The sequence below is a fragment of the Pseudorca crassidens genome, chromosome 1, assembly GCF_039906515.1.
Source record: "Pseudorca crassidens isolate mPseCra1 chromosome 1, mPseCra1.hap1, whole genome shotgun sequence".
Classification (NCBI taxonomy): Eukaryota; Metazoa; Chordata; class Mammalia; order Artiodactyla; family Delphinidae; genus Pseudorca; species Pseudorca crassidens.
Genome location: NC_090296.1, coordinates 171,981,605 through 172,053,693, shown reverse-complemented (window position 1 = coordinate 172,053,693; position 72,089 = coordinate 171,981,605).

The window sequence follows — 72,089 nt, the reverse complement described above, 5'->3', positions numbered from 1 at the left end:
AGTCTAATAATAGCAGAGTTTCAGAAGCTTAGGTATATTCTTGGAGTGACCCAATTCACTCAATCACTCCCCAGATACAATGCGAGGCTATTGAAGGGTCTGGGACCCTGGCGGATTTGAAGCCTTTGTCCGAATTTCAGGATGTCTTTGTCCCAATAACAATGGGTGACATCCCACATAATGCGGGGCCATTTGTACAACTGCCTGCCCAAACTTCCTGTTTGGAATGAGGCGGGGAGGTTTCTGAAAAGCCTGGATAGGGTAGTGAGAAAGTAAAGCAAACAATGCTGGATTTCCAGGATTTTCTCTCGAAGATGTGTGGGGACTGAGGGAAATGACAATGTCCCACGGAGCAACACATATGGTTAAAACTGAGTTTACATGTCTGTGAACTCGCCAAACTCCTGCAGAGCCAGGCCCACGACCTAACGCAGGTGGCCTGAGCCATTTCCTAAGCTCCCAGAGCACCTGCCGATTCTCTGGAGACTCCCCCAAAGACCATTATTTATCAAAACAGAAGAGAGGGTCTTCTCCAATTCTTGGAAATACCTTTTTGCAGTTTACATTAATTTGGCATGCTCTTGAGCTCTCATCCTAACTGTATTATTTCAAAAAAAAAAAAAAACAATGCTGAAACCTGTCAAGTGAAGGAAAGAAAGCAATATATCTTCTTAACAAATTGTAAGTGAAGAATCGTGCAGTCCTGGCATTTGCTAATGGGGCTCACACAGAGATGTCCCCTTCACACACACCCATCCTTCTCCTCCCTGCAAGCACTGAGCCCACAGAGGGGCGTGACAGGGGCTCGGGGTTCGAGCATTGGCTGGAAGGGTCTCAAGTCCCAGCTTGTCACTGATGCGCAGCCCTGAGGTCCTGAGCAAGTTATACGACCTCAACGAGCCTCTGCTTCCTTCTTGCACAAGATAGTGCCTTGCACTTTAGACCAAATACACAGAGCACGTCATGGTTCTACCCACTGGAAATGGATGGAAGGGATATTTCTCCACCCAATTCTCCTTAGACTCTTGGACTGGGTTTAAGTAATAATCCCATGACATCTGAGTATTTCCAACAGAGCTTTCCAAAAGAGTTTTCAAACAATCTAAACACTTTTGAAGGGAGACGTTTATACTACAATTGTATTCGTCTCTGAGGAGGGTCTGGGTATTATATGAAGAGCAAGTAAGCCTTATCTGTGGTTTGCTGATGCAACACAAAGAGGTGAAAAAAATTATTTGGCAGTTTTCTTTTGGAAATAATACAGTTAGGATGAGTGCCTAAGAACATGCTAATGGTACAAAATATACTCTTATTTGCTAATAACTGTAATACTAGTTCATAATTATTAAGCAGTTAGAATGGGAAAGACACTGCTCTTCATTTTAGGTGTTTTGTTTTGTTTTGTTTTGTCTTTTTGCGGTACACGGGCCTCTCACTGCCGTGGCCTCTCCCGCTGCGGAGCACAGGCTCCGGACACACAGGCCCAGCAGCCACGCCCCACAGACCCAGCCGCTCCGCGGCATGTGGGATCTTCCCGGACCGGGGCACGAACCTGTGTCCCCTGCATAGGCAGGCGGACTCCCAACCACCGCGCCACCAGGGAAGCCCCTGCTCTTCATTTTATATGCAATATTATTCACCATTCCTTGGCAGGACAAGACATTATTTTCTTGATAAAACAAATGAGACAACAGAATCAAATGAGTTAGCAGACTCTTTTATTTATTTATTTTTTTTGTGTGGTACGCGGGCCTCTCACTGTTGTGGCCTCTCCCGTTGTGGAGCACAGGCTCCGAACGCACAGGCTCAGCGGTCATGGCTCACAGGCCTAGCCACTCCACAGCATGTGGAATCTTCCTGGACCGGGGCACGAACCTGCGTCCCCTGCATCAGCAGGCGGACTCTCAACCACTGCGCTGCCAGGGAAGCCCGAGTTAGCAGACTCTTGATCTTGGACAAGAGAGGCAAGACCGTTGGACGTGGGCTAGCAGCAGGCACTCAGATGAAATTTTTTTATTATAAGGTAATTCTACATAATACTTATTTCACTGATGTGATAAGTAAGGAGTGTCACTTTAGTGAATACATTTCTCAGCCTCACCTAGATAGAGGTGGATGCAAACCCAACTCCATCCAAAGATTTGTGGCAAGCTTCTGTGTCCTTCTTTACTCCCATTGTGCCATCACGCAGTTTCAGAACCCAATAGAATAACAACGACAATCCCCTGGTGACCTTGGGCAAGTGATTTAACGTCGCTATTCCTCAAGCACCTCATCTGTAAAATGGGCTCATAATAACAGCCCCCACTGGAGTGGGTATTACGAAGACCAGATGAGCTGAGTTGATGCTTTCAAAGCTCTTCTAGCAGTGCCTGGCACATAAGTGCTCAATAATTTGTAGCCTATCCATTGATTATTAATGATCACTCCCCTTTCTGTTCTGAATGGAAGTCCCATCCAGGATAAACAAGCCCAGAATTTGAGTGCTGAGTAAATGGTGAATTGTGATACAGTCCAGCCCCCAGCCCTGAAGGAGCTGGCTGGCTATCCTACGCCGCACAGATCATTGTCAGTCTCCCCCAGACTTAGGCTGCTTTGCATTCTTCTTACTTCCTCCATCTTGGCTTTCTATGGAGGGAAACATGGTCAGAACCAGCTTCCGTGCATTGAAGGACAGGCTGATCTGCTCTGGTTGCTCAGCCCCAGAAACCTTGGTCTCCTGGTCAGCTGGTGTTTTTGTCACTTCCTCTGGAAACACTAGGGTGTCTCTTCTCTTCCAACGTTCGCACCTAACAAATTCTTCCTTTTCTTGGTTTTTCACTGTTAGGATTTCATCCAGAGTACATCTGTGCTCATTCCATTGGTAAAATTGTATTTTAAGATGTTCCCAGTTTGTTTTTTAAAGAACCTGTGTCATCTGGATACTACCCGACAGGCAGCGTGCTGGGGAGAAGATACAAAGGGAAATAGGATGAAATCCTTTGGTTTGCAGTTTTCCCCGTCTGGAAGGGGAAACAGACATCTTCACAGACAATTGAGACAAGGTGAGTCCTGTGACTGCAAACAAATGTCCAGGAAGTGCCGAGTGGGTGGTAGCATCATTCTAGGAGCCCCACACCCCTGACTAATGCCCATGGGCTGTTTTACTGCTGCCGCAGCACAGAGAACAGAAAGATGAAGGTCAGGGCACCTTTTCCTTTCTCCCGCATTCTCTGAGAACTCTGGGCCTTGGGCCGGGTAAGCTTGACCATGAAGAGGAGACTCAGGAGAAGGACTGGGACAGAATGACTCCAAGAAGGAGAAACCCACCAGGCAGGTGCTCAGTCCCCACAGGACCCCTGCAGCTCCCACCCACATCTTCGCTTAGCGTCTGTGAACCCGGTGGTTGCACCACTGAAGTCCCCGCTCAGATTGTCATCTCCTGCTCACTGATCAGAAGGAGTGCAAGCCAGCAGGAGAGACAGAGAAGCTCATAAAAGTCCCCCCTACACGTGGCCGCTAGCTCAAGGAAAGAAAGACATGCCTCCTCAGGGACAGAGACAGGCACAATGTCTCAGGGACATTGTCTCCTACAATTTCACATAGTTCCCATCGTTGGCCCAGAGAGAAGAGACCAAGCTTCTGTAACATCTTCTGTAATGCCTGCCCCCCACCATCCCACCCTGACTAACCCACCAAGAACCGCCAGAGGGAAAGGGGCGAGGGGCTAGTTGGTTCTGTAGTATTGGGGGTCAGGTGGCGGAGCTAATGCTGCCCAGAGACAAAGGATTAAACCTTCACAATCGGGAGTTCGTCTTTAGTTCAGGGTTGAGCACATACACCCCATGATGTTCACACCTGATTTTAAAACTGAGTCAGGAGAGAAAATGATGCAGGGAGATGCCCGTGGTGGTCCTCCCGTCAGTCTTCTGAGCCGGTCAATGTGACATTGCTCCAGGTTTGAAACAACTTGTCTGAGGTCCTAAAAGACACACAGGCTCATGATCACTTGGGGGTGTTTCTCCCTCCCTCTACAGAGAGATTGTGTGCCCTGCACCGTCCAGGTAAGATTTCATCAGCAAGTGGAAGGCGTGTGATGTAAAGCATGTCCACAAAGGAAGAATGGTCTTTTACTGGCAATCTGTGGGCACTCCTGAAAAATGCTCGTCTGTGATAAAATTATTAATGCTTTCACATCAGACAAAAGTTCCTTGTTCATACCTGGGGTGAATATTAGCTGTCATATTTTTTTCTGCTCAGGATTTCGATAGAACCATGCAATAATATCCAAATTATTCCATGTTTACATACGGCAGGTGTCAAGCAGCGTGTGTGGAATTATGGCATTTAGGAAGAGATATTAGAAGTGGCGAAAGCATAATGAAAACTGTAGATTAAAACATAAGTTTCTTCAGCAGTTTTATGTGTCGTTGACAAAAAGGCAGGTGGGAGAAATGACTCCAAAAGCAACCCCAGACTTCACTCTCTTGTAACAATGTTCCTCTTAGGGACAAAGTGAAAGATGAATGAAGAAATCACTGGAGAATTAGCTAAAGGAAAGCATATTTACAAAACTATTGTAATTAATGCTGTGGAAATCATTTCTGAGAGTGTGAAAAATTGGGACTTGCCTGGTGGTGCAGTGGATAAGACTCCACACTCCCAATGCAGGGGCCTGGATTCGATCCCTGGTCAGGGAACTAGATCCCACATGCATGCTGCAACTAGGAGTTCACATGCTGCAACTAAGGAGCCCACCTGCTGCAATCAGATAAATAAATAAATGAATAAATAGTGTGAAAACTTAATGTGAACACTCCTGTGTGAAGATACATTGGGCTACAATTTTAAGTCAAGCTGACCTTTCAAAGACAACCTAATTACCTATTTGAACAACAGAAAAAAATAGAACATGCCAAATGGCAGAGTAGGTGTTTAGCCTTTGTCTAAGGAGGCAAAATGGACTTGAGCAATTATTTAATTGAATCCACTCAACATAGCTCATTTCGACCTAAAAGAACTCTCTCCTAAATAGCAGGTTATCTGTCTTAAAATTGTCTAGATGATTGCCTCAGATCTCCAAGTTGCTTTACTATTAATCTACACCTAAATCGATGTTTGATGGATTCTCTTTCTCAATGCGTTTACTTTAATTTAATATAAGTATTTATTGAGTACCTATTTTGTGCCTGCCACTAAGAGATGCTCTTAGATAATGACCCTTTCCTCATAAAATCTAAGATTTTTGAAGAGGTGTGCCAGCCTTCCACAGCCTGCGTCCACAGTTACCACCTCTTCCCGTTTCAAGCCCATGGCGGTCCACCTTATCGAGCCGCCTTGCCTTTGCTCATCTGGTTACAGCTTGGACTGCTATTTCTGCTTTAAACGAAGCAACATGTGGCTGACATCCCCTTCCAGGCTCAGAGGAAATGTCACCCTTCACAGGGCCTTCCCTGATAGAGTCCTTCTCTGCTTAATCTTTCAGAGCAGTTTCTGAGGACAAGGTGTATCCACATGTGTTAATACTGCCCAAGATACATTAGACTTAAAAGAAATCATAGAAGTGAGTGCAGGTTCTTTTCTGCACATAGCTGCCCAGACCCATCCTCTGCCCTCTTGCCCTGTGCAGCCCTGGGAGGTGCCAGCTTGTCAGTCTGGCCACGGGAAGGGACCAGGGATGGCTGAGGAGGAGAGGGAGACACCGGGGGTTTCTTCCCTGCTTTGGTACATCGCCCATGGCAAGAGTTGGGTGATTCCAGGGGCCTTTTCTCCATGGCTCCACCATTCACTGGGCTCCTCCACTAAACCAAGACTTCCTTTGTCCCTCCTGCAGCGGGAGGAACAGCTCCCTGCCTCGGTGTCCCAGGGGGTCTCACGTGCCTCATTCTCACCCACCACCAGGAGTCACTGGACCGAGCTTCAGCTTTCCAATGTATTTAAAAGTCGTTTAAATGACATGTCATGACTTTTATCCTTTCTTAGAGATCGTTCCAAAACCAAAGACAAAATATACTTTTTTTAAAAAAAATGATAAAAATTGTAATCTTCTTATTACCATAGAGGTTCATTGGATTCTCCCATAAATTCTAGATTCATGATGGGATCTTGGTGATCTCATTTTTCCTGCAACTTGAAAAGTTCTGCTATTTCGTAATCCTAGAGATTACATCATTATCACTCATGCTTATGCATCGATTATTCCCAACAGTGCTTTAAAAACATGAAAATAATGAGAAATGGAGGAATGAGGGGAGGCCTAGGAAGTAAGGCAATTGTAAGACATGCCACCATCCTTCAGCTGTCTTATTGCAGAGTCTGAAGCCCTGCACGCTTTCCGTCTTCTGGCCTGCTTTAGCTCTCGCTGGTCACAGCCAAGAATTCAGAATTTCTCCCCTTGCCCCTAACAGCTAAGAAGAGAAGAAGGAGGAAAGCCTTCCACGCTTATCAACCGGGAAACGGAAGAGACAGATGTGAGCACTCCGGACTCTAACCATGACAGTAAAATTGATGCATAAGGGAAATCTCAGATTATAAACCTTCAAAGGATGATATTCTAGATGAATTGCCTTAAACTCAAGAGTCACTGAGCGATGGATAACACAGATTGGGGTAAGGGGCAGGAAGAAATTTGGGAGGGGTTGAGGGAAGTGTTCTATAAGGTGACCGTGAGCATGTTTATACTACGTGTACCTTTGAAAAAGTTATGTGCAATAAATTGATGAATTTTATGATATGTGAAGTATTCCCCAATAAAAGTGGAATTACTGATGCTCTATTGCCACATAATAAATTCCCCCAAACAGAGTGGCGTAGAACAGCACACACTCATTATCTCACGGTTCCTTAGGGTCAGGGGTCTGGGTGCAGCTTAGCTGGACCCTCTACCATGCAGTCTGCAGACAGCAGCAGGCAGTGGCCGGGCTGTGGTCACCGGGAAGGGGCCACTTCCAAGTGGTCGATGACATCTTCAAGTGCCTTGCAGGCTGTTTGAGGAGCCCACCTCCCCCCAGTTCCTCTCCATCTTGGGGGCTTGAGTCATGGAAGCATCAACCCAAGAAGGCAAGAGACCACTCCAGCAGGACAGAAGCCATACCTCCTGTGACCTAATCATGTGATCAAGACCCCAATACCTTAACTGGGTTCTTTCGTTAGAAGCCGGGCAACAAGTGCAGCCCACCCTGCAGAGGAAGGGATTACACAAGTTCATGAATATACTTTTTCCCGTCTTTCTTGAGGTATTATTTACATGTAACATATGTAAGGTTAAGATGTGACGATTTGATACATGTATATATTGCAAAGTGATGGCCCCATAAGGTTAGTTAACACCTCCATCCCCTCATGAAATTACGTTTTTCTTGTTGCTGTTGTTGATAATACTTAAGATCTACTCTCTTAATAACTTCCAAGAACCAACAGGAAAGATGGTATTCTGGGACGAGAATTCTCTCATTTTGGTAAAAAGATGTGTGAAAGAATTCTTTCATCTTTTATGAAGTCTGTGCTCTGGAGTTTCTTTGTTACACAGAGGTTTTCTCTGTTAAAATTCATCTTATGACTTATGGTGATGTTATTTTTAGTTATGCTTTTATTCTTACTCGTCAATTATTTGTAAAACAAAATTTAAAACTTAAAATATTTAGGGCTTCCCTGGTGGCGCAGTGGTTGAGAGTCCGCCTGCCGATGCAGGGGACACGGGTTCGTGCCCCAGTCCGGGAAGACCCCACATGCCACGGAGCGGCTGGGCCCGTGAGCCATGGCCGCTGAGCCTGCGCATCCGGAGCCTGTGCTCCGCAACGGGAGAGGCCACAACAGTGAGAAGCCCGTTTACCGCAAAAAAAATAAAAAAATTTTAAAAAATAAAAATTAAAAATCGCACCCAGTTTGGAAAATACCAAAAAGAACCAGGACTTGCAGCGAGACCATCCCACCACAAGCCGCAAACGATGGCCTAGGGAGGCTGGATGTTGGGAACAGAGCTTTCCTGCACGTTTAGTGCACTTGGCTACAAATGCCCTGAGAGAATCACTTAGGGGACTTACACGTCATCCTTGAACACTGAACACACATTTTGGTCAACACTTATGGAGACACAAAACATCCACACCCTCCGTCTGGAAGTGGGTATCTTTCAAAACGATGCCAGGTTTGTCGGTTTTCTCGTGTTCACCCGCTCAGCTGCCCTGGGAATGTTTTCTTGCATAAGAAACAGGCCTTGACCTGTGAGGTGCTCTCTGGTACCCACCATTCCATCCGCTATGCTTGGGCCAGATTCTGCCATCCCTCCTTCAGGACTCGGTCTGTACACAGGGCATGACCCACAGGTTCCTTAGGAGACTGTTTTTCAGGATGACACAGATTTTAAAATAGGTGGAGAGAAAGGCAACCTGGATCTGGAATAATCCACCTTCAGCTCTGGGTTTTGTGAGTCATTGTGGAACTCCTGATGGTGAAATCATGTTAGATCTTGAATGTTAAGGTAAATGATCTCATTTTTCAAATATGGGAGCAGTTTCTTAAACTAAGACTGCATTCCATAAAATGATCCGAGGGACCAATTAGGTTGACGGGGAGCCTAAGATGCTGTAGAATATCTGTGCAGTGATGACTTTTTAAACTGTTATTTGAAAAGACTTCAGACTCACCCCCCCACCACCACTAATGAGCTGTGCCCGGCCGCACCCCTGACCTCCCCTCTCTGAACACCTGTTCCTTCCTCCATGTTCCCTGCAGGATCCACTTCACAGGGCTTTGTAAAGACTAAACTAGAAGACAGATCTCTGTAGCTTGTTGCTGCTTTTCTCCCTCTCTTTTTCCTGTTCTTGCTTAAGAGAATTAGTCTCATTAAATAATATTGAAGAGGAAATTATCCCATTGTGGCCATTTCGGCCAAAGCTGACGGCTCTAAGGCTATAAAGTTCTCCTAACAATGTCTACTTCCAAGGTATGTGGTCACTGACTCATGTCCGTCCCCACAGGGCCGCAGAAGAAGGTCCCCACTTTGCTAATTTTACAGATAAAGAAACTGAAGAGGAAAACGACTGGTAATTTGGAAACGTAGCTCTCAGTATAAAATTGAATCTATTTTTGTCTAATAGGAATTATGTGCTCTAGTTAAAAAAAAAAAAGAAAGAGAGAGAGAGGGAAAGAAAGAAAGGAAGAAAGGAGGGAGGGAGGGAGGAAGAAAGGAAGGAAGAAAAGGGAAGAGAGGAAAGGAAGAGAGAGAAGAGACAGAAACAGAAATGAAAAGATATAAGGACAGTTGCAAAGGTAAGTGAGGATCCTAGCTAATAAAGATCTGTCAACAAGCTGGAGAAAATTAAGAAAATCACGTTCCTCTTTCTTTAAGCTTCTCTACTAGGCAATGGTTTATTTCCGAGAATCTCTGACTCTTTAACCTAAATTACATTGTTATATCATAATTTTCTTCAATGATATGGGCCCATCATGGGAGAAACAGATGATAACAGCTTCAGTTTATATTCACCTGAACCCCAAACACCCTGGCTTCCACCCCACCCCTCAGAGCCTGGTGTCTCCTCCTCCTTCACCAGATTTTTCTCCCCCTACCCCATCCCACATGGCAGGTCAGCCACTTCTTGGTTCCTTGAGTCCCCTCATCCCCTTGGGCAGTTCTGCCCCAGATGCTCTTATACTTCCTCCCACCTTTCCTCTCTCTGGCATCAAGAGCTCCATAAAGCTATGGAACCTCTCGGTGTTGGACCACGTTCAACTATTATTCAGGTGGAAAAACCAGGCCATCGTTTCCATGGTATTCCACACAGAGGCTTATCCTTTCAATTCCCGCAGCAATGTGATCCTGGACTCCCTTACTCATAAAGATTTGGGGTTCCTCATTCCATTCAGAACAAATCCAAAGTCCTCCTCGGGCATCAAAGCACTAGGGATCTGCCCCTGTCTCTCTGCCCTGCCTTCTCTGCCACCTCTGCATCCATGGTCCTGCCCTCCCTGGAGCAGGCCCCCAAGCTGCACTGTCACTAAAGTGACTTGTTCATTTGAAGAAGCCTTACCTTTAAACACCTGTAAAAACTCCCAGTCCTCAGGCTTGCCCCAAATCCCTCCTCAGGAGGTCTCTTCCAATCAGAACGCCTACCTCTCCCTCATCCCTACACTGATAACCTTGATGTTTTGTTAGGAAAAGGCTGATGGACCAGAGCTGGAGCAGAGCTCTTTCCATGTGCGTCTCCCGGGTCGTTTGCTAGGAGTCCCTAGTTCACTCCCATGGGGCTGCAGATGATGCTTTGGATATGGCAGGAACCTAAGACACACTCCCCTGCCGTACTTTAACCTGATGACTCTGGATATATCCCTCCCAGCTTCAGTTTGGGGTCTGAGTTCTTGTCCATGTGCCCCATGTGTCTTATTTTCACCTAACGCTCAAGGTGCTTTATCTAATTGTATCCAAATGCCTCCATGTCATCTTTGCTCCGATGTCTAACAGAGGCTTAAAATACCGCACGTCCATAACAGAAGCCTTGATGTCTGCAGAAAATGGTACTTCCTCTTCCATCTTCCCCATTACTGCAGACAATCCACCTTCGCCCTGTCACTCAGGTCAGAAAATGAGTCACCTTTGACTGCTGTCCCCTCCCACTCCATGATCATTCCAGCCATCTACGCCGTCTTCAAAATCCATCCCCATCCTGAACACTTCCCACCGCCCCTCCCCACTGCGTCATCCCCTACCCCCACTGCAGCAGTGCCCCAACCAGAATCCCTACTTCTGGTCCAGCCCTGCAATCTCTTCACCACACGGCAGCACCTTAAACCAAAAGCAGAGCAGGTCACCTGCACAGAGAAGCCCTCCTGCCCCTCACTCTGTATCCTGTTATTTGGTGTTAGTGTTTTGTGTGTTTTCAACAGCAGTTATTGCTTCCAAGATTATAGACGAAGGCACGGACTGTATCTGACTTACCATGGCATCCCCATCACGCAGTAATCACTTAATAAATATTCATCGACTGAATAAATGGATGTAACTCCCTCTGAACTGTGACCCACCAATCTCAGCCCCTCCCTGGATGCTGGTGGCCGGCCCTGCCTGTGGCTTTGCACATCTTTACGCTTTCTCCTGATATGATTTCCCTCTTCTTTCTAGAAATCCAATTTCTCTCCCATCCATCCAGACACAACTCCAATTCCACTTTTGAAGGAAAATCCTTCCCTGATAACACCGTGTCACAGCCATTTCCTCCTTCTCTGACACCTACTCCTCTTTATCAAAATCCCCTTATTTCTGCTCGTGAATCGTGTGCTATTTGATTTCAGTTCTCGTCCTTTTGAAGTTATCATCCACTAAGCTCGAATTGTCAGTAAAAGCTGAGTCAGAGGCTGGAGCCCATTCTTCCATTCCTAAGAAATTCAGGAGAAAATATTTACTGAGAAGTGTTATTAATTATTTTAAACTAGCATAAATCCATGCCCTGCCTTTTAAATACTCAGAAGTTAACTGGTGACTAGGGAGTTGTCATTACCAAAGTTCTCTGAAGCAGTATGATATTTTGGTCATTTAAGACCTTCTTTCGGCTTCTGTTCTGCTATGAATAGAAGACAGAGAGGAATCGGGGGAAATAAGCAAAGAAGGGACTTTCCATGAAGAGGGCTCTTAGAAAAGGCTCAGAGGCCCCCACTTATTGACCCCTGATAGCCCCTACATTTCGCCAACCCTGACTGGAAACCTCCCTGAAGGCCCTCATGGCTTGTTGAATGGACTTGAGCTTATGACAGTCGTACAATGTGTAGATCCCTAAACCCACAGAAAGGGTCCCACTAAAAGTTTAAAAGTTCCACATTATGAACAAATATACAAAATGCAAACATAAAAGTCAAGATGTAGTGGGAAGGAGAAATCCAAATAAATTATGTTACAAAGCTGACAGATACCACAAACTTCGCAAATTCCAGAAGAATCCATTATATTTGACTCATTAATGGCCTGACATAGCTAACATCACTCCATAAGATTTCTTGCTTATCTCTTGAATTGCCTCTTTATGGCAATGATTTTATAACATAATTTTCTAGAGGTGGTAGGAAGATAATCCAGTCTTCCGTCTAGCACATGTCATCAAAACTAGTTTTTTTTTTTTTTTGGTTTAGCTTAGAAAAGTTCTTTTCAGCTTCACAACTCCTAGTTGATAATAGCAGGTAAATATTTTACATTTCTTATCAAATTTTGGACAACCTCTATCAACATCTTTAACCTATAATCTGTAAAAATTCCAGGGCATTTTGTGTTTTCTTACAGAATAATTAATTGTACATTACCACTCAATACTTCTGTTAGAAACTCACCTCTCCCTTTTACTGAATGACCACTTTCAGTCTGATCTGAAAAATTTTTATACCACTTACTTCTCAACGTGAGAATAATTTCTATCAATGTCACTGCTTGTTACCGATTGCTTTTGTTTCATATTCTGTTGATTTTTATCTGAATTTTCCCTCTCAGTTCTTTTGTAAATAAGTCTAAAGATAACCTTTAAATAAAGGTACCTTTTAAATTCATAAAATCAGAAGTCTGGAATTTCTGATTTGATTGAAACATTCTGAAATGGCTTTTCAAATCACTGTTAAAATGGCATATTCCCAGCCTAACTTCCCCTCAGCCAGGTCCCAGAAATTCCTGTAGCTCCCGCCACTGGCTGGCACAGCAGGGCTGCAAAGCGGAGATTCTGGAGGGGAAAGAAACAGTGTCTTAACCAGTGTGGTTGTGTCCCTTCTGAGAACCATTCTCAACATATGACCACGTGAGCTCACCCTGAAGCCTGAAACTTCTTTAGCTTCCTGGAAAATCCACATCAGCATAGATCGTCTTTCACAAAGCACAGGAACATTTAAATGACAGTTATCTGCTTCTGCTGCCTGGAGATGAAGAAGGCTAGAGAAACACCACAAGACTCTCCATTAAAATTCTAGACCCTTACAACTTTTTAAAACCTACGGCAAATCAAGCAAACGGCCACGCGGTTCATCAGTACAGGACCAACTGCATGGCGTATCAGCAGCTTTAGAAGCATCTTGCCTCCAGCACTTTCCAAATGTGCATTTCTTGTGGTTTAAAGCAAATGCGTACTTCACTGGCTCACTGATTCAGCCAGTTTTTCATTCTCGGTGCCTTCCTCTGTGTCAGGCACTAGATTCCGACTGATGGAAACAATACAGGACATGCTCTCTGAGGGATCAGACTCCAGCCAGGGTGACAGGAAAGGCCACATGGACAACATCCTGTCAGAATAAGTGCCTAGAGAACTAAGTGTGGCAAAATCACATGGACGTGGGGCCTGGAGGTGGGAGGGGGAGGGGCAGTCTTAGCCCTGGGCAAACATCTGAGCCTTCACTAGCAAAGTAAGGCAAAGGTCATCAAAGAATGACACGCGAGGCCAGGAAAATGGATAATGGCTGGGAACCTTATGGGAGGACTGACCGCATTCATAGTTAGCGTTTATTAAAATACACACTAATCAGGTAATTTGCCCAGCGTTACTTTTTTGACTCCTTGAGCATACTCTGGAGTGTAATACCCTTAATCTGTGACGGTGATTGCAGTTCATTGTGAACCTAGCTACTTGGTTACCTTTTCTAGTTGGGAGATGGGAAAGCAAAGCCATACACAGTCTTTCACCTCAGTTACGCTCCAAAGTAGGAAAAGCAGCAGAGAGAGAAAGATAGAGAGAGAATGAATGATAGGAAGGTAAGAAACGAGATAAAATGCGTAATGGAGAAATGAGTCAACAGTCCAGAGAGAGTGATTTGCATTGAAAGAGTTGAACAATAGCTAACAAGCATCCCCCACTGGACACCATCCCAGGCCGTTTAATTTCACTCGTCTTTAGAATGTCAGGGGGCAACAGCAAATTGTGTAACTTATATTTCCCTTTTAGAATTTTCTGTCCTAGTTGATAATTCTGAACATAGTTTCAATGGTGAACAAGAGCCTAAAGACCTTTTTTCTTTTAACAAAAATGCTATTTTTGTCTAATTCACTGCCATTATAATAACTCCCCACCAGTGAACCACTTCTCATTTAGTCTAGATCTGAGTATGTGCAAATGACCTACAGCTCACTCTTCCCTATGTTTTCAAATCATTTTACACACGTTGAATTTTTAGAGACAGTGAAGTCCACATAGAAAGCCAGTGGGCCGAGGCTGGAGGCTGGGCGCTTGCTCGGCCACTTTCAAGGAGAGGGTCAAGCAAAGTAAAGAATTGATTCCTGAGGTGGAAACACTTTCAGTTGCTGAGAGCACAATGAGATGAGATCCAGTGAAACCCAGTATTTGCCAGGCAAGAAAGGATTATCACCAAAACCTTATTTCGCTTTGAAATATTAAGATAGAAATCAAAAAGAAAATTCAAATGGATGACCTGTTCTCTTCTGAAGGATAATTAGTTGGTATGAATTCAGTTTTCAGGAAGATGTATGCAAGCATTGATGAAGCTACCCCATTTCTATGATTCTATTCAAAACCACTGTCCCGAAATGAATCAGGTCACAAATTGGGAGGGGGGACCACACAAATCACTTTTTCTCCTTCATTGCAAATGAATTTTGCAAAATAAATTTTTTAAATATTTGAAACTCATCCATATATGTATATATTCTATTCTAGAGAAATCCTTTTAAAAGCCTTTGGAGGATTGCCCTTCTTCATGGAGTATTCCAGACGGTCGTCTTCACGGGGACGTCATAATCCCTGGAGAGAGCAGGAACTGGGCGAAAGCACACCTTTTGTTCACTACGGTAGCAAAAATGACAATGTCAGTTAACATATCAAGTGGCATCTCTGAAATGCCAAAAGGAAGTAGAAAAGCCTTCACCACCAGCAATTGAGGAAAAACGCAGCAGAGCAGAGGGCTGGGTAGGAAACGGTCCAGGAGGAGGCTGCGGAACCCTCGGAATATGGGAGGTCCAAGGCTGCTGGATGATTTTAGCACACCACACCTGCTCCAACAGGCTGCATGGTGGACCAGGTGATGCTGGAGGGAGGTGATGCCAGAGGGGGGAACTAAGCTGGCAAGGGGCGGCAGGCTGGTGTCCTCACCGGGGTCGGAGCCTTGGAGCACAGGGCTGTTGAGAGCAAAGTAACAGAGCTGCCTTCCCTTGGAAACCTTCAGCCTTTATGCAGAGGTAAGGATCTGGACGACCAAACAGGCCTCGAATAAACACAAACAGGGATTCCGCACGCCAACAAATAGTTCTTCTGCTTTAAGCTGGCTCAAGAGAGCCAATAACACTGAAATCAGTTTATTTTCACCTCCCGTTAGCAACCAAGTAGAGCAATCCGGAAAAAGACACGTAGACGGCAGCTTCTATCGCTCATTCCAAACCTGAAAACTAGAAGGTAACCATCTCACACCATCAAATAATGATTTGCCAGTCAAAATACACAGGATCACATACTGGAGACAGTGGGATGAGTGTCATAGAGGTTATATTAAGATTCAGTCAGTCTTTTGAAAAATCATAATAGTTTCCAAACCCAGAAACCACTCACAATAGTCCTTTTTCTCTTTGCCTTATTTATTTATTTATTTATTTATTTTTGGCTGGGTTGGGTCTTCGCTGCTGCACGCAGGCTTTCTCTAGTTGTGGGGAGCAGGGGCTACTCTTCATTGCAGTGCGCGGGCTTCTCATTGTGGTGGCTTCTCTTGTTGTGGAGCACGGGCTATAGGTACACAGACTTCAGTAGTTGTGGCACGCGGGCTCAGTAGTTGTGGCGCACAGGCTTAGTTGCTCCGTGGCATGTGGGATCTTCCTAGACCAGGGCTCAAACTCATGTCCCCTGCGTTGGCAGGTGGATTCTTAACCACTGCGCCACCAGGGAAGTCTCTCTTTCCCTTGTTTTAAAATTCACTGTCTTTGTCTTTTCCAGCTGTAAAGACATCCAGCTGGAAAACTCTAGTACTCCTTTGATAATAATTAAAGATTTCAAACTGTAAAGTTCAGAACTTACCAAGGCAGCAGTATCTTCCTGTGAAGGTGGGAGATTGGAAGGCTGGAACCCTGGACTGCCTTGGGGTCCATCACTGACCAAACGTGTGGTCTTGGGCAGGCTCTTACCCCACGTGAATTTTCCATCTGTAAAGTAGAGATGATAAAATCTCCCCTTCAGAGTTGTCCTGAGATTTAAGTGAGGTCACACGCGTGAAAAGTGCGTTGTAAAACAGGAAGTCCCATGTAAGTGTCACCTGCCTGACTTTGAGAGAATGACTTCTGTAAACAGGAACCTCTGTTGGGTGAGAAGCAATACCACCTTGTTCTTGGGAGTAGATGGAGAGGAATTCCATGTGGCAGTGACAGGGACTAAGGGAAATCAATGCTATTAATAATACACTATTAGCCATTCAATTGGATTACCTACCTAAACTCCCAAAGCTAAGATGTTATACACAAAATACTATGTGGAGTAGAGGTTGCAAATCCAAATACCTACACGGGCCAAGAAATCACATAGAGAGAAATGCAGGCTGGGAGCAAGAAAGCACCATACTGATTGGCAGAAAGCACGTGGCCTCAGCAGAGAGCAACTGTAGGGAATGCTGGAGACTGTGGAAAAATGAGGAGACCAGTTCCCCTAAAAAAGGCAGTGGATACTCATCTCTGGCCAATTTTGGCATCAGAGAATGTGGCTCTCATCTTGCTAGATTTCCATCATTTTTAGAAGATGGGAATCTAGGTGTGTAAATAAAATCTTCCCACTTTTTAATGTTGGCTCATATTCTCGCCCCTAAAAACACCATGTAGATCAAAACTGGGACCGGGAAACACAGGTGCCATTGGGTCTACTTGCCAGTTTGTATCCTCTGAAGGGAGAAGGCAAGAGGCAGAGAGTGGAGAGGTTGGAAGTTGAGTAGATAGCTTACTGATGTCAAGATTCACTGAAACTCACTATTACCTAATGTGGAATGTGGATGCTATCAAAGGCAGCAGCCGTAAGAAAAGTGAAAGCTGAGTCATGGCCAGGTCATTTGTGGGAAATGACTGCTGAGATCACTGGCCTCAAGTGAAACTGACCTTTTTTATTTTTTTCCCTCCTGCCAAACATTCCAGAGACCAACGTATGTGAGGATGAAACCAAAACATCCCCTCTGGCCAAAGAGCTCTTGAAAACAGAAGAGGTGGGCCTGGTGGATGGCCCAGGGACCAGGTGGGTGGGTGGCGAAGCTCATCCCAGCCAGATCAGCTGAGCCCAGGAAATTGCACCTGGCCCTTCAGAACACACTTCCAGAAAAACGTGAGGCCAAAGTTTTGACAGCACTATTTTTACGACATCTTAGATAACAAACCAAAAGGACAATGTGTACAAAAATAAATACCATCATTTAAAAAAAAAAAAAGCAACCTCCTGGAAACAGAGATGTGCTTTGATCTTGGAAAGAAATCTTCATTAGTCTGTCTATTTGATGAGAATCTTAATTCCTCAAGCCAGTGTCTTCCAAACAACCCTGTGATCTAGAGCTGAATAAATCACAGAAGATGAATGTATCGACCTGTTTGAGTTTAAAAGTGAACATAGGACCTGGGTGTGTGCTACGTGTGCATTGTGGGGGAGGGGACGTGGTGCCAACAATTAATTAGGAGCTGTTATTTCCAGTTTTGTATTAGTTACAGATGTCTTAGGGTGTTTTTTGTATCATGATAAAAAGTATGTTTTGATTGGATCAAAATAACTGATTCAACTGAGATTACTAGTCAGGTGGTGATTTTCTTCTTACACAGCTTTAATGAGATCAGCTATGGATGCAGCAGTAAAAAGGAAATTTGGATATTTATTCAAAAGAAACTCAGTATTTCAGATTCCAAATATACACTGCAATTGCAAAAATAAATGTAAAGGTATAATTTGAGGGGAAATTTACATCTCTCTCTATTTTTTTCCACCCACATTTTCCTATACCCCATCCCTTTGTCCATCCATAAAATCGCTGACCACTGCGCTGCTTGGTTTGTCAACATCCTAGCGCCCACTAAGCAGATCTCATTAGCTTTGGTCCCGTAGCAGGGTAACCATGCCAGGAGATAAGTGCCCGGAAAATAGCTCCCTATCTTGGTGCTCCAATTCATTACTTACTTAAGTCACACGTATTTACAGAGGTCAATGTGCCAGGCACGAGGATAAGCACAGAGCCTGCAAATCTGGCCAGTCATGACCTTGCCCGCAGGGACCCGTCCCCTCAACGCCCCACCCCACCTCAGCCTGGGTGTAAGTAGCTGCTTATTTTGTTAATTCCTTGAGGACTGACCCTGAAGTCAAGGATGATGATTTTCATCTCCTTAGTGACCATTCATGAAGCACATTTGATGCATAAATGAATTAGTAGCATCGGGAGCAGAATGGAGGAGGGCAGGGAAGCCTGGGGAGACACGTTTGTGTCTGGGGCAAACTTAGGCTTGGAGGGTCATCCAACCCAACCCCAAAACTGCCTTGATAATAACTGACCCCAGACAGTGATGTGTGAGGCTCAATTTTGCCAGGGAATTCTCCTTCGGGAAAGGATGGATTTGTTCTAATTTACTACTTTCCCCACCTGCCTTGAATTCACAGGAGTCTCAGGAAATGTCTAGAAATTTGAGACAATGGGTAAAATAAAGTGGGAAACTCAGCAAACCCCTTTGAGCATCTGCTAATCGTCTGGTAAGAATGGCTACTCAGCCTGTAACAGAAGGTGTTTCAATAAATCAACCATACTCCAATATAAAATAAAATTTTTGTAATTAAATTAAATTTTTTTTAAAATGGATTTAAAGTGGAAAAAAAAAAAGGTGTTTCACACTCTGTCTGCCTCAACCAGGACAGGATGAGAAAGCCCCCAGGATGAGGTAAGGCTTCATGGAATTTACTGATAAGCAGAGTGGGGTCAGTCCTCCCACCCTGGTAAGGATCATTATTCATTAACTAGTAAAATACAAGTCCTTTTATTCCCTAGTTCTGTGGCTCAAGGAGGAACTTTCATCATCTCTCCTTATTTCTCATCTGTTGCTGGAATTTGTCATTAACAGGAGCTCACCCTACTTACAGTTTTAATCACACTGTCTCTATCTTGGGTTTCAAGCTCTGCACAGTTCATCTGTGGCTTGGAGTTCCCTATGACGTCAGTAATAACTGACCTATTTATCACTGCTCCCGACTGCTGATCTGAAAGTAGGGGTTTGAAAGAAAGGACATCAGAAATCATTACCAAAAGTGAAATAGATTGCTAGTGGGAAGCAGCCGCATAGCACAGGGAGATCAGCTCAGTGGTTTGTGACCACCTAGAGGGGTGGGATAGGGAGGGTGGAAGGGAGGGAGAAGCAAGAGGGAAGAGATATGGGAACATATGTATATGTATAACTGATTCACTTTGTTATAAAGTAGAAACTAACACACCATTGTAAAGCAATTATACTCCAATAAAGATGTTAAAAATAAAATGAACACAGAATCCAAAAAAAAAAGAAGAAATCATTACCTTCCTGCGTGCACAATTAGTAATAGGAAAACCCAGAGCGAGCGAGCATTCTGTGAACCCTAAGGATGGGGAGAAATCCCTAGGACAGTTAGAAAATGCCTCCTTGAAGGCCAGATCAGTATCTCTGCTTGTTATCAGGAATCCTCTTCAGCTGACGCAGACTTAGGTTAAAAACCTTCCCAGTCAGCTAGTTAAGGTAACAAAGTTCTGTTCCTTCCACCTAGAAGTTAACCAAAACACTTGCTCATCTGAAAAGAACTCCCATTAACCATTTAGACCCCAAGGTCCAATCCTTTCTCTGGATCTCTGGAAGTTTCTTGCTTTCAAAGCAATTCTGAATGTGACCCCCTCAGTCTCCTGAGGGCAGGCAGCTTAAGGGGTCACCTTCCTGATCGGTAAGAGAAAGGAAGCTCAGCTCATGGAAATTTCTGCAAAGTGAGAGGAACTATCACTTTAGAAAAATACCAGCACTGAATTATGTGAGGTAAATATGAAAGAAAAAAAATCAGCAAGTATTTCAGGAAAGAAAAAAAAAAACCAAAAGCCTAAGAAGACTTTTCCTCAAAGAGTTGATGTTTAAAAGAATGAAAACAGTTAAGCATCCATCTCTAGAACAAGCCGCCTGGGGATTCCTCGGGTGGTGGGTGAGGCTTCCAGGTAACCCAGAAGCACAATCTCCCACCTGGTCACCATCTTTTCCTTCTCTCCATGCAGTAAAGCAGCGCTCACACTTCCAACTTACAGAGAAAAATTAATGCTAAACAAGTAAGGTTCAACGTCAGCCAGGGGGAAAAGAATCAGGCTCTGCTCTTGGTGGGGGTGCGGGGGGGAGGGGCGGGGGGTGAAAATCCCCAACAGGGTTCCCGAGGGGATTGCTGCCCCAAAAGGAATCAGTCCTGTAGGTAACACAGAACACGAGTGTGTGGGCGCCCTGACTCAGGCAGTGTGGGCAAGATGGGCTTAGGAAAGGAAGTAGAAAGCGACTGACAACGCAACCCGTGTGGTTAGCCTCACTGTAGGACTTGGTTTCTCAGCGGCGTTGGGACAAGGCAGAGGCAGGTGAAGACAGAAGCACTCAGGAATAAGGACCGACTCTGCGCTGCATTTGACCCCAATGGAAGCAAGTTATTCTGACTCCCCATCATCAGCAGGCTTGTTCCAGCTCGGAGATGTTCCAGAGAATGAAATGTACAGCTTCTGCGGGCAGCAGGACCCAGCCTCAGGGCCGGGCGTTTCCTTTCATAGAATCACAAGGGCTGGTGTCACGCTGAGTCTGCATGGAAGGAAGTGTTTACTAACCCTTAAAAACCTAAGAGACTTGTATAGTCCAGAAAGCTCGACTGCAAATATCCTTTAATAAAGATAAGTGGTGGTGGTGGTGTGATGAATTGGGAGATTGGGATTGACATAAACACACTAATATGTATAAAATGGATAACTAATAAGAACCTGCTGGATAAAAAATAAATAAAATAAAATTCAAAAACAATTAAAAATAAAGATAACTCGGTAAGTTGGGCCGTGTGAACTTGAAAGAGAGCTAGATAGTAAGAAATCCTTCTTTTTAAGACCTTTTGGGTCATCCATATAAAATTATCATCATGTGTTTGTCTTAATTTAATTTAATTTTTTATACAGCAGGTTTCTGTTTCAGGTTTCAGGTTTCTAAGTCAAGGGGATTCAAGGTACTTCCCGTGAAAACCTAATACACATGTGACGTGTTGAGTGGTCAAGACTATAACCACGGGGGATTGGTGTTTCCTTGTGATTTTTTTTTTTGCTCACTAACTCAGTACTGTAACTTTGTCAATCTGTATTTACATGTCTTTAAGCATAATTCGTTGTCTTCTCCCGCCTTCTTTCCTTTAAGTGAGAACCAGTGTTATCTCGGAGGCTGAGGACTTCACAGTACCTGCTGTGTACTCCCACTACTACCTTACCTGTCTCCTCCCTAAAGCTGAGCAGTTTGCCTTTGTCATTGTCATAAATGCTCAATCACTCCCATTACCAGCGATCCCACAGTTTCTGCTCCAAGTGGCCTTGGAAATGATCTTATCAATGGTCATGAGCAATATCCCAACCCCTCCCAGAGTTTAAGACATATTTACTATCCAAGCTAGGCACACCTTGCTTTATTGCACTTCACTTTATTGTGCTTTGTAGATACACTTTTTTTTTTTTTTTTAACAAATTGAAGGTGTGTGACAACCCTGCATGGAGCAAGTCTTTTGGTACCACTTTTCCAACAGCAGTTGCTTACTTTGTGTTTCTGTGTCACATTTTGGTAATTCTCGAGATACTGCAATCTTTTTCATTATTATTACACTTGCTATGGTGATCTGTGATCATTCATCTTTGATGTTACTATTGTAATTGTTTTGGCATTTTTAGCAATAGAGTATTTTTAAGGTATGTACATTTTTTTTAAGACAACGTTACTGCACACTTAATTGACTATAATATAGTATAAACATAATTTTTTTTTAAGAAGATGTTGGGGGTAGTTTATTAATTAATTTATTTATTTTTGCTGTGTTGGGTCTTCGTTTCTGTGCGAGGGCTTTCTCTAGTTGTGGCAAGTGGGGGCCACTCTTCATCGCGGTGCGCGGGCCTCTCACTATCGCGGCCTCTCTTGTTGCGGAGCGCAGGCTCAGTAGTTGTGGCTCACAGGCCTAGCTGCTCAGCGGCATGTGGGATCCTCCCAGACCAGGGCTCGAACCCGTGTCCCCTGCATTAGCAGGCAGATTCTCAACCACTGCGCCACTAAACATAATTTTTATATGCACTGGGAAACCAAAAAACTTGTGGCTTGCTTCATTATGATATTCATTTTATTTCAGTGGTCTGGAACTGAATCCAAAATATCTCCGAGGTGTGCCTATATCTGGAATTTCCCCACATTAGAATACCCTCTGATCTTTATCTGATTTGCATGCATATTAGAACCACATTTCAAAATTGCAGCAATTTTTATTAAGAAATATCAGCGATTTCTTTGCAAGACAATCATAAAATCAAAGGCCACTTGAGGACACAGCAAGAGGACAGCCATCCACAAGCCAGGAAGTGGGTCCTCACCAGTTACGGAACCTGCCGGCACCTTACTCTTGGGCTTGCAGCCTCCAGAACTGTGAGAAAATAAATTTGTTGTTCAAGCCGCCTACTCTGTGGTATTTTGTTATGGCAGCCAGAGCTGACAAAAACAATTGGTTAAATGGTTACTACTGGAATTATGTTGACATAGTTAAACCCAGAGTTTAAGAATTATTTAATATCCAAGCCATCTGGATTTTATCTAAAATTCCTGATCTTCACAGCCCTTTCTGCTGGCACCTGACCGATTACTAAGTTCTCTCTAGAATCTGAGACCTTAACCTGACTTAGAAGCTTCAGAGTGGCTACACATTTGCCAAGATGACAGAATTCAAAGCGTAATAAGTTTGTAATCAGCTTTAGTCAAATGGGAAGCAACTCATGAAAATATACTATATGACTAATGATCTCCATGGCAGTTACAGGAAACATTATTCATTCTCTAATCACCACTAACATTTCTTGGTCTCTATGCCTAAGGCACTGCTCTAATCACTCTGTGTACATGATTGTGCTCCTTCTTACGATGGCCTTTGTGATCAGGTACTGAGATCCCTATTAGCAAGGGGAGCACGTAATCTGAGGCACAGAGAGGTGAGGGAGTTTCTCAGAGTCAAGCAGTTCAGGAAGGGTTGAGCCAGAGTTTGAGCCCAGGGTGTCTGACTAGAGTCCGTGGGCTAAATCATTTTCCTGGGATGCTGCATCTGGCTGCTGTTCTACCCAGTGAGTCACCCCAGCTTTTTCTGCCGCTGCTTTTGAGCATCTTCGGCAAACCTGATATCCATTGTGATGTGGTTTTATATAGGGAAAATCCTATGAGCTTCACCTTGCATAAATAAACTGCAGAAAAGCCCCTCAAAATCATGTCGAATTTCCTTGTGCATCCCCCTTCATGTTGGCACAAAACAAACATAGAAGAATGGCTTCATGGTCTCGGCAAGTGGAAACTATCCATCCGACTGAATGTTTGGCCTTGGTGATTTGGAATGGTAGATTGACTTCATTAAACCAACTATTTGCTAAGTTTCCCTTTTTCTTTGTTCTGTGCAAACACCACTTCAGTGTTAGTGCTTTACAGTGCAACCAGTGATGCAACAGGACAAGATGAATTTTTAATCAATACAACCAGAAGAAAAACATACATGCATTTCTCATGGAAATATATATGTTCATGTGTGTTTCATAGGCTTGGGGCCTTTCCCCCATTGAGATACTCTGCTCTTTTATCTGGAAAATAGTTTCTTTCTAAATCGTAATCCTCTATATGACATTCTATGAACAGAGAACCCTGAGAATGGTCATCTGTTTGAATTGAACATTCAAATTATAGTCATTATAGAAGTTCAGAGAATATTTGCATTATTTCTTTCTGGACTGTGTCAGATTTCTACAAACATTTGAAACCATCATTTATAAAAGGGTCCCCTCAAATATATACATATATACACATATAACTTAATTCATGAATGGAAAGGTAGGGAGAGGTTATGATACTGCAGTCTTACTTGTTACAAAAAATGAGATGAGAGTCAGGAATAATATCAATACATAATATTTATTGAGCCCTTGGAATGTGCCAGGTATTGTTCTAAGAGCTTAATTTTCATGAGCTCATGTGCTCCTTACCGTGTAAGGATGATACTATTTTCATCCACATTTTTTATATACTTAATGCGAATTTATCATTGACAGTTGGGGAATTTTCCATGGCAAGCAAGCACTATTGGAAAATTGGCTGCCTCCTTTTCCAAAGGGATTTGATTTTGTTACAATTTTATTATTATTTTTGAGGAGGGCAAATAGACTCATCATGATTCATTATGAGGTCGATGCCAGTTGAGTGAATATATTTAGCATATGAATAAAAATGAAAATAATTCTGTGTTTGCATATACTTTTTAGAAACCACTATCCCTTTGATTCTTAGAAGCTTATACAATCCTCGACAATGAGATCATAAGTAAAGAAAACCCAAGTGACAAAATCCCCTAGAATGCCCTGGAATTTTTTTTTTAGACCATTCAAATACAATTTCTTTTTGAAATAGCTCAGAAAAGAGCAAGTTGCCATTCAAAGCTTTCCATGAAAGAAACATTGCTATTAAGATATAACAATTAAAATGCCAACAAGGTTCAGAAGTACAAGAGAACAGAAAACCAAACACAGTTTTGTCTGAGAAAACCTAACTGGATTTGTTATACTGTCTCCATAACAAAAGGAAATGAGAACACATTTTCATAGGGAATTCTGAAACACTAAGCATATTGTATTTTTTGATGATTACGTGATACAGCCAGCTTCTAAACTTGTTCGTAGATGAATCTCTGAATTTCTGATTGGGATATTAAACTATTTCTGATGATCAGTTCAAATCCTTTTATACATTTTTCCTAATACAACTGAACCATTCTAATCCTTAGACCCAGAGGAGAGTCAAATCAGCTGATTTGAATAGAGGCAATTCTGCATCTTTCCTGATTTGTCTGGTGTCCAAAAGAAGAAAGAGTACCACATTTGATCTTTGAAAAGGACCCAAGAGATTTCAGCCAGCCCAATCTCTCCAGCTCACAAGGAAGCCAAGTTCAATGAGACTGGATGGTCTGGATCTTGTACTAGAACAAGAACCCCAAATACACCCAGGCCAAAGAGTTTGGGGGCACAATGTTACAGGAACTGGCTCTTAATTGGAGTCTTAATAAATTTGAAAAAAATCTCTGATTTGGCGAGTTTAGATCCTTTACATTCAAGATGAGGTCCCTGGGGCTTCCTTGGTGGCGCAGTGGTTGAGAGTCCGCCTGCCGATTCAGGGACACGGGTTCGTGCCCCAGTCCGGGAGGATCCCGCATGCCACGGAGCGGCTGGGCCCGTGAGCCATGGCCGCTGGGCCTGCGCGTCCGGAGCCTGTGCTCCGCAACGGGAGAGGCCGCAACAGTGAGAGGCCCGTGTACCGCAAAAAAAAAAAAAAAAAAAAAAAAGATGAGTGCCGTTGGTATTGCCCGAGAACTTGTCAGCCACGCAGAAATGTGGTCCCCACCTAGGCCTGCTGAACCCAAATCTGCATTTCAGCAAGGTCCTGGGATGACTGCTCTGCATACGACAGGTTGAAAAACACTGGTGAAGCTTCACTGCAGGGATGGAGGTGAGGAAAGGACCTCTTCCCAGGGGCTTTCCACATCATGAGGCTGCTGCCCATTGAAGAAACCCACATGAAGAGGCAGCTTTGGGAAGTCTGAATGCTTGCCTCCCCTGAACTGAAACATTAAAGCTGCCTGCTGCAAAGGGGCGGGAGACAGGCCAATGATGGCGGGAAAGCTGAAGAAGCTCGGCCAGTGCGGAGTCTCCATGGACACACCTCCTTGAAGCACTACAGAGGAATCAGGCTCTTTCTGACCCCAAACTTCAAACTATCAAAGAAAAGAACGAACAATCAGTAAATGACAACAATGACTACCTCTTAGCAAGTGTTACCCTGCTTATTTGTATCTCTAATCTCCCAACAATGCTTGCTGCACATTGGGTGCTATTTTCCTAATTTTATAGATGAGGAAACTGAGGCTCAGAGGGGTTGAAATCCCAGGCTCCAAATCCCGCAGCTCAGACACCGGAGCTGGGATGGGCTGGCTTGGTGTCTGGCTGGCCCCAGCTCCCCAGCCGGGGCATGGTGGGTCCAAAGTTTGACATCAGCTTCCGTCATTATTGACTCCTTTCCCCACAAGAGAGCAAACCAATTCACCTTTGCAAATTAGTATATTATAGCCCTGTCTCCATGCCCTTCCTGCTAAAATTGAGATGGGAAACTCATTTAAACGTATTCTTCAAGGAAGACATATTCAAAAGGAGAATGAAAGAGCAGGCTTCTGAAAAGCCACGTTAAGTGAGGCAGCGTACAGAGCACAAAGATCCAGATGCGCACAGCCCAGCCGGCCTTTTAAAAACATCTGACAGGACGTGGTACTGCTATGGGACTGTTATTACAGCTCCTGTCGCTTCGGTTAAATAAAAGTAATATTCCCATTTCCCTTACCTTGCATGTTGGCCATCTTCTCCCCCACGTGCCCTGAGGCCCTCCTGGAGGAGGCGAATGTAAACTATCCAATTAAAGCAAACTGGATATGCCAGACATCGCTGGGAGCTAGGGGCAGGCCAAGTCCCATTTCTGAAAGAGGCCAAAAGATTTGCTCCTTAGAGAAGAAATTAAGGGTAATGATGAGCAAATGTTAAGACAAAGACACAAAAACCTACTAATTTTTCTCTTTTGTTTCAAAGAAAACGGAAGCCATAAATTTCCCTTGAAGTCTGTTGCATAGTTGTACCTGTGGGGTTGTAAAATAAAAGGCAAAACAGGTAGAAATTACTTAAAATGCAAAAATGGCAAAGGGAAATATTGCTGTGGGTAGCTTATAAATGACTTTAGAGAATTGGGGAAGCTAAATTATCCAGGCCAGCTGAAAAACAGGCATTTTAATCTGAAGATGGTAAACCTCTCCCTGTATGTTGTTCATGTATTGAAACACTCTCTTATTAAATTACAGTGCTGTATAACTAGTGAGTAAAATTGGTATCATGTTTACCATACAAAATTCCCACTATTTTTCAAATGGATACATAATTTAATATGAAATTGAAATTTAATATCAAAAGCACCAAACAATAAAACCAACCCACCTAGCTTCAAACTCTGCTTAAATTATTTTTTGAATTTTTGTATCTAATAACATAGTACAATAACATTGAAACAAGATTAACACTGTGATACTATTTGTTTAGGAAACCAAGAGTGTTGCTATGGAAACGGGCTTTCTGCATAACTATGGAAACACTGACAGTGTTGTAAATAATGATACTGAAAAGGGAACCATGTAAACTTAACGTAAGAATTCTAAGAAAAAGAATAGAGAATGAGGAGGAGGAGGGAGGAGGAATTATATTTTTTTGAAAAAGAAGCATAGTTATATCTATTTTTGTGTCCAGCGAGGACTTTTAAGCTAAGTTTTCAAAAGCTTGATTTGACATCTATCATCTGTTAGTTTCTCTCTTATTAACTGACAAAATCTTAGCCTATTTATTTTAATTTTATTTTTGTAACCTATTTACACTTCATAAGAAAATTCACTAAAAACTGTTTCTGATTCAACTTTACTTTGATAGCACTTTATAGGCCAAGTTACTTTTCCTAAAAATATTAAAATGGAAAGAATATTACAGAAAGCATATGTTTAATTTATTACATTTTGAGATTCTAAAATAATGTTTTTTAAAGTCCTGCACATAATATTTACCAAATACAATTTTTAATTGGGCTATGAAAAGAAAATTACTTTTTTCTAAGCATATAACCGTTTGAAACCATAATTGGAAAACAATTTATTCTTTGTTGATTTGCAACTCTGATTCCCTGGCTATATCATGTCCCACTAGAAGGAAACGCTTATGTCTTACCCATCTTTGCAATTCCCCGCATCAACTAGACAGCTATGTGACCAGGAAATATTCACACATTGTGGAATGAATGAATGCATAAAGTTATAGAAGCAATAGAATATAGTAAAACAATATAATGCCTTAAAACAACAAAAGGCAGTGTGACGCCAACTCCCTGGGAGTGGTTCCGTGAGTTTGCCCAGTTATGAAGATGAGAAGCTGGCCTGATTCATTGAAAAGGCAAGTGATGGTGGTAACGCAAAGGCTGTAAAACAAGTGAAGCAACTTCAAGAAAGGGAAGGAAGTTGGGGCTCGGTCATAAAAAGCAGGTGAAAGGTACAGGGCCTATTTTCACCCAGCAAAACCCAAGAATCACAAGGTGTCCTGAGATTTCATTATCTCGTGTGTTTTCCACCGCCATTAAAGGTCAGACAGAGATGGACACAGCTGCCTCTTTGGAGCTGAGAGCCACGTTTACTGCTAAACGGTTGTTCCTCAATTCTTATGAGAATTTGTTAACTTCATGTTCAAACACTCCTATGTACCCTGGCATTTTTTAAAAACTCTAAAATAATGCTTTTTAAAAATAAATTGGAATTCTGTCATTTTTGAAGATCCCTAGAGGGCAACCCATAAATAAATATTTTAAATGAGAAGGTGGGATGAGATCATTGGTTTTCAAATTGTTTCAGGGAGGGTGTCAGGCTGACAACCCCGCCCCAATCAGAGCAGCGCTAGGCCCCCACCTAACAAACCTCCTTCTTCAAAAGTTTTCCTTAAAGGACTGGCTCCACTGCCTACAAAAAATTAAAAAACAAAAACTACCCTGAACACTACCAGACAGGAAATTCCTTCCAGCTTTATATTTCTGTGATTCTCTGGTTGTTTTTCAGTAAACAGAGGATTATAAAATAACCACTAAAAAAATGTTCTTAATCAGAGGACCCGTGGAACCTCTTTAACGTAGATCTGAGGGTCGGTTACATATTACAAAACATCAAACCAACAGGAGATTCTGTTGAGTATCTATAGCCATGGGATGAATACTGGTGAGCGAGGCCCACGTGTTCACACCAAGAACACCCCAGAAAGTCAGGGCTGGTCCTGTGGGCACATGGCCTGTGAAATCTCAGAGGGTCCACACTCAGGAGGACCCTGGTTGGTTTAAGGTTCTGCTGTTGCCATCTTGAATTCTTAGATATTTTATCATTGAACTTGTGTTTTAAATCTGATGGGCTATTGAAGCATATACATGAGCAGACTCAGGTGGGACATGCAGAGGGAGCTTTATGAAAGAGATACTGAATCAGTCACCTCTGTTGCTGTAACAGAATACCCCAGACTGGGGTCTTAAACAGCCACATTAATTCCTCACAGTTCTGGAGGCTGGAAGTCCCAGATCGAGGGGCCGGCAGATTCTGTGTCTGGGGAGAGCTCTCTTCTTGGCTTGCAGATGGCCACTTTCCCACTGTGTGCTCACATGAGAGAGAGACAGAGACAGAGACAGAGAGAAGAGAGAGAGAGACAGAGACAGAGAGAAGAGAGAAAGCTCTCTGCTACCCCTCTTGAGGATTCTAATCCTATCAGATCAGGGCTCTACTCTTATGACCCCATTTAACCTAAATTACTTCCTTACTCCAAATACAGACACAATGCTGGTTAGGACTTCAATCTGTGAATTCGGGGGATGGGGTGAGAATGAGCCCATAGCAATATTATCCCTGCTTTGTTTTTTATGGTAAAAAAAAAAAAGGAAACAGCAATAAAAAAGTAATTTTTAGTTAAGCACTGGTATAATCACTTTTTTTTCTTTTTTTGGCCGTCCCTCATGGCTTGTGGGATCTTAGTTCCCTGACCAGAGATTGAACCTGGGCCCTCTGCAGTTAGCGTGCAGAGTCCTAACCACTGGACCGCCAGGGAATTCCCTGGTATAACCACTTACTGGAAGGTTGCATAATCATTCAATATTATATTTTTCAAGGTTCTTCCATAACACAGAAAAGGCCTTGGATATATGATAAGCGAAAAAAGTCACATATAATATACTTCCCAGAAAAAAAGGTAGCTGGTATATTTGACTATATTTTTTTCTGCCTGCTGTTCTGTATTTTCCAATATTCCTTCATGCATATTAGTTACTTTTTAAATAAAAAAGTAGTTTTTGTTATTTTATTAAATTCAGCATCATAATTTTTTAAGGATAAAATAAACATAAAACCAAATGCTTTCCAAACTACTAAATGGGTGAGTTAACCTTTTCTCTGTGCTTATAAATTCAAATTGGGCCAAATTATTGAAATTCAAACTTGCAAATCATAGATTGAAGTTATTTTCCTAACATCAGTTCTCAAATGTATCTTGAACATGTTGAAATACATCAGTAGCAACAAAAATATCCATTACAAATGAAGTAAGAGAGTGTTTGCAAGCTTGTTTTAGCAAATAATCTTTTTCAAAATGGAATCTTATATAGTATCCATAGGAGTGAATTTCCTCTGGTAGATGCTGAGTTGGTTCCATGAACCACAAATGCTCTTGGACGGGTCACAGGACCAGTGCCAGTCCCAGCTCTGCAGGTAAATGTTTGAACAATTTTCGGGGAGTTGGAACATGATGTTCACGGAGTCCCTGATTTCTAGGGTCTTCTCCAATTCTGTGAATCTTCACCTCTGTTTGCCTCGGGTATACTACAGTAGTATGTATTTTTTACATTATCAAATACAAATCAGAAATACTGCAGTGGAGTTAAGAAAAATCATCCCCTTTAATTCAGAAGTTTCTCCAAAAGAGGAACACTTAATGATAAGTATAGGCTACACTTTGGTGCCCCTCAGCCCAATGCGCTTTTTTTGTTGTTTAATTTTCAGCTCTTGAAATTAAAGAAAGCAGCCATCACTCCACTGTGATTGCTAACGTTATGTGTTAACTCGGCTGGACCACAATGTTGCCCAGATATGTGGTCAAACATTACTCTGGATGTGTCTGTGAGGGTGATTTGGATGAGATTAACATTTAAATTGGCAAAGTTTGAGTAAAGCAGATTGTCCTCCCCCATGGAGGTGGGCCTTGTCCAATCAGTTGAAGGCTTGAATAGGACAAAATACTCACTTCCCCAGAGCAAGAGGGAATTCTTCAGCAGATGGCCTTCGAGCTTCATCTGCAACATTGGCTCTTCCGGGTTCTCCAGTCCGACCACTTTTGGCCTCAAACTGCAACTTTACTGAGTCTCCAGCCTGCCAGCCTTCCCCATCAGATTTTGGACTCACCAAGCCTCCACAGTCAGTTGAGCCAACTCCTTATATATTCTATTTGTTTCTCTGGAGAACCCTACCCAATACAACCACCTTTACCATAAACTTTTGTGTGCATGTGTATAATGTTATATAAGTTACAGGTGTATGATACAGTGGATAGGGACAAATAGACAGTATCTACCATAACTGTCCATATGATGTGACAAAACCAATAGGGGTGGCCCAGGGCTCTGGGATTCTTCATGAGCATTCTGACATGAGCAAAATTGTACAGTGATAAAAGTAAAAAAAAAACAACAACAACAACAAAGAAAGAAGAAAAGGAAAAAACCCTGAAAATTTAGCTATGGAATCAGAAAGACTTCTCTCACCTTTTACTAAGTGTGACCAAGGCCAAGTTGTAAAACCTCTCTGATCCTTAAGTGGCTTACAATGTAAGGCGAAAACCATGAGGATATTGATTCCTAACTATCTGGATAATTTTGATGATTACACAAGATACATAATAATAGCAGTTGTTATGGCCCAAACATTAGGTAAAGGCTTTGGAGCCATGATGTCTTTTAACATATTTCAGCATCTAGAAGTGTGCCTGGCACATGGGAGGTAAGCCATAAACCTTCATGCCCATCTTCTCCCAGCCTAGCAGATTTATGTGTGATCAGAGGTCCATGATCTCAGTCTTTGTGCCCTAGGATAGAGCCCATCACCTCCCCTCTCTGTGATTATGGCAAACATCTTGTAGCTGTGCTTTACCCAGAAGAAAGTAATTCATCCTTTGTGATTACGAAGCAATAAACACTAAGATGAATCATGCTAATGAATATTAAAAAGTTACTGTCATCCATCTTGGTTTTACTCGGGTGATAGGAAACATCCTCACCTAGCCAGGGTCACAAAGAGGAGAAAGACCACTCCATTCTCTACTTGAGCACTTCACTGCCACCCTCCGGTCTCACTTAGCTCGGGGTGGGAGTGGGGGGGTCTCAAAAGTGGGGTGCACACCCCCTAAAGGCTGCATGAAATGATGAATTGGAACGCGAGGAATAACTATTAGAACTTCTACTGACATGTATTCTTATCTGATTCATTTTTTCTAATTTACATTTCTGTGTATCTTTTATAATGCTGAAGATATAATAGAAGACTTCCATATCTATAATTAACAAATCAACACATATTGATGTCTTTGGATATCATGACTGAAAACTTTTTACTGAGAAGGTATGAAGTTCTGGAAAAGCCAAGGGTTGCTTATCCTTAGTCTTTAAAATATGTCTTGATCTGACACCAGAAGCACAGGCAACAAAAGCAAAATCAAACAAGTGGAAGTACATCAACTAAAAGGCTTTTGCCCAGCAAAGGAAACAATCAACATAATGAAAAGGCAACCTATGGAATGGGAGAAAATATTTGCAAATTATACATTTGATAAATCATTACTATTCAAAGTATACGAGGAACTTTATAACTCAATAGCCAAAAACAAACAAACAAACTCTATGTAAAAATAGGCAAAGGAGGGCTTCCCTGGTGGTGCAGTGGTTGAGAGTCCACCTGCCGATGCAGGGGACGCAGGTTCGTGCCCCGGTCCGGGAAGATCCCACATGCCGCGGAGCGGCTGGGCCTGTGAGCCATGGCCGCTGAGCCTGTGCGTAAGGAGCCTGTGCTCCGCAACGGGAGAGGCCACAACAGTGAGAGGCCCACGTACCGCAAAAAAAAAAAAAAAAAAAAAATAGGCAAAGGACCTGAATAAACATTTTTTCCAAAGAAGACCTACAACGGGTAATGGCCAATGGATACATGAAAAAGTGCTCAACGTCAGTAATCATTAAGGAAATGCAAATCAAAACCACAATATAATACCACCTCATACCTGTTATGATGGCTATTATCAAAAAGACAAGAGACAACAAGTAGTGGCAAGGGGGTGAAACAAAGGGAATACACTGTTTATGGGCATAAAAACTGGTTCAGCCGTTTTTGAAAACAGTATGGAATTTCCTCAAAAAATTAAAAATAGAACTACCATATGATCCAGCAATCCCCCTTCTGGGTATGTATCCAAAGGAAATAAAATCGCTATCTGGAAAAGATGTATGTACTCCCACGTTTATTGTAGCATTATTCACAATAGTCAAGATTTGGAAGCAACCTAAGTACTCACTGTGGAATGAACATTTAAAGAAGGTGTGGCATGTACATACAATGGAATATTACTCAGCATAAAAAAGAAAGAAATCTTGCTCTTTGCGACAACATGGATGAACCTGGAGGACATCATGCTGAGTGAAATAAGCCAAACAGAGGAAGACAAATACTGCATGATTCCACTTATATGTAGAATCTAAAAGTCAAACTCAGAGAAGTGGAGCATAGGATGGTGGGTATCAGGGTGGGGGAAATGGCGAGATGTTGGTCAAAGGGTACAAACTTTCAGTTTTAAGATGAATAAATTCTGGGGATCTAATCTACAGCATGGTGACTATAGTTAATAACGCTGTATTGTGTACTTGAATTTTTCTAAGAGCATAGATGTTAAGTGTTCTCACCACACACACACACACACACACACAAACAGTAACTATGTGAGGATGGATGTGTTCATCAGCTTGATTGTGGTGATCATTTCACAATGTATATGTAAATCAAACCAACACGTTGTACACCTTAAATACATACAATTTTTATTGGTCAATTATACTTCAATAAAGCTGAAAAAAATGTCACTTATTTCTGAGACAAATGGTGAGCGGCACCACAGTATGCACCATGAGAAATGGTGTCCCTCCTCCATTTGTTCCAAGACCCATATTTCTACTGAGCTGCAGACAAGTATTGAGATGTTGAGTGTATATTACCTAAATGGTGAGCTACGTTTTGGGGAAAAACAATGATAATTTGCTGCTGGCCTTCCAAACAGTACAGGATGTACATTGTACATTGGTTTTTATTAATTTGAAGAGCTACATGCAAATTAAGCAGATTGTTATTTTATCAGCTCTCTATCCAATTACTCCAATGCTCATTTTTATATGTGACATCAACCTTTCTATCTATATTTTAATCCTCAATCACATCATAGAATTACTCACTTTTAATTTTTAATTCAATGAGTAAACGTATAAAATGGATATCCTTAATAAGCACACACGGCCTAGATAAATCTCCTCTGTTCTTATTGGTGCAGAGAAAGATGTGTAAGGGAGTGTTGCAAGGTGGTTAATGCCAACGCAGGTATCAACGGTTCACAGCAAACCACGGAGTTGAAAGAAGGTTGAATTATTTGTAGTGCATTTCACAATTACAGAATATCCAAGAAGAAATCTTGCCAAGCAGTAGGGATGATTAATTATTTTTAGTAGCGCATTGCAATTTTGAAGTTCAGAGTGAGTCAGATTTCCATTGTGGTTTTACACTATTGCCTTTGTCTCACTGTCTCTAATATTTGAGCTTACATATTGGGAATTTCCTCAGAGGAAAATAAAATTATGGTGGTGTTGTATGCTGCCCTGTAAAAGCAGAGTTTGCAGAAGCTGCTGAGGGGATGGTACCAGCCATGACATGTCACAGCAAATATGAGCAAGGGGTTCTGCCCACGAACAGAAAATTAAAGAAAAACCTCACAAAAACAGGCCAAAGCTATATTTAAAGGCAACCTAAGTCAATTATTAAATAAAGTCGTTTTCACATTTACTTGTGATTGAACACTGAAAATGAAGTTTTCAATAAGCTCTACAAATGGCAAGAAATGTTTCCATCTTTAAGAATAAAATCCAATTTTCTTTAATGATTTTAAATGATAAAGTCGTTCCCTAGCATAAGGACCTTCCCATGGGTATGTCCTGCATGTTACTTTGACATTTTTACACTAATTCTAGAGTTATATGGAAGTAGAAAAATAAAATTTTGCAGTTTTGCTTTTCTATTGTTGCTTGAATTGATACATAAACTTACATCCTCCTGGAAATTTTTAGCCTAACTTCCTCCTCCCAGACAACACCTGAGCCCCTTACATAGAGGGGGTCATTTCTGCCCTTGCGGCTGAGTCTCTTTCGATGGCGAGTGAGAACACAGGACGTGCTTTGCCAGAGAAGAAGTAAGGTCTTGCCTTTTATTCCCAACTTCCATCCCCAAAACCATGGGCTTTGCTTTCTTCCTCTGGACTCATATACACCCTTCCTTTGCTCTTTCACGCTAGGCTGTGGGAAACTTTGGAGGTTTCTGTCTCTATTTCTCTCCTGTCCTCTGAATTCTGATAGCATTTACTGTTTGAATTACTCTAGTGGCCTCTGTCTATGATTTGCCTATGATTGCTCCGTGTTTCATGGAGATCACTCCATGATTCATTGTAATTTATTTGTCAGCTTTTTCAGAATCACTCTATGATTCATTGTGGATTCATTGTAAGCTCCTGATGGGCCTGGATTACATTGGACATGGTTTTGACTCCCTGGATGTCCAGTGTATTCGCTTGTCGGGACTGCCATAACAAAGAAACACAAACTGGGTGGCATAAACAGCCAACATCTATTGTCTCACAGTTCTGGAGCCAGAAGTCTGAGATCAAGGTGTTGGCAGAGTGGTTCCTTCTGAAGGTTGTGAGGGAGGGTCTATTCTAGGCCTCTCTCCTGCTACTGGTACTTTCCTGGCAACATTTGGTGCTCCTTGGCTTGTACACACATCCCCCAATCTCTGACTGCATCGCCATGTGGCCTTCTTCCTCTGTGTGTGCCTGAGTCCTAATCTCCCCTTTTTAGAAGGACACCTGTTTTATTGGATTAGGACCGCCCCTCCCTCCAATGACCTCATTAACTTAATTCCCCCTGTGGAGACCCTGTCTCCAAATCAGGTCACATTCTCAGGCAGTGGGATTATGACTTCAGTATATGAATTTGACACCGTTCAAGTGAAGCCTGCAAATGACTGAAGTCACCCCCACAGAGCCCTCAGCATGACCAAAACACTGACATTTTAGACAGAAGAGCAGGATAGGAAACTTGTTCTGATAAGGCTTATGGTTTGAAAATCCTGGCTTGTTTGTATGTTTTGTTTGTAAGGTTTGATAACCCTCTTTCTTGTTTCCCCTCAACCCACTCTCTCCAGATGACAAAAGCAGAAATCACCACCTTTGCTTTCATATCCATCTACTTGACTCAGAGATAAGAGGGATGTTTCTTTCTCTGTTTTCATTTTTAAATGAAACAGCCTATCTTAACTGGTCATCCTAGCAAACCCAACACTAGATTTGAAGTCAGGAGAATTCACTTCTTATTCTTCCTCAGTCATCACAGGAGGCAGAATAAAATCAAGTCTTTTTTTTTAATTCCAATTTCTTTTATCTAAGAGTTAATGAGTTCACCTGGGTTTAAGGAGATTTGTAATGGATTTTCAAATCCTTGCTATTATTATTTTTATTATAATGTTGGATTATTAATACCAAGCTAAAAATGTCATTCAATATGCAAAATGAAGTGATAAGTACCATTTGGCTTTTAAGAAGTACATTATAGAAGCAGTCCATTAGGAAAATAATCTCAGGTTATAGTGAGCTCTCAAAAGGCCTGGGAAATAAGGTTTTAAAATCAAGGCACTTGCAGACCATTATGACAACTAAATTGGTAAAACATACTAAAATCCCAGCATAATAAGTGCTCCTTAGAGAATAGTGACAAATTGTATTAATAGTGTATTTCCCAAAAAGTGAAAAACTGAAAGACTCGGTGGAGGCTGAAATGACTCCTGGCCAATGACATTAATGCACATGGACGCAGCATCTGTGCACACTGCTATAAATTGTCAGGCTGGAGGGGATGCTCGGTCCTAAAGTGAGGGTCACCTGATGGCCACTCGCTGAAATTCTGAACACGGGGCAGAAGTGCCGAATTGTCACCCAGGGCTCTCCTCACAGCATCAGGAACATGACAGCAGACCCTCTCCTGTCTGCAAGAAGGCAGGCGCCACTTGACAACAGTGGTCAGTGAGACTGGTGGAGGGTGGGGGCGGGGATGGGAGAAGGGCGGGAAGAAATCCTCGCCTGGAAGCCTGGGGGCAGAATGGGAGCAGAATGAGCGCAGCCAGGCCAGCGGGGAGAGCCGAAGGGCGCGCCTGTGCGCAGGGGCGGCTGCAGCCGGATTTCCTCCGGGAAATGCAGTGGATCCGCTCAGACAGATGCTGACAGCTGAGGAGGAACAGCTCTTTGTCAACCCGCAGATGTGGGAGCTGCTAGTGTGGGCGAGCGCGTTGACAAGAAAGTACGAGAGTGCTGCAAAAGTCAAAAAAAATAAAGTAAAATGAGCGTGATGTTTGCGTTCACGAGTGTTTCCTCCTGCACGAATATGAAGTCCTCTGTGTGTGTGTGTGTGGTCCGTCTATATAGAATCCCAAAATGTGCTTCTTTCATTTTTATCTTAGTCTTTTTCATTGAGTCACACAGTTTAAAATTCAAAAGATAGAATGAAAAGGAGTTAGGAAATTCCTCTTTTGGAAATGTTTTGGGATGGAATGCATTACACAAGATGGTCAGGCCCATGACTTAAGAATCACACTTCGGGCTTCCCTGGTGGTGCAGTGGTTGAGAATCTGCCTGCCAATGCAGGGGGCACGGGTTCGAGCCCTGGTCTGGGAAGATCCCACATGCCGCTGAACAACTAGGCCCGTGAGCCACAACTACTGAGCCTGCGCGTCTGGAGCCTGTGCTCCGCAACAAGAGAGGCCACGACAGTGAGAGGCCCGCGCACCGCAATGAAGAGTGGCCCCCACTTGCCACAACTAGAGAAAGCCCTCGCACAGAAAAGAAGATCCAACACAGCCAAAAATAAAAATAAATAAATTAAAAGAAGGCTCAACATTTAAAAAAAAAAAAGAATCACACTTCAACTTTTGTTTGTTTGTTTTTACCAGAAATCAACATTCCCGCGATGAATCACCAGCTACTACTAAGAAACATCGAAAGACTGGGACTCAAACAAAGGTCATTAAGTCACAGTCCTGAAGGTAGTGAACCTTGTGGAAGGTTTACAACATCCACAAGAGAGTCCCAAACTGTTTTGAGCAAGGAACACGTCCCTAGCCCAGGATTCAAATTTTCTGGGATATTCTCAACAAGTTTGAAGATTCAGGCAAAAGCTGTCATGAGACTTACAAATTTAGCCTTTGGCAAAATCTATCATGCTATTAATTCAATTAACTGTAACTGGTATTTGTATTACCCATTGAATTACTGATTTTGGGGATGACTGTTTTGATTGTTCAGATAAAAGTGAAAAAAAAATACTCTTTGGCTTTTATATACTCAGGGGAAGTAAAGTGCCAAGAAAATTCATCAGACAGTTCATGTCAAAATAGGATTTTAACCTGAATTGTTTGCTTTCCCATGGCTTACAACAGTGGAAACTGCAGCAAATACCCACTTGAATTAATCTGTGGAACTTTGCTCTCATCAATGTGTAATGTGGCAAATAGAGTGTTTCCTTTCGTGATATACTCAGTCTTTCCTCTTCTCTGTATTCAGTGAAATCTCAGCGAGGGAAAAATAATCATTCTTAAGGATCATTTGGAAATGGATTTTAACCTAAGAGCAAGAGAACCAGAAATATATAGTGCAAACATTTCTAAACACAAAATCAGATATTTATCCTAAGTGGTTTCTAGAAAGCCTACATACAAATGTATGAGTATTTAATGCCTTAAAAAAGACTCAGTTGGGGCTTCCCTGGTGGCGCAGTGGTTGGGAGTCCGCCTGCCGATGCGGGGGGACATGGGTTCGTGCCCCGGTCCGGGAGGATCACACACGGTACCGGCTGGGCCCGTGAGCCATGGCCGCTGAGCCTGCGCGTCCGGAGCCTGTGCTCCGCGGCGGGAGAGACCACAGCGGTGAGAGGCCTGCGTACTGCAAAAAAAAAAAAAAAAAAAGACTCAGTTACATGCACTTAAATACTGTTATTTTTAATAAATTCAATTTTCTTTCTGCTATAAATTCTTGGCAAAACTAAGGGGAATTTTGCAGAGGACATTATGTTCCTACTACATGGACTACATTATATTTTGAAATTTTTCAAAGAATAGAAGACTCTAAGTAACTTGAAAGGCTATCTTGATTTTTACAAATTTATGCTCCAGGTACTTTGGCATGATTCAGAGCTGATGTCAAATCCAGGCTCCCTGCTTTCGGTATAACATTAAAAATGTTTCTGAGCCTCTCTGAGCATCATTTTATTCATCAGTAAAATGAGATCAATTGTACCTACCTCAGTGTGAAGAGCGGGTTAAATTAGACGATAGGATTAAACGGGATACTGGGATTAAATGGAAATTAGAACAAGCCCTACTTTAGTGGAAAGAGTAAATTAGATAATGAATGTGAAGTTCTTAGCTTTTGCCTGGCTGCAGTAGCTGTTGAGAAAGAGATAAATCACCAAATGTTACTGAAGGGAACTTGGATGAGTTGCAACACGATGCAGCTGGAGGTTTCATGTCTCCTGACTTGCACTGGGACCAGCCAGGTTGCGCTTGGTTCTGCTCCAGTAACAAAGAACCCCCAAATCTCAGTGGCAGGCACCACAAAGTTCTGCTCTTCACTTCCTCCACACCCAGCACTGGACGCTGAGTCACATCCAGACACCAAAGGAAGGAGGAGGAGACAGCAAATCACACACTGGCTGCTAAGGCTTCTGCTGGAAGAGACACGTTTCACGGATAAAGCAAATCACGGCTGCTCCCGACTTGCGGGATGGGAAGAAAAGTGGCCCTACTATGTGCATGAAAGAAGAGAACTGGCAGTATTCAGTAGTGGCACCCAGGCAGGGCCGCACTCTAGTCCCTGAGGTTCTGCAGACCCGCAAGCACCGCCTGACCCAGACACGCGAACACAGATATGCTCAACCAAACTGAGCAAATCAACCAAGGATAAGGACTTCCTGAAATCTCAGAAATAGAGATAAAACACAAGAGCAAGGTAAAGGGAATTCCAATAGTGATGGTGAGAGAAAATTCCAGAAGCAGCTTCTGCAGGAGGCCTGGGAGGCATCTCTTGCAGAACGGAGCAGAGACAAGGTTCTGGCTGGGAGAGGAGTCTGGGGAGGTGGGTGAACAGGGATAGAACGGTTACCGTGTGAATATGGTGAGGGAGGACTTAGCAGCTAGAGGAGAGCTTGGGGGCTAATTCGTGATAAATACATAAAACCCTAAGCAAAATAGAAACAAATATAAAACTGTTGACTGCAGAGAAAACAAGGAGCTGAGCAAAGGAGGAAAATCAGATTAAAAGTGTAATTATGGAAGGATGAGGGAGAGTGGACGATCAGGGGTCATTTCTCATTGTCCGTGGTGGGGATTCAACAGATTACTCCTAGAACTGGAAAATCAAGAAACAGCAATATCAGCGTGGCTTTTGAGCTATGTTAGAAATCCCAAGAGTGAAAAGATTTGAAAAAAGTTTCCTCTGAGAAGGAGGACATATCAGAGAGGGGGGCTGAGAATAGCTGTTGTTTCATAAGAAGCCTGGTAGAACAATTTCTTTCTTCAAACTACACTCATGTAGAACTTTTATTAAATACAATTAATGTTAAAAAGACCCCCAGAAAGGTGAGTCTGCCATTAGATTAGAATGCCTCGCTTCCAACCCCAGCTTCCTCGCTAACGAAATCCACGCTCAGTAATTCTCTGGAGCTCAGGGTCCTAGTTTTTGATGGGATGACACTTTGCGTGGCACAAGCTGAAATGTGCAGAAGAGATTGTCACTCTGTACACGTTCGTCCACCTCTTGGTTCTGTCGAGGTCTGAGTTCCCGTGTGGAAGAGCTCACACAGCGCTTAGCAGAGGACTTGGGCTCAGTGGGCAGAACACAGCTTGACATCCTGATTTCCACCCCTGCCCACCATTTTTTCAGTCAGGTGACTTGGAGATTGATTTAATATCTCTGTATCTGGTTTAAAGTGGGGAAAGTAAAAGAATGTAGCTTCCTCCTGTTGGAAGGAATCTAGTAAGTACCAAATCCATAAAGCACTAGGACAAGTGCCTGGCACAGAGTAAGCCCTAGATACGTGTTAGCTGGTTTTATTCTTCTGCCCTAGAACAGTACGTTATGTCTTTTAATCATTAAAAGAACTTTCTGTTAATACATTTACTTAGGACCTTTTAGAACGTAGGTCACGGTAGGCTTGTGACCACAATAACAATTAACTGTCCTGTCAACGTCAGAATGAGTTTTCTTAGGGTATAAATACACTTAATTTCTCTGCCAGCCTCTGTGCAAAGAAGAGCATTTGCTCTGGAATCAGGCAACCCTGGCATCAAATCCCAGCTCTACTGCTGATCAGAGGGGAAATGTTGGACAGATCAGGGAATTTCTTAATTTCTTCCTTATTCTGGGTCCTCATAAGTAAATAAGAATAGGATAAAACTGGCTCATAAGTTTATGGTAAGGATTAAATCTAAAATTGCATGTAAATGCTTATTGTCATGCCTGGAACACAAGGAGCTCTCAACAAATGCCAAATATTAATAGTATTATTAAATATTTCCCTACACTCAAGACCCTGAGTAAGAAATACATTTTCCCGTGAAGCTTCCTCCAAAAACCTGTATTGATTCCTTGAATGTTTACTTACTTGTTACGTTCATAGAGTTGGGTCTCCTATCGTGTGTTTATAGCCTGTGGTAATAAATGCACTGTTTCTTTATCTTAAATGTATCAGCCAGGATATAATCTTCTTAAAGAAAAGCCCCATAGCATAGGACAATGCCAAACCGATCGCAGGTGCTAAGAGTGTATCTACAGATTATTTTTTTTCTAACTGGCAAGGCTTTTTCACGTATCTATGTTGTACAATGGAAAATAACAACAATAACAACAACAATAATAATAACTAGTATTTTCCAGTGCTCGCTTTGTGCCTCACAACCCTTGTAATTCATCCTAGCAGCAACACTGGAAAGTTAGTGTGTGTACCAGTTATTTTTTCTGCCCCAAAACTTGGTCGCTTAAACCAACAATGCCCGACTTTTTTAACATACCCATGGGTGATTTGCTTAGACCTTGCACAGGTCTGGCATGGGCTTCTGCAGGCAGCTGCAGTCAGCTCCCAGGTGACCAGGGGCTGGGCTCGGCTGGGACAGCTAGAATCTGGGCCCCGCTTCCTGGAAGGTCTTTCCTCTCTGCCACCCCCTCCCTCCACCTTGCCCCTCAGACCAGCTGACCTCATGCTCACTGTGTTCTGTTTGCTTGTTTTGTGTGTTTTGATGTCCCACTGGCTAAAGAAGGTCTGAGCAAAGCCTAGATTCAGTGTGAAGCGGAATTCATACAAAACGAGTGACACATCAGAGCTGTTCCTATAGAAATCTACCAAGGGCGGAAGCTCGTTTTTAGCGATGAGGAAACTGAGGGTTATAGGCTTGAAGTATCTTGCCCGGGTCATATACAGCTGGGGAGTGACAGCAGTAGAGTTTGAACCTGCTGTGGATCATTTCATGTCAATCTTAGTTCCAGTGAACTGGTCAAAATCAGCTGGGATTTTTTTTTTAATTGAAGTATAGTTGACTTACAGTGTTGTGTTAATTTCTGCTGTACAGCAGAGCAATTCAGTTATACATATATATACATTCTTTTTTATGTTCTTTTCCATTATGGTTTATCACAAGATATTGAATATAGTTCTCCATGCAATATTGTAGAACCTTGTTAAATTGGGATTTTTTTATTGGAATTTTTTTGGGGAGAGTCAACAAAGTGAGGAGATAAACCCACAACGTGACTGTCCGTTATGCCTCTTACACCACATCCATGAAAGACAGGATGGCAGAGGGGGTGGGTTTGCCACCCAAAATCTTTTCAATCCCTGTCTTTTATTTCCCCCGCTCGCTTTGGAGGCTGGAAAGCTAATTCCAGCCCCTCTGCAGCTGGGCATGGACATGTGGCCAAGTTCTGGACTGTGAGAGGTAAGCAGAATTTCCTGGGAGGACTATACTTCTCAAATATGTAAAAAACAAACAAAAAAGGATTCTTCAGGAGAAAGACTCTTTGGACTCTTCCCTTCTTATCTTTTTCTTTTTAGCAGCTTTATTAAAGTATAATTGATATACAAAGATCTACACATACTTAATGTGTACAATTTGATGGGTTTGGACGTGTGCAAACACTTATGAAACCGTCACCAAAATCAACATAATAGACTTATCCATCACCTCCAAAAGTTTCCTGCTGTCCCCTACCCCCCTCCCTCCCTTCTCCCCTTCCTTCCTTCCTTTCTCTCTCTTTCTCTCTTTCTCTCTCTCTTTCTTTCCTTCCTTCTCTCTTTCTCTTTCTTGCTTGTTTTCTTTCTTGTGATAAGAACACTTACCACGAGATCTACCCTCTTAACAAATTTGCAATTGTACGATACAGCATTGTTGACCATAAGCCCAGTGTTGTACAGCGGATTCTAGAGCTCATTTCTCTTGCATAATTGAAACTTTATACCTGTTGAAAAACCATCTTCCCCTTAAAAAAAAAACCTGAACATGGAGCTGCCTCGAAGGGCAGCAGGCATCCTAGAACCATGAGAATAAACCCTATAGGGCAGGGAGGAGGGTCAGAAATGAGAGGAGGACACTGGATCCTTGAAGATGTTACTATGAAGCTGCTTTAGCCCCGAACCCTCCTCCTCAGTATGTATTTTTATGTGAGTTAAATATACCCTCAATGTGAAATACCTCTCTTAATTGTACTCTCTGTAACTTGCAGCTGAATGTAATCCTAAATGTATTAAGACACTGAGTCATTTCAGAAGAATGAAGTCGATGTGGCAGAAGTTTTTTAAGCAATTATCTAAATAAATCCAACAGCCTGAGCAAAACTTTTACAGCATCAACTCTCTCTCTCGTTTCACCTGTGCCACCTTTGTGTTGCTGAGGAAGAAGACAGTGGCCAAAATCACTGAGATAATTGTCATTGCTTCCCTCACCTTTGCTTCTGGGATGGAGCCAATGGCATCAGTCAGGTGGGGCTCAGGCGAATCACAGGGCCACTAGCTTGTGATGCGGCCTTTTCACTCAGATGTCATAATTTAATGACATGGTGGCAGAGCAGATTTTTTTAAAAATTGGCCAAGTTCGGATAGAACTGATAACATCACAGATAATACATTTCTGAACATTAGTGTTGATTAAACAAAATGTCCCTGATTTTTGCAGTTCAATAGAAAGGTAACTGATAATTCCATGACGCACATCAAGCACGTTAAATTAATCATGGGGCCATTTTAGGTTAGAAACGCAAATGAAAAATCCTTTTGGATTATTTTTTGACATACATAGTCTTTCCGTAAAAACAATGAACAAGTGTTAACCCCTTGCGGCTTCAGTTCTCGTGGCTTGATTTTCTGATCAGGTCCAAGGTATTGCCATTAATTGAAAATCCTGCATCACATTAAATCATGTGGCCTGGAGTGGAGAGTTCAGCTCCTTTCTGTTAAGTTTATTTCACCCAGAATGAAAAAAGGAATACTGTTAGAGTAGAAAGAAATCATTTCTGGTTCAAAGGATTTTTCCTCTTTTCTACTAAAAAGAGATTAAATAATTATAAAGAAAGAGAACGGTATGAAACACCCTGGTCTAGGATCAGATAATTTAATGGGATTTTAATATTATTGATAAAATGACCTCCATTCAAAGAAAATTACAGTGAGTTTTGTAGAATTTGGAGTCCTGGGCCCCATTTTATGTTTATATGCAAGATAAAGGTCAGTGCTGAGGTAACTCTCTGAATCTGGATCATTCCAGGAGAAAATAAACAACACACTCATATCACCAAGTAGCCAGAAATTTTGTGCATAACTATCCCCATATTTCTTTGCCAATTCTGAAACCAAAGTAAAAACAAACTATTTCAAGATATAGGTACAACTTGGCTAATCATCTCTCAGACTAGTTAATCAATCAGCAAATATTACACTTTATAGTGTGAGAAATGTATTTGGCTAGTGCCCGAGGGGTGCAAATCATGATACGGCCTGTTACTGGAGTCCTAAGGATGAAGCTTCTAATCCAGATGGGAGGCAGGAACGCACAGGCTGTGAGAAAACCCAGAGTACCACCAAGCAGAGGGCAGTTGGGGAAAGCAGGGCTGGCCCCTCAGAAGGAGAGGCCCCTCTGTGTACAGGTCAGCTCGGGCTGTCATAAACAAGTCCTACAGACCAGGCAGCTAAAACAACAGGGCTTTATTTCTCACGGTTCTGGAGGGTGGAGTCATGGCCAAGCGCTGGTGAGAGCTCTCTTCCGGGCTTGCAGACGGCTGCCTTCTCACTGTGTCCTCACAGGGAGGAGAGAGACAGAGACAGACAGACAGACAGACAGACAGAAAATGTGGGGTGGTGGGGAGGTGAAGCTCTCTGCTGTCTACTCCTGAGGGCTCTAACCCTATTGGATGAGGGATCCTCTCTGATGACCTCATTTAACCTTTACCACCTCCTTAGAGGCCCCATCCCCCAGTACATGCACCGGGGCATCTGGGCTCCAGGACGATGCTCTCAGTCACCATCCATTCAAGGCTGTCTGCAGATAAGCCCCTGAGAATCCAGAGGAGGCCCACCTGGACAGGCAGCTCACACACATTACTTGAGCCCCAACCCTACTTCTCTTCTGAGTGACCACGTGTGGCAGCACCAACCTCTTTCTGGGCTCAGCTTTGACAACTTTTATCTCCTCGTGCTCCGATGAACTCTTACACGAAAGCAGATCAAAGCAGAGTTGTCCAATTTGTAAAACAGATAAAAGAGGGGTTGGGAGGTCGGGAGGTGCAGCGTTCCACCTGCTGTGCTAATTGTCATCCTCCCTGAGGACCAATGAGCTGCCTCTGCAGATTCTCAGATTCCAAACACTGAACAGTAGCATTGCAATTTGTCAACAAGGAAGGAGAGAAATAACAAAGTGACAAATCTATTCTGGGTCCTGAAGTATTTGAAATTACCACCCTCCCACACACACTCACATCAGCACCCTGCAATGTAGAATTTAGATCAAAGTTCACTACCAGAACTCATTGCAAAGCATAGAAAGAACCTTCTGAAAAAAAAGTAGAGTCCCATGCATTTCCAGAGACTTAAAAATTCCAGTGACCTTTTATCAGGAAACTAAACAGAGGAAAGAAGCACTCATAAAAATTCTTGCCATGAGAGCCCGTACTGACCTCCTGCAACCAGACCTCTGTACCATGGGCAGGTATTTGGAGTCGCTCTGCCAGGAGTGGTGGCAGGCCTTGCTATGACCCAATGGTACCCTGCTGCAAAGTGCTTGGCTAACGTTCTGGAATGTAGTCTGTGGCTGTTCAATGAATTCTTTCCTCCGGGCAAACAAGCTGGCTCTAGAAGTAATCACACATGGTCATTTATTCCCATTAGCAACCCCAAACAAGCAAGTGGCCTTACCCAAACAGCAGAAAAGCCTAGGTTATTTTTAAATGTGCTCAGTTTAACGTTTCATAATTTGTGATTTCCCAACAACAAAAAGAAGTAATGGCACAGCTGTTAAAGTTCCATGAGAATTCAGAAGAAGACATACCAAGTAGGGAAAGAGGCAACAGAGGGCAAGGCACACATTATAAATGAGTGAAAGTAATGAAATCCTAGTTAGAGGAATCTGTTTCCACTCCTGTAGAATCCTCATGGGATTAACAGACACACACTAGTACATATAAAATAGATAAATAACAAGGACCCACTGTATAGTGCAGGGAACTATATTCAGTATCTTGTAATAACTTATAATGGAAAAGAATCTGAAAAAGTAGATAGGTAGATAGATAGATAGATAGATGTATAACTGAATCACTTTGCAGTACACCCAAAACATTGCAAATCAACCATACTTCAATTAAAAAAAATACTCGTAAATAAAATCTAGTCTAAGAAGAAATGAGTTACGACCTTGGGTGGTATTCAGAGGATTGCATTGATATAATGTTTTTCTCCCAACAGGCTTCTTGTACTTTAAAAAATAAATATGCTCCAGACTGGCTTTGAGAAATGTGTTTGTAAAGGCAGCCTGACTGTAAAGCCCAGGAGATTACAGCAAGTCAGGAAGGAGGAGGTATCCTGGTTTCCCAAGATGGCAGCACCTGCTGAGTCAGTTCAAGTCAACCTGACTTGGCTGGAAGTCCCACAGCCCCGTGGAACTGGGCTGTATGGAGGGGGTATCCAGCACTCCCCACAGATATCTCCCAGAGATGTCCAGGGTAACAGCTGCAGCATCACCATAAAATGTGCGTGGTGGAAAACAAAAAGGAAAGTTGACACTGATTCCACATTTTAATTAATGGGAAAAATTCAATCATCTGTACACCTGATTGTGCAATGGGGATTCTTTCTTGTGAGTAGCATCTGAAATCAGCAATGCATCCATGGTTAAGGATAAAAATGGACCTGGCTTTTAATGTCTGACATTATTTCGTAAAGAAATTTGCTTTTTCATAGACCTCATCACTGACCAGGCAGTGTTACAGTCAGCCTTGCTTTGAAAAGACTCACCATGTATTACCTGAAGGAACCATGACTTACCTGGGAGATTATTTCTTGGACAATCCCTTTCATCTATAAACGAGGAAATGAGTCAGCTTTACTAAGTACTACCTCATCACTGGTGTTCTGTCATTCAGCAGGGATGGGAACGCATTTTGTTACTCACAGAAGCCAGAAGCCTGGATCACCAAGCATACAGGTAGGTCACCGTTGATATCTACTCTTCAAACAATGACAGGTTCTGTTGTCAGAGATCTTAACAGTCTCTCTGATTGGAAAAGTGCCCGGCTGGTCACAAGACAGCATGACTCATTACCGCTGCTCAACTTCAGCTGAACAGAAGGCTAAAAGAACAAAATCAGCTCTGTGATGTCATCTCTTTTCCATGTATCTTTAACATAGTTTAGATACAGAAGTTGTTGAGTAAGACGCAAAGCTTTCAAATGAGAAGAATGTGTCTGAAATACTTAGGGAAAGAAAACACCAGACACCGTCCAGGAATTCGGGGTGTGTGGTCTTTGCTGATACAAAGTATTCCACAAGGTTTTAAGACCTATAAACTAGTCACCTGGGTTGGTCAAAGTTTAACTCGACTGAAATATTTTAGGCTTAAGTAACCGTTTAAGAATGTCGAGTTTCCAGAACAGCTTGAGGAGCTCTCTCATTTCCAGTTATTGGAAACCTACAAAAAATGTACAAAGACTTCCTAAACATGTTTCAAAATCAAGGAAAATAGAAACAGTGTTTGTTTGTAAGTGGTGGGGATTATCAGTAACTTCTTATCTTTTTTCTATTCTTTTCCACTTATTTAATGAGCAGGTATTGCTTTTAGAGTGACAATAAGTAAGCAGGAAAAAAAAGTTTCATGTTTCCTCAGAGGTAGCTCCTTGAGAGGAAAAGCACAAAAGCCAAAACAAACTGAAAAAGTAAATTGACAGCTACCTCATATCTTTCATTTCAATGTCAGTTAAACTGCAATGAGGAAAAATGAGATCACTGTTTACCTGACTACACTACAGGTCCCCAAAGAGCAAGTGTGAGAGAGGGTCCCATATTCATCAGCTGTTGTAACACTAGCAGCAATCTCTTCTAAGAAGTTAAATCACTCATTTCGGTAAAAGCCAGCCAAGAAGAAGAAAGTGTACTGTAGCAAAGATGAAGGAAGTATTTTAATTAAGCTGATTGACACCACTTCCTCAGGGTGGCTTTATTTGGAAAATGAGAGAACAGCAGAGAAAGGAGTGTTGCATTAGGAATGGTATCATGTGAAAAAGTTATGTATCTTTCAAATTTAGCCAATCATTGTTAACTTCCTTTTTTTTTTTTTTTTTTCAGTGTTGCCTGTTTGTTTCTGGGAGGTCTTAAGAAAATATAGAAGCTTTGTCAGATGCTAAAGAGGAAGTCCAGAATTGTAATGAGATGGTGTGGCCCACTCCTTAACCCTCAACACATAGAGCTTGTTTTTGAAGAAACATACGCATTGTCCAACTTGTTTCATGAAAGCTGTAGGGTGAAAATCATACATTTCTGTCACTGTATTGTCTTTAATTCAACAGCACTTATGTGAGGACTCTTCAGCTCTCAGTTCTCCAGTGTCAGAGGGAGTCCTGAGCCATCTTTGACGCTTTGTCCCTGCAACTTAAGGGTTGGTCTCCTGAACTCCTGATGTCTGTGACCACATCTGTTCTCCTTGCCTCTCTGCTTTGTGTGCTGATGTGTTATCTATTCTCAACTTTCACCTGCCATCCTTACGACCACAGAGTAGTATTGATCATTTTAACTTTGAGTAATTACTAGTAGATATATCCTTGCAACCAAAGATTGGCATCCAGAGAGGCCAGGACCATTTTTTACAGACTGTGTTAAAAATAATATATGGCCCCAAAAATAGTGATTAAATATATCAATTGTTTCCTGTGAATATCCTTCCAGAGAGATTCCAATAGTTAAAAATGACCAGATAAATATGTTTTTCAATAAAGACATAATTTAGATTACTCTGAAAAACTAGAAAAGTGGTACCATAGCACTTTTATATAAACATCTTAAACTTGGAAACACTTAAATTTTAAGGGGTGAAAATGACAAATATAGAGTAACTTCATTTTTTCTTACATCTTGTTTAAAATTTGTCTATTATTCAAGACTAACATAACAAGATTTTCCCCATAATTTAATGATTAAGTGTCATTTTATACAAGCTGCAAAGTCCTCCGTAGGATCAGAGATGTTCCTCTCCGCTGGGCGCTGAGTTAGTGTTGGGTACCTCAACCTCATCTCCCCGCTGCCCCTCTTCCATTATGTGGATGGTGTATCCTGTCCTTACTCCTCCAAGGCCAGCTGTGTACACAGAGTGTCTTTACCTTCAGTAAAACAGAGGATAAACTCACTCAAACTAGAGTGGTTGTGACCATCCCCTCTCCCAAGTGCATTAACGTTTTAAACAGAAGATACAAGGGAAAAATAAATGAACGTTATGCACAGAAGCAGGAGGCTCCTCCCACACCCCCAGAAGTGTCAACACAGACTTAGCCAGTTTCTTCTGTTCGTTGAACAATCACATATACATTTTCTGAATCAAAACATAATTAACAATCTAACAAATAAGTTTTTTCAGATTAGTAATTTTACATAGATAAGAAAATTTTTACACAGTTACAAAATTTAAATTACATGTACTATGCATTCAATAACTTTCCTCCACCATATGGAGTAAGCTCATTGAAAATCATGGAAAAAATAAAACTCCTAGTGGCCACACTGACCAGTAAAACAGTATGGTTAAGAAAAGGGATGGGAGAGATCATCATCATTAGCAAAAGCATTCTTCTGCCTTTATTGCCCTGCAGTAAAACTATCCATTCTCCCTGGTTTCACCACAAATTTCAATCCCCTCCTCCATGACCAGTCCCACCAGTCTTTTCTTTCATAAGTGCTAATATTTTTAATAAAAATTTAATAAAAGCATATACCTACAAGATATTGCAAATCTTATTCAACTTTTATTTATTGAATAAATAAAAGCAGGATATTGAAAATTTACATATATTTATATGTATGCTTTTAGCTGACACTTGACGTCCACATTCTGGAAGCATTTAGCATGTCAGTTATATGAATGAGTGAGAAATGTTAAAAAGAAAAAAGAAAGGAAGGGAGGAAGAAATTCACTGCCCCCCACCCAAACAAGTAAGAAGAGAGAGAGGTTAACCGCTACAGGGAATGCCAGTTAATACATTTCAGGAAGTTAAACTACCAATCTATTTCATAAAAGCTACTGATATCATTTAGTTCATTTCTACTCATCGGGGAAGTAGTTTGAATTTATCAATTTGAAACAAAATTACCTAGAATGTCCATGACAACTTTTCTAGGTTCAGGCCGCTTTATACTTTTTATAGTCATTATTTCATTTAGTATGGAAAAAAGAAGAGAAATGTATGCATGTGTGTGTGTGTGCGTGTGCGTGTGTGTGTGTATAGTTTTACATTTTTATACACGTGCTCACACATAGAGAGACAGAGAGACAGAGAGAGAGTTGTAGGGTTCTTTCTTATCTTGATTTAAAGATAGTAGTATCAGTATCATTCTTTATTTCAAGAAAGACCATCCTCTCATGTTATGACACCAGTTAAATATTGTGTAATTATTTTTTCAGTGGATTTGATACATCTGATAATTATTGATCTCCTTCCAAATATCTTAACCTCAAGAGCAAACCAAGCTGCACAGGCAATGATCCAATTTCAGAGTCTCCTATGAGGCTGACTCCTAGCTGGTTATTTCTAGACTAAATCACAGCAGTTGACCCCAGGCAGAACTGTAAGGTTTTTGCCTTTCAATCTCTATTGATGTTTTCAAAGGCAGGTTAGCAGAGAGAAAAACAGGCTTAATGATCATATACAATGTTGGACACATTGTCTCAAATATAGTTCTATTTCAGGAATTAGAAGTTCCTACTAATTTCCAATGAACAATAACATCCAGTAATTCAACATTTTGTAAACCGGAAATCACAGTAATTGGTTATTTGGCGTATTTAAGATAATCCCCCAAATCCCAGCAATTTGACATCCATGGCTAGCACAGTAGCAGAGTGGGGTTATTCTAATGAGTATTCTGCTTAGCCAGATGTCACAAGAAATGAAAGAGAAAGAAGAAAAGGAAAAGAAGCACTATTCTTCTTTTGATTTTTCAACCATTAAAAAATGTAGGGCTCCCCTGGTGGCGCAGTGGTTGGGAGTCCGCCTGCTGATGCAGGGGACACGGATTCGTGCCCCGGTCCGGGAAGATCCCACATGCCGCGGAGCGGCTGGGCCCGTGAGCCATGGCCGCTGAGCCTGCGCGTCCGGAGCCCGTGTTCTGCAACGGGAGAGGCCACAACAGTGAGAGGCCCGCGTACCGCAAAAAAAAAAAAAAAAAAAAGTAAAAATCCTTCTTTGATCACAGTCACACAAAAGCAAGCAGCAGGCTGGGATTACCCCAAGGGTAAAAATTTTGGACACTGAGTTACACCAAGGAGGCTTTAAAGGCAAGGACTGTGGTCTTGGCAGTATCCGTTGTGATGCTCAGGGTACCTGGAGCAGAGGTACGGTGGTACTCCACAGTTGTTCACTGAAAGGGCCCATAAATTGAGTGGTTGCCGTGAGAAATATTGCTGATTTTTGAAAAATAAATTTGAGGACTGTTGCCCCATAAAACGTGTTCTATCCAGGACCAAGGTTTAGGCTCGACCTCTTTAATCATAGATCTCGGGAAGTGACGCTTCGCTTTCCACAGCTGAGTCTCCTCTGCTCCTAATCATGTTGGCACAGTCTGGAACTCTGCTCCATGCAGAGAGGAACTAGCAGAGTGGAGGGGGAGAGCCGGAGCTTTTGGTCATTGTCCTGGCCGCTCAGGCACAAATCCAGGGGACTGACTCCGTGGCAATCTGATCTGGTGCAAAAACAAATGATGACCCGAGGTCCGTTGTGCTGCTATCAGACTTACAAAGGGGAGTGGATGCTCAACATCACTAATCATTAGAGAAATTCAAATCAAATCTTCAGTGAGGTATCACCTCACACCAGTCAGAATGGCCATCATCAAAAAATCTACAAACAATAATTGCTGGAGAGGGTGTGGAGGAAAGAGAACCCTCTTGCACTGTTGGTGGGAATGTAAAGTGATACAGCCACCATGGAGAACAGTATGCAGGTTCCTTAAAAAACTAAAAATAGAACTACCATAAGACCCAGAAATCCCACTACTGGGCATATACCCTGAGAAAACCATAATTCAAAAAGAGTCATGTACCACAGTGTCCACTGCAGCTCTATTTACAATAGCCAGGACATGGAAGCAACCTAAGTGTCCATCGAGAGATGAATGGATAAAGAAGATGTGGCACATATATACAATGGAATATTACTCAGCCATAAAAAGAAACGAAATTGAGTTATTTGTAGTGAGGTGGATGGACTTAGAGTCTGTCATACAGAATGAAGTAAGTCAGAAAGAGAAAAACAAATACCGTATGCTAACACATATATAGAGAATCTAAAAAAAAAAAAAATTTGTTCTGAAGAACCTAGGGGTAGGACAGGAATGAAGACGCAGATGTAGAGAATGGACTTGAGGACACAGGGATGTGGAAGGGTAAGCTGGGACAAAGTGGAAGAGTGGCATGGACATAGATACACTACCAAATGTAAAATAGAAAGCTAGTAGGAAGCAGCCACATAGCAGAGGGAGATCAGCTGGGTGCTTTGTGACCACATAGAGGGGTGGGATAGGGAGGGTGGGAGGGAGATGTAGGAGGGAGGAGATAGGGGGATATATGTATATTATAGCTGATTCACTTTGTTATAAAGCAGAAACTAACACACCCTTGTAAAGGAATTATACTCCAATAAAGATGTTTAAAAACTATAAATAAATAAACAGTAAAAAGAATAAAATAAAATATACAGAATTAAAAAAAGAGATAAAGCAATGAGCAGAAGAACACAAATACAACCCATTCCATTTAGATGAAGTTCAGAAACTCACAAAATAAATAACATGTTGTTTACAGATGTGTGTAAGAGAAAACTATAAATCAAATCAAGCAAATAATAAGCACAAATTTTTAGCAAGTATAACGGGGCATGCCATCAGAGAAGGGTAAGACGGTCTCAAAAGTACTGGTAATGTTGTCATTTGATGTATAGAGAGATTCTATATTAGTATCTTCATGCCTTTCATATGTCATGTCTATATCTACATGTATAAAATTTTTATGTATATTAACTTATTATACTAAACAAAAGGACAGAGGTGGCTTTGCGAAATTTGCTCCCGCGTCGACCGTGGGGGTGTGCTGGGGACCCTGCTTTCAGAGAGCTTGTTGGAAATGCTCCTCACAGGTCTTAGAACCAGGAAAAGCTAGAGATCTGACTGAGCAACTGGTTTGTTCTAAACTTCTGAACTCTTGGAATGAAGCTCATTTCTTCTGTGTTCTAATCAAAAGGAAGTTCAGAATCCTACTATGTAAGGTCCATCTCGATGAACTGAGCAGGGTCGCATTCTGTGCCCTGTCCTGCTGACCTAACTCCCCTCGCCCGTCTGCCTTCTCCCTCCCCCATCTCAGCAATCCTGATGTGTCTGATGCTCTCAAATATTCTGTCTTCTGGAAGGAACCTCAGAGGGCTCCTCTTCCCCACCGCTCCTCCCCTCCCCTTCCCTGTCCTTGTCTTCAAGGGCGAATTGTGTCAGGTTCCTTTAGAAGCTCTAGGCTGACCAGGTGTGCCTGGGGGGGTACCACTAGATTCTGCTGATCGCTGTAGGTGTGGCCTCAGCTGAATTTAACTCAGATGAGGTAAGCAATAAGCTTTCAGAGTTTCTCTAATGCCCACTGAACTGCTTTGTTGCTGGCATTTTAAGTTTTACTGTATTTTTCTAAAATACCAGTCTAGTTATGCCGTCTCTTTGTTTGTAATCCTGCAGAGTTCCCCCCCACCATGACCCATCCCCTCCAAGACTTAGCGGGGCCTTTCTCAGTGGATCAACCTCCTGCTACCTTTCCTATCTCACCTTGGGCACCTTCCTTCTTCCTGGCCTCAGGGTTGAGTGCCAGCAATAAAGCACACAGATCTGACCTCGCGGATGCCTCCCCAATGCCCTGGACAGCTCCACACTCTCCCCCGGACACTCCACCCTGGGGCCTCCCCACCTCAGAGGAGGAAGTTACTCTCAGCCCTGCCCACCCCCAGGCCAGCCAAGCACCCCTATTCTAGCTTCATCGCTCATGTTAACACTTAGTTTACATTTCACCTCCCCAGACGAATCTTATTTTGTTTGTATTTCAAATAGCCACACATCCACACTGAAAGAAGAAATGCATTACAATGTCCATATCTGCAGCATTTTAATTCTCTCAGTCCATTAGGGTAAATTCTGCCAAAATTGTAATAATGCAGTTTAAGCACTCTGAATTACTAGAAGCCCAGTGTACACTTATTAGACTAATGTCACCATTACTTTCTGTCTAATGGATATCATCTGGCCTCTCACTTCTCTGAGTGACCCAAGAGTCAGCATGGGGCATTTGTGGTGCATCCTATTCAGAAAGAATAATTTTCAAAGCAGGGTAAAAGGCAGGAATGGCTCTGCTCCAGAAGGACAGAGGAATCATTCTAGAGGAGAGAGTCATCCCAGAATTGGGCCCTAAGTTCCGTTTGCTCAGCCTGAGAGAAAGTGGATGACTTTGGGAGTTCCTGAAACGATCTGTGTGGTCTGCTGTCTGTGCACTAGAGGCCCACAGAAAGTGCCCACAGAACTGCTGAGGTGTAAGAAATGTCAAGAACCAGCCCCCTCCCCGGCTGTATTAAATGAATAAGAGTATGTGAAACCACTCACATGAGTTAGAAAGATACCGTCAGTCACAAAATCTTTCGCCATTAAAAATGGAAGCAGGGCTTCCCTGGTGGCACAGTGGTTGAGAGTCCGCCTGCCGATGCAGGGGACACGGGTTCGTGCCCTGGTCCGGGAAGATCCCACATGCCGCGGAGCGGCTGGGCCCGTGAGCCATGGCCGCTGGGCCTACACGTGCGGAGCCTGTGCTCCGCAACGGGAGAGGCCACAGCAGTGAGAGGCCCGCGTACCGCAAAAAAAAAAAGAAGCAGATGTGTTACATAATATTTGTTCAAGTGATATGATTTAAATTTTAAACCATCCAGGATAATTTTGACATGGTGAGTAGTTTTATTATTACTGTCACTATGATTATGATTATGATTATTTGGGAGATGAATAGCCAACACAAATACAAGACTTACTGCATGCCAGGCACTGTTCAAATTGTTTTCAATATATTAACTCACTTTATCCTTGCAAGAACCCTCTGAGATAGGTACCATGTCTCGGATAAATCATCTGAGGCACACAGAGATTAAGTAAAGCCTGGTGAGGCAGGGAAAGAAACTAACTTCTTGGCTTAAGGGTCTTTGCCTTCTCTATGGAAGGGCAGCCCTCAGGCAACAGTAGAAATAGTTGGGACTGGCAGCTTACTCCCACCTTTAATTCCATGTGGCTAAAGCGGGATTGATGATCTGTCAATCACCTGGTGAATCTGGTCTGATTTGTGTCTCTGTGTCCGTACATGCATTATTTTGTTGTGGGAGGAAAAAATACCAAATTATTTATATTGACCATTAAAAAATACAAACAGTAACAGCAAATGACTCAGCTGCAGCCCTTTTACGTTGTTAGAATTGAACTAAAATTTCTGCAGGTTCTGGGAAAATGGTCCTAGCTATGTACAGCCAGCCAGATTCTGTTCCAGAGATAAACGAACCTCCATAAGTATGTATGTAGGAAAACATTCGAACCAGAGTTTAATTTCCATGTAAGTATAAATAATGTGAAACGGCTACATCACGAAGGCCTTACTGGGTTCTGGTAACATTGACGAGTTCTTTGAGAGGGGCATTCTATAATCTGTAAACTATTACTCCCAGTTGTAAGTGATAAACTATTATTTCCAATTGTGAGAACATAGGAAAACTTGACAACTTGAGTGGCTCCAATTTTCAATTTCATACAGTTGGATGAAATCCAGAAAATACAGAAATATTATTTTTCCTAAAACTGAGATGGAAGACATTCCTACATAGACACAGTGAAAACACAATAAAAATATGGGATAATTTCAGTGTTAATCTATTTCCAGATATGAATGCTTTACAATAAAATATAACTATGGGTACAAATAGATCAATATAAATTTAGATGCCTTAAAATATAGATATGAGTTTCCTTTTTTACTTTTTTTCAGTCTTTTTTCTGCCATTGTATTTTTAAAATTTTGTATTGAAGTATAGTTGATGTACAATAATATATAAGTTATAGGTGTACAACATAGTGATTCACAAATTTTAAAGATTATACTCCATTTGTAGTTATTATAAAATATTTGCTAGATTCCCTGTGCTATACAATATATATAATAGTTTGTACCTTTTAATCACCTGCCCCTATATTGGTATGAGCTTCCTACAGAGTGTCTGGGTATAGTGGAAACACAAAACGAAAATGAATGCCATGCTATAGTCCACGTAAATGGATAAGAAAAAGTTAATGCCATATTATAATCTACATACATTGACGAGATTATTGCTGATGTAGATGTAAAAGTCTGTAAGTCACATATCTTTTAAGGACCTAGTGGGGTCGTCATATGCACTAAAATCATTAGGATGCTTAAGAAACAATAGTAGTAACTTCTACATCAGTAACTTGCCCCAGTGGCTGCCCAGCCGCCGTTCTGTTGTAATCAGCATCACCAAGAGGTATGAAGCATCAACAGTAAAACTGAGCCAGACTGCAGTAGTTCCCAGCAGGCAGGTCCTACAAAGACAGCAGTGAGCCTCTGAGTGGATCTATTGCAAACAGCTTACCTCTGCCCTGTTGTCTTCAGCCCATTTGCCAAGGGCAGCCGTCTACAAAATCGGTTCCCACTGTGAAGGGTTCATATAACTTCAGCCTGCCTTTGACAAGCATCTAACAAATAAGTGACTCGCTTCACTGGAATTAAAAACTATGATTCAGGACTTCCCTGCTGGCGCAGTGGTTAAGAATCCACCTGCCAGTGCAGGGGACACGGGTTCGAGCCCTGGTCCGGGAAGATCCCACATGCTGTGGAGCTACTAAGCCCGTGCACCACGACTACTGAGCCTGTGCTTTAGAGCCTGTGAGCCACAACTACCGAGCCCACGTGCCACAACTACTGAAGCCCGTGCACCTAGAGCCCATGCTCTGCAACAAGAGAAGCCACCGCAACGAAAAGCCTGCGCACCACAAAGAAGAGTAGCCCCCGCTCGCCGCAACTAGAGAAAGCTGGTGTGCAGCAACAAAGACCCCATGCAGACAAAAATAAAATAAATAAATTGATTTTAAAAAAACCCAAAAAACTATGATTCAATAACTAAACAATCTCCAAAAAATGACTTGAAAAGTCAAAAAGCAGCTTGGGGCTTCCCTGGCGGTGCAGTGGTTGAGAGTCCACCTGCCGATGCAGGAGACATGGGTTCGTGCCCTGGTCCGGGAAGATCCCACATGCCGCAGAGCAGCTGGGCCCGTGAGCCATGGCCACTGAGCCTGCGTGTCTGGAGCCTGTGCTCCGCAACAGGAGAGGCCTCAACAGTGAGAGGCCCGCGTACCCCAAAAAAAAGAAAAAAAAAAGCAGCTTGGTTAAAAAAAAAAACTCCACAAGGACCTACTTGTATAGCACAGAGAACTCTGCTCAATATTCTGTAATAACCTAAATAGGAAAAGAATTTGAAAAAGAATAGATACATGTATAGGTATAACTGAATCACTTTGCTGTACACCTGAAACTAACACGACATTGTAAATGAACTACAGTCCAATTTAAAATAAAAACTAAAAAAAACAACTCCATATATTGTATGTACTGGAGGAAGGAGGTGGGAATTTAAACTTTAAACTTGATTCTCCTCAGAGCTTAAAGGGTCACAACTCAGTCAATGTTATTTTCAAATCCCTCAGACAAAATAACCTGACAAATAGCTTAATATTACTCAGTAAGTGAGTGTATTTAGAGGGCTATAAACATGTATTAATGGAGTTAATAAAAGTATGCATTTATTAAGAGATTTAATGAATAATCAGAAACTTCTTAATTATTAATTTGAACAAATTTTTAAATTCACTTTTACTGATGCATCACATATTAGAAAAACTAACAAAGATTCAATTACACATGTACACATTTTCATATGATAAAATTTTATTAAGTAGATAAAATATTCACAAAAGGAAAATCCATAAGAAGTGTAATGTCATGGGCAACTTTCAACTAAAAATCATAGATATTTAAGATAGGTTCAGCTCATTAAAGTTTCATTCATTAGAATAAAAATTAATGCATTTAATTGTAAGTGCTGTGATTAATTCAACAAACTCAGTACAGAATTAGAGCAATTTTTACTGTTTTATTCACATATTGCTGAAAACTTTTGACAAAATATACCAATTGTTTTGTCATTCAATGCCTCAGTCAGGTCCTCTTAAACTTTTGGTCTTCATTCTCTTCAAAGACCATCAATTCTGATTCTTTTCAACAGGTCAGATTTAATCTCACAGCAGGAAAGGTTTTTCAAGGGTCCATGTGGAAAAGCACTGCGTGTAACACACACTTCGATGAAACAAAGATGAATAAACCCAATCACTTCCCTCCAAGAGATTGCAGTCTAGTCTGCAGAAATCAATAGTTCTAACATAAAATAGATTCGAAGATTGTCCCTATGGGGATCTCACTCTTTGGCTAATATATACCTTTATTTCTAAACAAATATTTTTGGACCTCGTCAAGGAATGATAAAATCTGGCTTTAGAAATTGTCTTTATAGTGATGAGAACTTGTTCAACATCTATTAAACGAATATTGTAGAGCCTGTAGCTAAGCCAGACGTTGTCCTTGGTACACAGATATGATGGGAACAAACTTGGTCCTTCCACGTAGGGTTGAGGGTATGATGGAATTGAAAGATGAGGGAACGGAACCAACATCACAACGCTTCTCTGCCCCAAACCAAAAAACAATAGCCCAGCTTTCTCCTTGGGATCTCATGTGTGTATTTCACACAAAAGGGATCCGGTGCTGCAGAGGAGTGGTAAGTGGAATTCAAAAACGTGTACCTTCAGCCATTCTCAAAACCTCCCTCCACTGTGTTCCCACAGCACGAAGGTCCCCTGCCAACCTCAAGTGTTGCTAGTTCACTTCAATGACTATCTGAAAACTATCTTCCTGTCTCCAAAACCAAGGGATCCATCTAGCCTGGGTCCTCTCTCACCACACTAAAGCAGAAGCATGCCCTCAGACGAGACATTTATTTTCTTTGGATTGAGGATGATTTAACACTTAGCTCCTTCAATTAAAGTGATGATTTACTAATACAACGGTATCAATAAACAGAAGCGGCTAAGAGTGAGCCCATATTAATCACATGGATTATCTCCTTTTGTCTTCACAATAACCCTGGGAGGGAGTTAACCCTATCCTCCTCATTTTAAGTTGGAAACTGGAGTTTGGATGGATTAAATCATGAGCCCTTGATTGCACTACTGCTACACGACAGAAATACCACCTCTGCCAGGGCAGCCTGTTTCCAGATCTCGGGATCTTGGCGTTATTCTCAATTAGACACTGCAGCTAAAACCCTGGAAGGGTACGTGACACACAGAAGTGCTCAGGAAAGTCCTCTGATCCCACCCTCTGCACAAGGGGTGGCTGGGTGTCATTCGGGACAAATTTGAGCCAGGGCAGGGGTATCTGAGGGACACCCCACCCCACCTTGGTACCTGCCCCTGGCAGTCTGTGCCCCCCCCACAGAAGGCAGGCATCTGCCCTATAGGGATGTGAGAGCACGAAGGGTGGAGTTTCTCCCACAGGCCTTTCCATGGTCAGCTCTCCAGGACCGTCCTCTCTGTCAGGACAGGGCGTGAATATCTTCCTAACTGTCCCACTCACCTCTGCTCCTCTGTCTACAAGCCTTTATGCTTTAACCTCTATAGAGAGTCACCTTCTCTATTCCTCAGGGCCAGCCAGCCACTAACTTCAGAAAAAAAAATCTTTTTTTCCATCATATGATGCTTTATACTTTGATAAGCGGCTTTTTAAAAAAACGTAAACTAGGGCTTCTCTGGTGGCGCAGTGATTGAGAGTCTGCCTGCCGATGCAGGGGACACGGGTTCGTGCCCCGGTCTGGGAAGATCCCACATGCCGCGGAGCGGCTGGGCCCGTGAGCCATGGCCACTGAGCCTGCGCGTCCAAGAGCCTGTGCTCCGCAACGGGAGAGGCCACAACAGTGAGAGGCCCGCGTACAAAAAAAAACAAAAAAAAAAACGTAAACTAGACCCTAGGTTCTACAATAGTTGTTGGTGTCTAGAGAAGAAAGTTCCCAGCAGAAAGAGTTTTACATTTTAGTGACGATCAGCAACCTGTGACCTGTCCTTAAGCTGCATTCTCGTCCACTTGACCACTGGTAAAATAATTTCCATCTCTTTCCTTTCATGAGATATGAATATTTAATCGAGTAAAAGCATTGAACAAGAAGGAACAATATTTGGGTTTTTGTCTTCATCCTGAAGACTTTGTCTAACCATAGGACACTACAATCTAAGCGTCCCCATCCTTCATTCATGAAATGGGAATCAGAATACATTAATACCATCACAAAGTGATGGTGTGGGAAATGATTACTTTATGTGAAAGTTATGAAAATGTTAACACTACCACCACACTGTTATACATAAAGGTCCTTCCTTCCCTTAGTTCCTGAGGAAATTGGCTGTATGGTCATTTTATTTTAATTAAAAATTCGTTCCCCAGACTTGTGGTTGCCAAGGGGGAGGGGGTTGGGGGAGGGACGGAGTGGAGGTTGTGGTTAGCAGATGTAGGCTATTACATAGAGAATGGCTAAACAAACAACAAGGTCCTAGCACAGAGAACTATATTCAATATCCTGTGATAAACCAGAATGGAATAGAATATGAAAAAACAATGTATGTATATGTATAACTGAATCATTTTGCTGTACAGCAGAAATTAATACGACATTGTAAATCAACTATACCTCAATAGAAAAAAAGAAATAAAAATTTAAAAGCCTGGAAAGGGGAAAAAAAATTCATTCCCTTGTCCCCATTGCCTTGGCAGTTACTAAGCAAGTCCGCGGTAAGCTGAGGGTCTGGTGATAAGCACCTGGGTTCTGTAGCCTCTGTGACATTTCAGACGCACACCAGAAACCTGAGGCTGTCCCAATAACAATTCAGGTGAAATTGCAGATAAGAGCAAACAGGAGCTGTAATTTTTCATATTCAGAATTCCTTCTGCAGGTACATTAATTCAGGGCAGTACCATTAGGCCCCAATAAGAGCAAATTACACTTTCTGACATGGAAGCATGCAGACATCAGTCACAAGAATGATAGGATTGCTGGTGTCCCTATTATTTCATGAATCCAAAGAAATGGCTCTTTTGTAGCCAAAGTAATTCTCCATATAAAAACCATACATTGAAGGCATTTTGTTAATGTAATGCTCAGTGCTATTCAGAAAAGGTTGAGGTTTCACTAGAAAAGGAGGAATTCTCTTCTTTCCACCGCCCAAATCTGATGCCTTAATCACAGCCTCTTGTTTTCCGTGTGTGTCCATGTTACAGCTAAATCATGTTGGTGTAGACATAATAGAAGTATAATTGATTTAACTTCCCCAAAGAATGCTGATCTCAACCAGAATGATCACTTTTGCAGTATAGAGCTGATCTTTCCAAATAAATGGAAGAAAATAAAGCTGTCCTCTCCTATCACCAAAGCCCAGGAATAACATTAAGATCAGTTCAAATTCCAGGTACAGAACACTATGAATACCCAATCTTCAAACTCTTATTTAGAATGCAAATAAAACCTCAATGGATACAATTTTAAATAGGAATTGCTTATATGTGTTTGTTTGCATTTTACAGAAAAACATTTTCCTTTTGTGGGGAGAGTTATTTCCATTGCACAAGTTCGAATACACCTCAGTCTTTTTGAAAACAGATTAAAATCTAATCTCTCCAGTGAAAAAATTGATGACCTGATTTGCACATTCTGTCATCTTTATGTTTGACTCACAAACTGTTACCATTCTCTTTCTTTGAATTCTGCCGCTGGAGTCTTCTGAGCTCCATCCAAAGTATGGAATTCCTAATGAATGTGCTTTCCGAGTGTGTTGGGACCTGTTTTCTGGAATCCTCTGTTAGTTGGCTTAGGTGTTTATTTGAATCAATGAAAGAAAACCAAATAATTGGCATATCAGTATTTTTCAAAACAGCTGAAATTAGAATCCTGATCTAGACAGTGGGGATTTATGGATGCTATTTGGACAGTCTGTCTGGATGCCTTCATACAATTGGCTTAAGAAAAAAAAAAAAAATGTTGCCTCTTTTATCACATAAGTTTCAGCATTTTCTGAAGCCCTATTCTGCCCTGGCATTCATTGTATTGAACGGTTACTGTGTTTTAGGCATTGTGATAGAATATTCCATGTGTTGTTTCTAACACTGGATTATATCCACGTTTTACTTAAAGGAAACAGGCTTAGAGAAGTTATGTGTCACACCGAAGGTCACCCAGCATCTGAGAGGCTGCAGACCCAGGACTCAAACCACATCTCAGTTCAAAGTCCTCATATATGACATCATATCATTTCCTGTCATTTCCATGGGAGCTAATTCCAGGGGGTATTAGGAGATGCTTTTTTTTAAAGTATCTATGATCAACTAAATCTGAGAAACACTAATTACAACAACGCTTAGCAGACTTTTTCAATAGGAGGAATTCTTAAGCCCTCAAATCTGTTGAACACCATTGCAAATTTCCAGGGAGGGACACAGGATGGAGTTTCCCAGTCGTTTATCCCCCAACAGAAGGGATTAACTTTGATCTCCAGGAGGACCTTCTTTGTGGAGACACAACGCCCTTGAAAGCTGGCCCCTAAATAGCGCTGCAAGACGGTCACCACCTCACAGCCAAACCCCCAAGACTTGATCAATTTGACACCTGTTAATTCATTAATTTATTCACTTGGCTTTCAAACTTTCACTGGAAGGGGTCTGTTGAGTCTGGCCTGGTTTAAACTCTGGAGACCAGAGCTAGGAGACCAGGTCTCAGCCCCAAGTGGCAAGTCCAACGTTGTGGTGAGCTGGGGTTCTATGGGGGCAGCAGGTAGGATTAGGGGGTCCCCATCCCGAAACACACAGGGAGCACTGAGGAGGGAGACTGAGGCCTTGCTGGGAGCAGAGAGCAGAGACCATGGGCACGGCAAAGCAGACCTTCCAGAAACTTCCACCTGGGCATTGCCCATGCGAAGGGCCACACAGGAAGCAGCCTGATTTTCTTTGCTTTGTCTTTTAAAGAGAGCCTGTAGTTTGTGCGCTCAGCCAAAAGCACTGGAATTAAACTGCTTTCTCCGGATGACGTGTGAGGAGACGTGACATGAGTCTGCTGGGTCCTGAGGCCACCGTGGCCCCCTACCTACATACACTTACCCTCTCCAGGCTTCTAGTAAATACGAGATCTGCCCCTTTAAAAAATTATATAAATTTACTCTTGGATTTTATGTAGAAACTAAAGAAACGGAAATAACCTTCGATGTCAAGTTTTGCAAACATAAACTCTTCTTGATGGTACCATCTTGTTTCTTTTTTTTTTTTTTTTTTTTTGCGGTATGCGGGCCTCTCACTGTTGTGGCCTCTCCCGCTGCGGAGCACAGGCTCCGGACGCACAGGCTCAGCGGCCATGGCTCACAGGCCCAGCCGCTCTGCAGCATGTGGGATCTTCCCAGACCAGGGCACAAACCTGTGACCCCTGCATCGGCAGGTGGACTCTCAACCACTGCGCCACCAGGGAAGCCCCCATCTTGTTTCTTGACAACAATCTTCAGACTTGGATCATGTCTCTGAAGGGCTTATGGGGCTAACACTGAAGTCCTTCCACTTTTCCTCATTTCAGTTTCTATTCTGATTGTGACTTAAAAGGAATGGAAAACTAGTACATAAAAAGTACATGTCATTAAACCCAAGGCCAAAGGACTCCGTAGTAATAAAAGAAATAAATGGAGGACGGTGTGGGAAGTGTCCTGACATCAGAGCCCTGTGAGGAGTGTCTGTCCTGTAACATTTTGTTGCAGCATAAACAGTGTAACCTCCAGCTGTGCCTATTAATTGTTTTAGAAGTTATTTCAAAATAGGTTTTTGTGAATGTTCACGAATTCATTCTTTAGTCAAAGTTTTAGGTCTTTATGCCATTGGAAGATCTGTGTCCATAGCTCCTGAGTGGGCCCACTTCACGTGTTTGTATGCAGGGCAGTTACCTCAGGGGTCAGAGAGTTGAGTGCCCAGCAGCAGAGTGTGTTTGTTTGCTGGGAACACCCCAGTGCTCAAGCAGCAAATTGTATAACATCATTCCTGCCTGCACCTCCTCCCCTGCCACCCATGTGCACGCGCACACACACACACACACACACACACACCTGCACACAGATGTGTAGACACATACACATAGATAGACGTATACACACAGAGACACACACATGCACACACAGATACATATACATATGTGCATAGACACACATATGCACGAATACACTCACAGACACATGCATGCACACACACATAGACACACATATACTCACATGTACACGCAGATATGTATACATATAGGCGCATGTATACACGCATGTACACACACACATAGTCACACGCACACACAGACATGCAGATATTTTTCTGGGTGGGGGCAGAGGAAGTAGCCTCACCTTTCTTCTGTGTCCACCGCAACACTCCAGCCAGAGCCTATCCGGGCCCTCGTGCAGGTGGGATGAGCACCAGCCAAGGTCCCCGTGGCCAGCGTGTTGGAACAGCAGCGAGACATCCCTGGGCAAGAACAAGGAGCAGGGCAGCAGGCATAAGGTAAAGGTGCTTGCCAGCCCGGCCCCCTGAGGGCTCCTCTCACTGGGACTCATGGAAATCTGCCCCGGATTCTATGGGAGTCTGTCTGGGGTAAAAAAGCAAAGGCGGGTGAATTAGGAGGCTGTGACCTGACACCTGACTGGGGCCACCCAGTCCCGGCTGGAGTTCTCTTCCCACCGGGAGGGAAGGCTGCGTCCCCTAGGGGGACACCGAGCTCCTCCTTTGCAAGAGGAGGAACAGTAGCTCCTGCCCACACCGCTTCCCAGGCCGGCGCCGCCTGCACCCCCTGGAAAGTGTCCAGTGAACCCGGCTTCTCCGGTTCAGTCCCTGGCCGCCCCCCGCCAGCATGCTCCCTTTGCCACCTCTCCTGTGACACCGTTTCTCTCCCATTGCTCTCCCATCCACCGAGCCGGGATCGAATATGTGTGTGCATGTTGGGGGCGCAGGGGGGGAGTGAGCGGCAACTCCCACACAGCTTTGTTTTCCTAAGAAAAGACACTTCCACCATTGTAAAGCAATTATACTCCAATAAAGATGTTAAAAAAAAAAAAAGAAAAGAAAAGAAAAGACACTTCTTCTCTAAGAGAGAGAGGCGATCACTTGCCCCTCCTGCAGACACCTCAGGCCCGGCCAGTGTGAAAACGGCCTGCCTGTAAATGTCCTGGATCAGGCTGGGCTGCTGCTGAGGGATCCGCCTTTCTCCTCTTCCCTGTTATCATCCTCAAAATCGCAGCCAGTTCCAAGCATTTTTTCGTTTATTTTTCAGGATCCTGTAAGGGCAGGAGCTGCCGTCCTGGGCCCTGTGGGGTTTTGCCTGATTTTCCAAAACATCTGTGATACCGGAGGCTCCAGGGCAGGCTGATGTTTGGCTACAGTTTGGGACCTCAGCCCCCTCTGAAACTCCCGACTCATTTACAAGACCATTTACATCAATCTACGTACTTCAGATGTCATTGACTCAGTGTAATTTTCCTATCTTTCAATTATTCTGTTCTATGCTTTTAAGTGCCCCCGCCCCCAAATCAAGTGCACTCTTCTCCTTGGAGGCACAGTGGAAGCAAGGGCAGTTTCTTCATCCCATTCCAGAAGACTGCTCCAGTTTACAGGTTTCCTCTGATATCCACTGTGCATGATTCATTTTATTTAAAGTAAACTGAGTTGTCCTGATGTAGCCTGAGGTTAAAAGTCTGCCGAAGTTCCAGTCGCTTGGGCTAAATTCCAAGGTTTTTTTTTCATCAGCTCCTTCCACATGCTCTGCAATCTTATCTCTCCTCCAAGTAACCGGTTTCTTATTTTTAGAGCAAAGCTTTCCCCATTACCTTCGGCCCTGGGGCTCTGGACACACCATTCCAGCCTCGGACAGAACCTCTCCGGGCCCTTTCCCATCGACCCTAAATAAGGGTGTATTTACAGTCAGATTCCCCTTCTCCAGTTATGCTTGATTGCTTGGTTCCAACGCCAACGTGGTAATAGCATGCAGCTATAATGACATACGATAATGCAGTGTATTTACGATATTTTATAGCAAATCCATATATCTATGTTGCAGATGTATGTCATTCACCTAATATTTTTTATCAACTAAAGCTGTTTTCCTTAAAGAAGACTCATCCTCCATGTCTACCAGACTGCTGTCATCCAGACGAAAGGCTCAACTTGGACCTAAACAAAACAAAAATCATAAACAAAAATGATTGCATTTTTAGCCAAAATGTCTTCCGTGAGATTGAGTTATCTAGTGAAAATAGGCTTGTGGACAGGGCATGAGAATGGCAGAGCTGTATTTCAGACCCTTCTGGAGATCTTTTCACCTTAGCTGAACAGTTAGGTTTTTTTTGGTAATGGTGTTCAGAATTGTTGTAAAATTGATGGAAAAAATCTAAATATACTAGATGACTACTCTGGATATTGTTCTTATATAGAATATTTAAATATACAAAATCAGACTTGGATCCCTGGAACACTAGACAGATTTAGAAATTCATTGCGAACCACCATATGAGATAATCACATTAAGCATGCATTTCAAAAAGTTCCTTTCTTAACAACCTAAAGTGAAAAGGAAACTGCCTTTTCTTCTGATACTGCGTAGTAACAAGTAGAATATATGGTTTAAAAATATTTGTACTCTGTGCCACTCAGAGAAGAATTAGCATACAGACTAGATCTAACCCCCAAATCTGCACTTCACTAGCCAAGAGTCCCAAGGAAGTCACTAAATTTCACCAAGTTCTGGATCTTCTTCTGTCTTATAGAGACGTTGATATCTCTTCAAGGTCCACACTGGTCTTGGGAATGTCAGTGAGATAAAGGGCTTGAAAGCACAATGTTAGAATACATTTATAAAGGCCATGATAAATGTATTCTAACATTTCACATTCATTCCCACAAACCTTCATGCCATACGTAGAACAAGGGAATCAATATAGACAAGATGAACCACAGGTATTTCCTCTGAGACGTCAAGACTATTCTAACATAAGTTAGTATCGATGGAAATCAGGTGGGTTACAGACAAAGGTAATTCTCAGAATCTGTTAGGACTCTCCATTATGACCTAATTTCTCCTTCAATTACATGGCAGCATTTTATCACCAGGCTATGTTCCTTTTCATCTAGATTTTCTTTCTCTTTGAAGATGGTAGGGCACAGCTGGAGCTTGGTCTTAGGCCCTTTTGACCAACTATCTCATCAGTGTGGTTGATAACACTTACCCATCTCTTTGATAAACAGATGGGAAGAATAACTGAATTTCCCAGAAAACAGTCTGATTAAAATAAAAGTGCTTAGCATTCCTCCTCCTTAAACGAAAGACCAAACAAAAGAAACGGTGTCCCTAGGGAGAGTTGTCACATCATGCTCCAAGTGCTTCCTACAACACAATGTTATTCTTGATTGAAATATTATTCTTTTCCATGTTTCTGTCTTAATGATGCCACGATGAAAGTTTTGTAGATTTTAATTCACACCGAATACTGTGTTTATTTTAATTGACCAAATGTAGATCAGGAAACAGAGTTACTATTTGAGAGAGAGAACGATATGAACAGGAATTCAGATAACTTCACACCATAGGCAGAGACAACCTAATGTATTCAGGAAAAAACTGCTTTTTTTTTTTTTCTTGGTAGGAGTGAAAGTGGCTCATGTATTTTCATTTAATTTTAACAGCTGACATCTACACCACCACCGACTGCAAGTCCGAGAAACAGGCCGTTTCTAGATAACATCCATAAATTCTTCAGAAAAGGGTGCCATCCTTAGATACTTTTAGTAGAATTCATGAAATAAATGCATTTTTTGGTAAAGTGCAATAGATGCTGAAGATACCTCAAAATTGCAGAATTGCCATTGTTCTAAATATTATAAAGTAATATCATGCTTTAGGATAAAAAGTAGTGCAGTGATTTATCTGCATGTGAGTGTTAATTCATTTGTCCTGTGACTAAAGCACCTCTGAGCGGGTATATCCTGACTCCGTGTATTCCTTCAAAAAGGAAGCTGATGTACAAAAACATCGTGTCAGCAACCACACATTACAATATCTGAGCATGTTCTTGGGGAATGTCCAAAGATTCGTCATGAGGAAAGCATCTTTATCTTATTTATTGAAAGTTTATTGTAAAATTTTGTTTACCAAAGTCCCTATTGTGGCGTTTCAGATAACGCATTTCAAAGGGAATGATCACATGGGTTCACGAGAAATGAATTCTTTTTTTTTCTTTTATTCATTTTCAAATTCTTTTCCCATTTAGGTTATTACAGAATGTTGAGTAGAGTTCCCTGTGCTATACAAGTAGGTCCTTGTTGGTTATCTATTCTAAATATAGCAGTGTGTACATGTCATTCCCAAACTCCCAGTTTATCCCTCCCCCACACCCTTCCCCCACTGGTAACCCTAAGTTCAGTCTCTAATTCTGTAAGTCTGTTTCTGTTTTGTAAATAAGTTCATTGTATCATTTTTTTTTAGATTCTGCATATAAGTGATATCATACAAATTTGTCTTTCTCTGTCTGACTTACTTCACTTAGTATGATAATCTCATGAATGGATAAAGAAGATATGGAACATATGTACAATGGAATATTACTCAACCATTAAAAGAATGAAATAATGTCATTTTCAGCATCAAGGATGGATTCTTGTTTTGATGTAGGATCTACAGAGAGCATGAACCCGCTGGATTCTCATCCATGGTGAAGAGCAGAGTAATCAGTTCCTCAGCCAGGAATCCAGTTCCTTCTGGTGAGCCAGTTGTTGGTCTTTCTCTTAAAAAAACCAAACAAAACAAAGCAAAGCTTTCTGCCATGAGACAAATTTGTAGGCATAGCTTAAGGATTCATGGTTATTTTCTGTGGGAATACTAAGTGCCAACATCCATGAATAATATAAATTGAAATGGAGAATTTCAACTTATTGAATATGTAATATTCAGCCATGAAAAGAAGGAAATCCTGCCATTTGCAACAACTTGGATGGATCCCATGACATTGTGCTGAGTGAGGTAAGCCAGACACAGAAAGACAAATACTGTATGATCTCACTTATACATAGAATCTAACAGTAACTGTGTGAGGATAGGTGTGTTCATTAGCTTAATTGTGGTGATTGTTTCACAATGTATAAAGCATCACACTGCATACCTTCAATATATATAATTTTTGCCAATTATACCTCAATAAAGCTGGAAAAAATTGAAATAGCCTATCCTGAAATCTATTTTTCCAAAGATGAAAAGTTATTAGAAACTTTATGCTTAGCACTCAAGGAAAGAAGGTAACTGTCACTTTGCTGAGACAGAAACTAGAAAGCTTTGAAATTGATGACATCATTGATTCATTCAGCAAGCACGTGCACAGTCTACCAGATACACCCTGCACAGGGGGCACAGGAATAGCAGCGGGAACCCCTCAAGGCTCTAACCTGGGGAGTCCCACTCTCCTCAACCCGAATTTCCAATGACATCCTCCAACCTAGAGGGTATCAGAATGAGTCCTGCAGGTTATGCATTTTAACAGATAGATTTGGACCATCTGAACCTGGGCAGCGGGAGTGGGATTGGATACGTGAGGCTGGGAACTTCACCCGGCGTGTTCTGACCCTCCTGAAGGAGAAGGAACTTCTCAGCAGAGCTGCCCACATCCTCCACCCTCCACCCCCACGTTAGACCAAGCCCCGCAGCCAGACAGTCATTGCCTTTCCCAAGGCCAACTTGCCCGAGGGTAGCTGTGTGTAAGTGAGCAAAAGAGCAACAACAGCAAAAAAACGTGTCCCAGGCTCTGCCCTGTGTGAGCTCTGTGTACACCTCGCCTCAGTTAACCCCACAACAAACAGTGGACACAGGAGTTGTTTTCCAGTCAATTTTATTGAAGTATAATTTGCACACACCCAAGTGCACCCTTTTTAAGGGTCCAGCTCAATGAATTTTGGCAACTGCACAAACCTGTGTAACCAAACGCACATCAATACAGAACAGTTCTGTTAACGTACAGCTTCTTCACGCCTCCATCAATCCCACCAAAACTTCCTTTGTCTGTTCTGGGACTTTATGAGACGGAATCGTACGGGATGTCTCATTCCCGTCTGGTTTCTTCTGCTCAGAAACATCAGAAATCACCATATAAATGTTAACCATCCAGTATTTGTTGAAAAACATGTTTCTGATTATATACAACCTGGTACCCTTTTTGTTAAGTCCACAGAAAACCTAAAATTAAAACATATGCTTTTTAGAATTACACACATACAGAATGAAATGGTATCAAAATCAGAGGAAGGAAATAACCATCACAGGATCCAGCAAGGCCTCACCCCGGGTGGAAGGAGGTTTGTGGACGACACTCCATGTCACAGAGGGAATGGAATCGCTGATAATAAGGGTCAGAGGGAGATCGTCAAATAAACATCAACAGACAGTCAAAAAAATTCTTACTTAGACACCCAGGGTGCTCACGTGGTGCTTGTAGGTGTATATACACCTCTGTGTATGTGTGCACAGGCGTGCAAACACACACAGACACCCTTATATGGAAAAGGGCATTGACTCGTATTCTTTTACTGAGCCATGGAACCTGTTACTTTGTGATCTATTTACAGATGGGTGCGCCAGTTTCCACGGGGAGCAGTTACTGTTTATGTCCCAAACTTTGAGATCACAGACAAATGGGGATGGTAAACAATGAAGTTCCCTGTGTGTTCAGGTACAGGTTTCTATTGGGTCGGTTTGGACTCACTCCTGCACTGGGATGGGGAGAGGTCTCCAGACGGAAAACGATGTCACATGGCCTCAGCCAGCTCATCCACCTTCCTGTTAGGGAGCTCGGCTTGGGGGTGAGACCATGCTTAATACAAACATAAATGAACCCTTCTGGTGGGTCAGGAGGC